General features: G+C 42.1%; 2 protein-coding genes and 1 pseudogene across 2 annotated transcripts in view; 2 read left to right on the top strand and 1 right to left on the bottom strand.

The window, feature by feature from the left end:
* The window catches only part of LOC129525722 (myomegalin-like), a 23,661-nt gene extending 11,403 nt beyond the window's left edge, over positions 1 to 12,258 (top strand). The window contains exons 3-9 of the mRNA XM_063695470.1: positions 452 to 537; positions 6,666 to 6,782; positions 7,351 to 7,577; positions 8,510 to 8,653; positions 9,741 to 9,879; positions 10,185 to 10,369; positions 11,856 to 12,258. Coding sequence (XP_063551540.1) covers positions 6,701 to 6,782; positions 7,351 to 7,577; positions 8,510 to 8,653; positions 9,741 to 9,879; positions 10,185 to 10,369; positions 11,856 to 11,897 — 819 coding nt within the window. The 5' untranslated portion in view covers positions 452 to 537; positions 6,666 to 6,700 and the 3' untranslated portion in view covers positions 11,898 to 12,258. The remainder of the gene's footprint in view (positions 1 to 451; positions 538 to 6,665; positions 6,783 to 7,350; positions 7,578 to 8,509; positions 8,654 to 9,740; positions 9,880 to 10,184; positions 10,370 to 11,855) is intronic.
* Positions 12,259 to 32,305: 20,047 nt separating this feature from the next.
* Positions 32,306 to 45,281, bottom strand: LOC115935605 (neuroblastoma breakpoint family member 15-like; annotated as a pseudogene).
* An 11,104-nt stretch (positions 45,282 to 56,385) lies between these two features.
* On the top strand, positions 56,386 to 58,309 carry LOC101145482 (profilin-1-like). The gene has a single exon (XM_063695483.1). It carries the CDS (start codon positions 56,478 to 56,480, stop codon positions 56,841 to 56,843), a length of 366 nt encoding a protein of 121 aa, XP_063551553.1. The 5' UTR covers positions 56,386 to 56,477; the 3' UTR covers positions 56,844 to 58,309.
* Positions 58,310 to 72,089: the final 13,780 nt, after the last annotated feature.

The following is a 72,089-nucleotide window of genomic DNA, read 5'->3' as shown; positions in this document are numbered from 1 at the left end:
GCACAACTGATCCCAACAATAGATACCTCTGAGAGATTCAGGGCAGCTCTAATTTCTAGGCACTCAGTTGTGGGGAAAGGGTTAGGCATGTTGGACTCATGTTATGGAAGAGAAAGTTTTTATGTAGCCAGGCAGCGGGGAATAATTCAGGCTTTCTTGACATTCGAGTGGGGTAACCAGTGCATCTGACAGTCGGCTCCTTAGAAATGGGTCTGTGCAGGCAAAGTCAGCTTATGTTGTGAGGCTCAGGCTTGAGTATGAATAAGAAAGTGTCTGTGATACAAAAAGTTCTATTTTTCTTGCCAGCCCTGCTGGCTAGGGAGAATTTCTTCCCCATGTATATGGAGAAAGGAAGAAATGAGAGGCAGCTGGCAAAAAGAGTATAATTTAACCTACTCTCTGGAAGCCATCTGTGAAGGGAATCACTTTTCTTTACTGGACTTGTTTCCAGGTGCAGCTGCAGGGGATGACACCGAAGATGCAAGCACTGAGTTCATTGACAGTATTGAGGAGGCCGCACACCATAGTCACCAGCAAGTAAGTCAGTGTCAGGGTCTGGGGCTTCCAGGGTGGATGACACACAGCCCTTCTGAGGTCTGATGGTCTCCTGCAGCCCTTGCAGACTTAGAGTGAGAAGGTATCTTTTTATATGAACCACTTCTCAGTCATCTTCCTGTTCTCCTTGAGCTTCCCAGCTGCCTTTCCAACCCATATCTTTGCTCCATTTTTCTCTCCAATCCACCCTTTAGTTTGTGTTATACCTCTTTCTTCTGCCTCCTGCCCCCTCCTACCCAGCTTTGCCCCTATTTATTCTCTGTAGCTATAGCTTCAGAAGAATTTTTACTTGCAAGACAATCGAGACATTCCTCTTGGGCTTTTTGTAACTGAAATGCACCACAGAAGACAGGGAGTCATCAAAGGGCTGCTCGGGGAGGTGGCAGGGCGGAGGATCTGCTTGGGAAGAAACTCCAAGAAGATTGGAATGCTTCCAAAGCAAGACTCTTTCTCAGTGAAATCTCATTATGCAAAGAGAACCTTATGCAACCTGACAAACCATTGAGGTCATGGTGACTCAGTGATCAGCAGATGGTACTTCAACAGCAATCCCCTGTTAAACCTCAGAACTTGAGCTGAAACATTGCTTCCACCCACCATCAGTGAAGATGTAACTAGCATGTTACAAGAGTGAATAATCTGGACTTCAAAGATTAAGTCATCAATAGTGATCCCACAAGCACTCACTGGAACTCCTATAATGTCTCCACTTTGTCCAGGCCATTTAGCAATCTCATCTCCTAGATGGACTGTGCCTGTGATTCTTAAGGAGAAAGTGAATCATTGGTAGATATCCCACACAAGCAGCTGGACTTTCCAGTGGTAGCTTTCTTGGGGCTATTATGAAAACTAAACAAGAAATGATGCTTGCTGGGTCTGCCTGTATGTCTTCTGCATAAGAAAAGGAGGAGACATTGAATCAACCAATAAGAAGAGCCCAAGTAAGTGTCCTCAAATCTTTTGGGATTTGGCACTTGGGGACATGAGTAGTTGTCTGGGATATGTCATGTTCTCAACAGTTTCTTTATAGTAGTAGGATCACCTTCTTAGAGTAAGATCACCTTCTTGTTGCTATAGCTGTACCCAACCTTCCCTTCTCCCTTGAGTGCTTGCATGAACTCCATTTTTCCTTTCGCTTGAACAGCTTCTCCTGAGTCCTCCTTACTGATGGTTGTGACTTTATATACATCTCTCTCCCTTCAGAGACATCCCTCTGTCCTCACTCTCTGATTTCATTGAGGATCTTGGGTGAGAGAGAGGGACCTGCAGGATGAAAAAATGTCTACTCTAAGACAGCTAGATTGGGAGGTTGGCTGGTCACTGATGGTTATAATGACTGTGGGACAGGATTAACTTCAGAATAAATGAACAGGAGACACAGATATGAAGACAGTCAGATTCTGATTGATATGGTCTGAAGTACTCCTGGTACTGCAAGTCATTTGCTCTAATTCTCAACTGTAGGCAAACTGATTTGTAAAGTTGCTTCTTCTTCAGCCTTCTTTCCTGTAGCCTAGCATGGAGAATCTGACCAGACCCCATTTTCAGGAGGTCAGCCCACCCTGGAATGTACTTTTTACATTAGGGCATTTGTATTTCCATCACAATACTTGCCATATTACTTGGCATACGAGAGACGCTTAGTGTAATTGTGAGTTAACAAGCCTTTGGATCAGGGCTTGACTCATGATAGACAAAGTGTATGCCTGCTGGATGGAAGAATCTCTTGGGTAAGCACCATTTTTCTTTCTATCACCTTTCCTTGAAAATACATCTTCAGCTTTGGGTAGGAGGAATCTTGGGGTATGAAATCATTGCAAATTTACTTCATCTTTTCTGGAGTTTGAGGTTGTGACTCTCCTGCTACCAACTAAATAAAGCTTACTTTACCATAACTGTTTTGTGTCCAGATTCTCAAAATTTGTTTGCTTGTTTCCAGGGAAGTGGTCCCTTAAGATAGATTTTGAGCTTCTCCTTGTTATGTCCTTGGAACGTAAACTTTTGCTTGACACGAAGCTCCCTTCCTACTCCAAGCATTCATACACTTTCATTAACAGACACATCCAACCTTGTCTTTCTTCCAAGGTGAGAATCACCTTTTGGCCAATGCAAGTTGCTTCCTCCTTATTTTTTGGACTCAGCCACCTCAGAAAGCCTCAAGTCTGGCCATGATAGTAATTTTCCCTAGATTTTCTCCCACAAAATTCTATTCTCAAGCAGATGTAAGATCTATAATAAATACCTATGAAACTGCTGTGAAAGAAACTAATCAACCATTGCATTTTTTAATGTGAACTTTTGTAATGGAGAAGAAGTTAATCAAGAATAAAGATTCAAGCCCAGGTAGTGTGCATCTATAGTTGCAGCTACTCAGGAGGCTGAGGCAAGAGAATCTCTTGAGCCCAGGAGTTCAGGGCCAGCCTGGGCAACATAATGAGACCCCCACCTCTTGAAGAAAAAAAATCAAGATTCAAATACAAAGAACAGACATTAGTAGTCAAAGTGTGATAAACTTCAATAAGGCTATTTAAAAAATTAGTTATTTTTGATTGACAAATCATAATTATATACATTTATGGGGTATGATATGATTATATGTATACACACACACACATATATATACACACAAACAATATGGAATGATTAAACCAAGCTAATTACATATTTGTCAACTTGCCTACCTATCATTTTTGGTGGTGAGACACTGGAAATTTACTCTTATTTTGAAATATACATTATTATTGGCTATAGTCACCCTGCTATGCAATATACCTGAAGACCCATTCTTTTTGTCGATACCTTCGATCAACAATTCTCCCTACTCTCCCTTCCCACTCCACCAGCCTCTAGTAACCACCATTCTACTCTCTTCTTCTATGAGTTCAACTTTATTAGATTCCACATATAGGTGAGATTATGTGGTAGGTGTCTCTCTGTGCCTGGCTTTTTTCACTAAGCATAATGACCTTCAGATTCATTCACGTTGTCACAAATGACAGGACCTATCCCCCAACATTTTAAGGTTAAATAGTATTCCATTGTGTATTATCTGCAACATTTTCTTTACCCATTTATCTACTGATGGACCTAGGTTTGTCCTACATCTTGACTATTATGAATAATGCTGTAATGAACACGACAGTGCAGATATACGTTTAACATATTCATTTCAGTTCCCTTGGATACATATCCAGAAATGGGATTACTGGATCATAGGGTAGATTCTATTTTCAGTTTTTTGAGGAAACTCCATACTGTTTTCCACACCAGCTGTACTAATTTACATACCTATTCACAATGTGTGTGTTCCGTTTCCTCTGCATTATCTCTAACACATCATTCACCTTTTTGATAAATGCCACTCTAACAGGTGTGAGATGATATTCATTATGGTCTTAATTTGCATTTCCCTAATGATTAGTGATGCTGAGCATTTGAGAAAAGCTAATTTTTAATGCCTTAATGTTGAGAACTGACTTAACATTGTGACAGATATGAAGCAATAGGGTAAAAACAAAACAATGTCATTCAAACAGGATATCAGATTTGCACAGAGGCCCAAAATGAACAATAACAAAGTCTAAAAGTTAACAAATTCCTATTTGAGGAAAAGCCATAAGATCTGCTTTAATTAAAACTTTGATGAGTAACTTCAAGGGTGTCTTCAAGAAATAGAAGGGTGCTGGGCAATTGTTCCTGCCTCTGTTTCTTCCATATGCTGAGATTTGTAGAGAGAGTTTGTCTGGCAGCATCAGCACAAGGATAATTACCAAAAAGTGAGGTTGGCTGCTTGGCAGGGTGGCTTCACCTCCACCTTCCAGTAGCTGCAGAGTTGGCTGCTTGGCAGGGTTTCTGTAGAGGCCCCTCCCTCTCCTCTCAGCTCCTGCTCATAAGTCCTTGAATCATAGAATATCAATTTTAATCATCTCTGGTGCTTTAGTAATTCTACAGAAATCACAGATAGCTCATTCATTGGTTAGATTGGCCACTCTGTCTTTGATGGCTTTTTGTCAAAAGATACTTGGAGAACATGCTGATACTGTAGGGCTGATCCATGTATTTATTCGCTCCCAGGACTATCATCATCACTGCCTGTTTAAAGTACAGCTGTACAACTTCTAAATCATGCCCTGTTGTTTCCCTGCATATTACATACCACTTAAACTTCCCTGAATAATGTTAGCACTTTAAAAAGGGCCTAGGCATCTAGCCTCATGTCCTTGTTTCATAGCTGAGGAAACTCAGGCCTAGAAAGTTTCAAGTGACTTTCTCAAGATTGCATAATAGTCTGTGGCTCCCAATTTCTAACATCTAAACCTTGCTTCTATACTATATACTTTGTCAAACAATTTTTTAAAAATTCTTGTGATTGTTCTAAGTGCTGATTCTTTTGCCCTGAATTATCATAATAACTTTTTCCTTAAGTTCTACTTAAAGGATATTATTTTACTTAAATTTTTGCATGTGTAAACGTAATTGAGTTGTCATGGGTAAGAACAGTACATCTCTTTTGATTCTATTGTTGAACCTACAATCAAACCCTCTGTAGATATCCCTGTGGATTATTTTCCTTTGTCCTCAGAGTTACTGACCTGAAACTCTGATTTGTTCAACCCTCCACCCAACCTACAGAATCACTGATACTGTAGAAGGTAGAATCTAATGCATTGTTCTTCCTTTCAAGAAAGTTTTGTTGAGTTTTTCTTTTATTTGTTTGTATTTAGAAACATCAGTTGTTTTAAAACATAAAGTTAGAACATAATATTAAATATCCTTTTCCATATACACATGTGCCCTCTTTATCCCCCTTCACATCCCAGTTTTGGTAAAATGCCTATCCCCTTTTTCTTTATTGAGAAACTATCTCATAGATTGTCTGTCTGTATCCTATGTCTTATTTTCCTCCCAGAAACACACCAGACAAGCTCTGCTCTAGGTTCCAAAACTCCTGGATTCTGGGAAATCCAATCTATGTGCATAGGCCACTACTGATCCTTCAAGTTGTGAATTACCCATTTCCTGTGCATCCTCTAGCTCAGGGGTTCTCAGTTTAGCATGCTTAAGAATCATCCATGGGCCGGGCGTTTTGGCTCATGCCTGTAATCCCAACGTTTCGGGAGGCCAAGGCGGGTGGATCACCTGAGGTCAGGAGTTCGAGACCAGCCTGGCCAACATGGTGAAAGCCCATCTCTACTAAAAATACAAAAATTAGCTGGGCATGGTGGTGCGCACCTGTAGTCCCAGCTACTTGGGAGGCTGAGGCAGCAGAATTGCTTGAACCCAGGAGCTGGAGGTTGCAGTGAGCCGAGATCTTGCTACTGCACTCGAGCCTGGCAACAGAGTGAGACTCTGTCTCAAAAAAGAAAAAATAAAGAAAGAATCACCTGTGGAACTTAAGTAAAATGTGGATTCATAGACCTTAGCTCTACAGCATTTTTTTTTTTTTTTTGAGATGGAGTCTGGCTCTGTCACCCAGGCTGGAGGGCAGTGGTGTGATCTCCGCTCACTGCAACTCTGCCTCCCAGGTTCACGCCATTCTCCTGCCTCAGCCTCCCGAGTAGCTGGGACTACAGGTGCCCGCCACCACACCTGGCTAATTTTTTTGTATTTTTAGTAGAGACGGGGTTTCACTGTGTTAGCCAGGATGGTCTCAATCTCCTGACCTCGTGATCCGCCCGCCTCAGCCTCCCAAAGTGCTGGGATTACAGGCGTGAGCCACTGAGCCCAGCAGCACCACATGGGATTCTGCTGTTGCTATTTCTCAGGTCTGCAGCTAGTACAGCAGGCATTGAATGACTTCCCTGTTAGACCCTGAGCTAGCCATACCATATATGCAATTTCATTTAAGCATCTGCTAACTCCACTAGGTAAGTGTTATCATCCTTATTTTATATAAAAGGAAACTGAGGCTCAAAGAAGTTAAGTGAATAGACTTGTTCCAGCCATGTTTGCTTCCACTCAACCTCAGTATGAGTTTGTTGTTGTGGAAAGAATTTATCTGGAATGTCTTGGTGAAAATTAGTCCTCAGTGGTGATGGCTAGGTGTGCATGTGCTTCACATGCAGGGTGTTCCAGGGCTCCTGAAAACTGTGGTTGCCTTTACTCCCTAGATTCAGCTGTGTCCCCTCCAGTCCGGGATGTTGGTATGAATTCCCAAGCTCTGGTCCTCCCCAGCTCTGCTTCCTCTACTTCTGGCTCAGAAACGGCCATAATCAACAGAACAAATGGTAAATATGGCAACTAAAGGGCCCAGGGACTGATGATGGAAAGAGATTAATGCAAACAACCTTTGGTTGTCTCTAAACATATTATCTGTATTTAGAGAGTTTTCTCTGCATTCCCCAAGGCCTTTAGCCCTACTCACTGCACCTTCTGTGGCTGCCTTTCTTGCCATTGTTCATCCTCCTGTAGTTTTCCTACTGCTGTTTTTGCTTCATTGCACCGTAATCTCTCCATTCTTGAAAATGCTCTCTGTATCCAGCTTGATTTAATTGTCTGTATCTTCTCTACCCAGAAACTTATTATTTATTGTGATTTGTCCTATTTCATTATCCAATAATGAAAAAGTTGTCTCCTGGCAAATTTATCATTAAGAGATAATGTAAGAAAGATTATAAAAATATAGAAGCCAGAAGATCTCTGTGGACTTTGCCTCACCCTTGTACATTCCAAGGCTTCCTTTCTTGTTCCCAGCCTCATCCTTTTCTTGTTCCCTACCTCTTTTGCGTTGGAGTAAACTGAGGATATCACTATGAATAAAAGAAGAGTCTGTTGTGTTGTCATTTTCTTTTTCAGGCTTGGGTTTGGATACTTCTCCAGTAATGAAGACCCCTCCCAAGCTGGAGGGTGATGCTACTGATGGCTCCTTTGCCAATAAGCATGGCCGCCATGTCATTGGCCACATTGATGACTACAGTGCCCTAAGACAGCAGATTGCAGAGGGCAAGCTGCTGGTCAAAAAGATAGTGTCTCTTGTGAGATCAGCGTGCAGCTTCCCTGGCCTTGAAGCCCAAGGCACAGAGGTAATCACATCTGTAGCTTTAGGTGCACTCTTTCCTTGTGCCCTTTCTTCCTTTGATGTTAACTCCTTCTCCCACCATTTTTGGTTTTTTTCATGCTTTGCATCTCTCCAGAGCTGAGGCTTCCTCTTCCATGTATAGCAGCCAGGCCCTTTCTTCTCTATCTCCTATTTTCACTGTGAGTTCTGCTCTGTTCCATATGTAGCTGACTGGATATTTCCCCTCAACCCCACAGAAACATGTGGCATTGCCTAGCAGCCTTTGGTAGCTTATTATCTACCACAGTCATGCAGGCACATGACCATCTGTGGGCAGAGTCAACTCAATGGGATGGACAGAAACTGAAGGATTTGCAGGTGTATGGCCCCCACGTGTGGAAGGGGGGAGAAGCCTGGCAGCCATGGCATTTCCTTGTGCAGACTGCATAGAGGGAGGGAAGGTAGTCAGCAAAGCTTCTCAGAGCACCTTGCCAGTGAGAAAGACCAGGCACCAGTGGCTGTGCTGTCTCAGCTGCTGGAGACCCATGGATGCATAGGGACAGCCCTGCCTCCACAGAGCCCCCACACTGGAGGGCAAGACACACACTCAAGTAGATAAGCACAGTACGGGGCTACAGGCACAGTATGAGAAGTCATCCTTTGTGCTGTGAGAGCGCCAATGCAAATGTGGTCATTTATCTCAGGCAAGGAAGGTAACAGGTTCGTAGAGGACATAGCAAGGGGGGTGAGTTTTGAAAGCCTTGTGGGTTCTGCAAGTGGAGGAAGGCATTCCTGGTAAAGGGAGCAGCACCTTAGTTCTGAGAGCTGCAAATGGTTGTGCAAGGGCTTCACAGGTTCAAGTAGGCCCATGTTCTGTGCCTCACTCACAAAGGAACTTGAGCCCATGCAAGGGGAAGAAAGTAATCTCTCCACTCCTGTGGTGTTACCTTCCCCCAGGTGCTAGGCAGCAAAGGCATTCATGAGCTTCGGAGCAGCACCAGTGCCCTGCACCATGCCCTAGAGGAGTCGGCTTCCCTCCTCACCATGTTCTGGAGAGTGGCCCTGCCAAGCACCCACATCCCTGCGCTGCCTGGCAAAGTGGTAAGATGCCAGTGTCCTTTCTTGGTTCAGACCCAGTTCTCCTGCCCTCCAATATAGTTCTGTCTCCTCGATGTCACAGCTTTTCCAGAAAATCAGGAGCCACATAGTGAATTGGGATAGACACGAACTTAGAGGAGTGTCCCTGGAGGGACATCTCTGACCCTTGGTGGCTGCTTTCATTGCAGCTCTAAATACATCCCATTCCCCACCAGCCCCCTGGCCCCTGGATAAGAAATCAAAGAAGAAGAGGAGGGAGTGTGGAGAAGGCAGAGACATCATAACCCTGGCGATCCATAAATGTTCAGTTTCTTTACTTCTCTGAAGTTTGGTTGAGCTGAAATTCAGTTAAAGCTTTAGCACCCATCTCCTACCCCTCAGGTCCCATGGTCAAATGATCACAGAATGCCCCCATGAGACTGAGCCTTTTTAGCGACTGCCTGGAATCCCAGCATATCACTTAAGCTGGCATCTCTGGACCAGGCCTGGGGAAAGTCAGCCACCCCTCAGGATCTGCTCAGAGCTCAGACTAACTCTGATTGGCAGACCCTTGTGTAGGTAGGTTTCAGGATCCCCTCCCCAGGGATTCTAGCTCCAGGTCAATGTCACCAATACCTTTTGGATTCAGCTATGCTAATTCCAGGGAGAGGGTGTTGTGCCATCTTCATATTGGCACAAATATTTACAAACTTGCACACTTGCCTGAGTCCAGATCTCTCTCCCCAACAGAACATTTCTGAACTCTCAATCTTACCTGTGAAGGGAGAGTGACAGAACTGATATCAGGACTAAAGCAAGGTCCTCTTCAGAGCTGGGAATTTTATACCAGCCTGAAGCAAGGTTCTCTTAAGCTACAAGTGTGTAGGCCTGTGCTAGTCTGCATGGGGAATTCCAGAGTCTCAATATTCCTACCTAATGGCCTCATCCTAAACTGTCCTCAGCTGGAGGTATCCGAGGCTGTGAAGGAGGAAATCCAGTTCAGGAGGGTTGAGAAGATTGTAGAATCCTTATTTGAACTGGAAAGAGCCACAAAGCACAGGGTGCTTTAGGCCTTCTGCCTGTTCAGTAAGAGTCTGTACCTCTTATCCAGAGAGAATCGACAGAAAGGGAACTTCTGGAACTGAGAACCAAAGTATCCAAACAGGAGCGGCTCCTTCAGAGCACAGCTGAGCGTCTGAAGACTGCCAAGCAGCAGAAGGAGAGCATGGAACAGTTCATTGTCAGCCAGCGTAGGTTTCCTGAGAGGGAATGGGGGAAGAAACGGGTGGTCTTTCTGATGCTCCACTTGTGCTGGTGATGAGCAGTGACTGGGGGGCTTGGGGATGTTGGGAGTGGAGGCTGATTTGATGTCCCCAAACCTCCTGTGCCGTGAGCAGTTGTGGATGCAGAGGGAGGGGAGGACAGGGGGTGAATAGAAGGAGACTCCAAGCTGAATAGCCAGAAAGAAATAAATGCTTTAGAATTCTCACGCTAAGCAAGTAGGGTTAATTTCTGCTGGTGATTTCTACTCTGTGGTGCTCTTTTGTTGTTTCAGTAACCAGAACACATGATGTTTTAAAGAAGGCAAGGACTAACTTAGAGGCAAGGAAACTACTGCACCAGTCAGAGGCACCAAGCCTGTCCCCAACCCATCACCATCTGTTAGCAGATCTTGTAGGTGATGCTTGGCCTGCTTTCACCTTCCAAGAGAAGATTTCCAGTCCACTTGCAAGATCACAGGTCCTCAGTGAGCTTCCTGCTAGTTTCTGTTCCCATCACCCTCCCACCCCATCAGCTCCTGCCCCTGTATCTTGGTTCACTCTCACATTGTCAGCTTCTCTCCTTTTTACTCCAATTTTTCTTCTTTGATACCAAGTCAGGAGACTGGAGAAATGCAATTCAGCTCACTCTTGAAGTCATTAGACATTTGGGAGTCTGCCTCTGAATGAGCTTTTGGTAGAGGGATCTTGAGGCCAGTTACGTGTTCTACTCTTCATGAAAAAGTAAAAGCAATTTGCAACCTAATAAACCGATTTCACTGCACACTCCTGGGTTAAGAACAGCAATTTGATTTTGATATTTCTTTAAGTAACATGACAAAAGTAATCTGTTGGGTCTCATTCATCTAAAAGAGAATTTGTTAATAAATAACTGAACCTTCAGGGGAAAAATGTTATATATGTATCAGACATTATCTACATTTACTTAAAACACTAAGTGTTAATCATTCCCTAGGAAGTGCTTCAAAGAAAAACTTGAGGTATATGAAATGGTTAAAAATCAGAAACTAAACCTTTTAATGTGGACATCAAAGCTTTGCCATAAGCAATTGAGCATATTCCTAGAAGTGTTTCTAAACCGTAACCTGAGAGAATGTTGATCTCCATAGTGTGAAAATGACTTGGGCCAGTTTAACCTGCACTTTTTTTTTCTTAACTAATTCCGTTTTGTTTTTCTCTGATAATTCTTCTCTTTCCTGAGCCTCTTTAGAGCAGCACTTACAGGATTGCCTCTGTAAAGCCTTATTCCTGTCCCAGAAAAGGTAACCCAAAAGTCTCTAGTATCCACTGGCTTTCTCCAGTGTGGAAGCTTTCCCCTCCACCTCCCACAGATCACTGGAAAGGACCTGAGGCCTCGGTTCTAATCTCTGGCTTATCACTAACTGGTGTATGGCTTTCACTTGTCCCTTAGTCTCTGTGAGACTGCTGCACCCTCATCTGTCAAAGATGGAACTGGACTTAGTTGAGCTCTGAGGTCCCTGTGGACTTGGCCCCTCCACATCCTCATTATGGTGACTGGACATAAACTTAACAGAGGACTTCCCTGCAGAGTGTCCTCTTCTTCCTACAACAGGCTGCTTCTATATGTGCATGTTTCATGCTAAGCACTTCTTTCTTGGGTAGAGATGACAAAGGCCTCTTTCTGCTGAGACAAAGTGATTTGGAGAGTCACTTGGCCCCTGAAGAGGGAGAAGTAGGATCCAGCCACCCAGTATGCAGTGAATTGGAGCAGGGATCTCAGCACACAGGGAGGTGGGAGGCTCCCCCTAACCTCGGGCACCTGTTGCTTCTCCAGACTGCAGTGCATGCTCTTAGCTCATCCTCTTAACTGGCTCTCACTGTGCTCCTGGCTTTGGTCACCCCATAGCTCTCACTCCAGCTTCAGGTAGCCATCAGTAGGGCCTGGCAATATACACTGATTTGGTTTGTTTTATGTTTGTCTGCAGGTGAAATCCCTAAGGGCTCTGCCATGTACTCCAGCCTTGTGACCCTTGCCTTCCAGGAACCATGCAAGAAGTGCAGCCACCAGAAGTCCTTAAAACATCAGGAAAGGTTGGCCTGTCCCCCTTTTGTGCAGCTACCTATCTGCTGAGGAGCATCTGGGCCTCATTCCTCCAAGTCCACTGGAGGGTCCAGAAGAGGGAGTCAGAGATGTATCCTGGTGGAGCTGGGAGAAAGGCAGAAAGCCTTTCTGACAGCTATGGAATACGATTAGCCAAGGTCCACTTGGCCCAGCACTAAGCAAAAGATGTGTAGTTTGCACAGAAGGTTTTGTGATACTGCCTCTCAACAGCCCCAGCAGCTTGGGAACTAGCAACAGCACATTTCTTGCCTCATCAGCTGTCCTGAGATGGAAAACTCAGTGAATATAGGACCCTGATTCTGATGAATGGGGCACGTGGTCCCATTGCTGGAGCTCCTCTGACAGGTTCTAAAAGCACACTACTGAGCAGTGGTGCCCTGCCGGACACTGCTGGTGGGGGCTCAGTGAGCACTACTCACAGATCCACACCTGACCCTGTTGGGTCGAGTCAGGCTGGGTTTTGGTCTGCACTGTAGCACCTGTGTTCTTTCAGTTCACATCATGAGTGTGGTGACTTCCCAGATACCATCTCAGGCTTAACCTAGCACATCCTATTTCTTTTCTTCTATGATACCCAAATTGGACTGACCTCACTTCAAATATCTTGTCCCATTTTGTCATCCTATCTTACCTTGGGGAAATTGGGGACTGATGGCCAGACCAATTCTGTTGAAATTCTTGCATAGAGCAAACCTGTGCTCATTTTTAAGTGGCATGGGAGAGGCCCCCAGCCATAGTAAAGCCTAGTCTGTGTCTTCACAGTTTTGATAGAATGTGCTTGTGTGTATAAATGTATGATACAGATTTATTTATGTTGCTATTGCCATATATTGAAGGCCAGCATAACTGGTGGACAGGGTGGGTGACAGAAAATGAAAGCCTTTTTGGTGATTATTAAAGCAAAATGTGTATAAAGAAATAAATAGTTGTTCTTTCATTGCTTTGTTACCCATTTCTGCCTCAATTCCTTGACAGTATAAAGAACTGGAAAGAGAAAATGGGAAAGACAAACTGTGTTTAAGAAGTGCACAGTCTAATGGTTGAACTCTAACTTTAAAAGATTAAGGTTTTCCTTCTTTGTCATTTTGTAAGAATCCCCAGTCTGAAAATATGAAAGAATGGTTCTTAAACTTGGTGTACCTTAGAAGCAGCTGTGGAGATTATAGGAGCTACCTCCTGGTCTCCAATCCCAGGAGATTTAGTTGGTGTGAGCCCTAGAATCTGCATTTTTTTAATATAAGCACTCCAGGTGATTCCATTACATGTGGGCTGCAGATCACAGTTTAAAAAAACAGTGTTCTATAACACTGAATGAAAAATAAAACTACATTTAAGAACCTTGAATCAAAAAGTATGTCATTCCATAAACATTGATATAAAAATTTTAAAATATTCCTTGGGAAAAGTTCTTAGCTACATGCTTTTGATCCCCAAGATTAAAATAAAGGTATCACTTCACAATTATTTACTAGAAACATTTAAAAAATAAACAGGTAAAAGGTGGAGTAAGATGGTAGAATAGAATTCTCCAGCAATGGTCTCCTGAAGGAACATCAAATTGAACAACTATCTATGCAAGAAAACACTTTCACGAGGGCTAACCAGGTGAGAGATCATAGCACCTGGTTTTAACATGATAACAAAAAAGATGCATTGAAGAAGGGAGGAAGGACAGTCTTGCATTGCCTATGACACCTCTCCCCCAACCAGAGGAAATTCTCTGAGAGAGAATCTAATGGCTTGGGGACAAGAAGGAAAATGTGGGACTTTATATTGAAACTTAGTACCAGTCTTGCCATAGTGACACACGACACTGGACAGAACCCTACAGCACTTGATTCCAGGCTGGTGCCCACAAAAGAGGCATTCAGACCCACCCTGGGCCACAGGGGAATCAGCTGCCCCAGGAGGAAGAACCCACCAAAATTCTGGCCAGCTTTATCACTGGAAATTTATTGGGCTACAAATAAATTTCAGTGGCAGGCAGGCTGTAGTAACTGCAGTCCTTGGGCAAGCCCTGATGCTGCATAGGTCTGGAAGACCCTCGACTTGAGGTGTGAGCCAGTATGATGGCAGCAGCTGCAGCAGCTATGGGAATGCCTGTATCACACCTCCCCACACTCCAGGCGGTGCAGCCTGAAGAGAGATTCCTTTTGCTTTGGGGAAAGAAAGGAAAGTAAGCTAGGGGCTTTACCTGGGAATGCAGAGAATAATCCCTGATCTTTCCCAAGTCCACAGGGCTGGAGACCTAACAATCTGTAAGAATTGCAGTGTACCTGGGCCTAGGGTGTCCTGTAGTACAAAAATGGCTGCAGTAATCACTGGCTTAGGGAATTTGTCAGCCCTCTTTGATTTTCTGGAAGGTCCTGTGAGGGACAGGTACAAAGAAGACCTGACTGCAAAGGCTGGAATAAATACTTTATCCTTCAATGCCCAGATATTGACAAACATCGACAGTATCAATACCATTTAAGTCAATATGACCTCAACAAATGGACCAAGTAAGGCACCCAGTGACCAACCCTGGAGAGATGTAGATGTGTAACCTCTCAGGGAATTCAGAATAGCTATTTTTGAGAAAACTCAGTGAACTTCAAGAAAACACAGAGAAATAATTCAGAAATATATCAGAAATTTAACAAGGATACTGAAGTAATAGAAAAAAATCAAACAAATCCTGGAGCTGGAAAATGCATTGATGGGTCTCAGTAGAATTGATCAAGCAGAAGAAAGAATTAGTGAGCATGAAAACAAGCTATTTGAAAATATAGCCAGAGGAGAAAAAAGAAAAGAAGAATGAGAAGGAACATAGAATGCTTAAGAGATCTAGAAGAGGGCCTCAAAAGAGAAAATCAAAGATTCATTGGCCTTAAAGAGAAGGTTGAGAAGGTGCAAAGAGTAGAACACTTATTCAAAGAAATAATCTTTTTTTAAAAAAATACTCTAAGTTCTAGGGTGCATGTGCACAATGTGCAGGTTTGTTACATAGGTATACATGTGCCATGTTGGTTTGCTGCACCCATCAACTTGTCATTTACATTAGGTATTTCTCCTAGCGCTATCCCTCCCCCAGCCCCCCACCCCACAACATGCCCCAGTGTGTGATGTTCCCCTCCCTGTGTCCATGTGTTCTCATTGGTCAACTCCCACTTAAGAGTGAGAACATGCAGAGTTTTGTTTTCTGTCCTTGTGATATTTTGCTGAGAATGATGGTTTCCAGCTTCATCCATGACCCTGCAAAGGACATGAACTCATCCTTTTTTATGGCTGCATAGTATTCCTTGGTGTATATGTGCCACATTTGCTTTATCTAGTGTATTATTGATGGACATTTGGGTTGGTTCCAAGTCTTTGCTATTGTGAATAGTGCCACAATAAACATACATGTGCATGTGTCTTTATAGCAGCATGATTTATAATCCTTTGGGTATATATCCGGTAATGAGATTGCTGGGTCAAATGGTATTTCTAGTTCTAGATCCTTGAGGAATCACCACACTGTCTTCCACAATGATTGAACTAATTTATACTCCCAGCAACAGTGTAAAAGTGTTCCTATTTCTCCACATCCTCTCCAGCACCTGTTGTTTCCTGACTTTTTAATGATCACCATTCTAACTGATGTGAAATCGTAAATCATTGTGGTTTTGATTTGTATTTCTCTGATGGCCAGTGATGATGAGCATTTTTTCATGTGTCTGTTGGCTGCATAAATGTCTTCTTTTGAGAAGTGTCTGTTCATATCTTTTGCCCACTTTTTGATGGGGTGGCTTTTTTCTTGTAAATTTGTTTAAGTTCTTTGTAGATTCTGGATATTAGCCCTTTGTCAGATGGATAGATTGCAAAAATTTTCTCCCATTCTGTAGGTTGCCTGTCCACTCTGATGATAGTTTCTTTTGCTGTGCAGAAGCTCTTTAGTTTAATTAGATCCCATTTGTCTATTTTGGCTTTTGCTGCCATTGCTTTTGGTGTTTTAATCATGAAATCTTTGCCCACGCCTGTGTCCTGAATGGCATTGCCTAGGTTTTCTTCTAGGGTTTTTATGGTGTTATGTCTTACATTTAAGTCTTTAATCCATCTTGAGTTAATTTTTGTGTAAGGTGTAAGGAATGGATCCAGTTTCAGCTTTCTACATAAGGCTACCCAGTTTTCCCAGCACCATTTATTATATAGGGAATCCTTTCCCCATTGCTTGTTTTGTCAGATTTGTCAAAGATCAGATCATTGTAGATGTGTGGTGTTATTTCTGAGGCCTCTGTTCTGTTCCATTGGTCTCTATCTCTGTTTTGGTACCAGTACCATACTGTTTTGGTAACTGTAGCCTTGTAGTATACTTTGAAGTCAGGTAGCGTGATGCCTCCAGCTTTGTTCTTTTGGCTTAGGTTGTCTTGGAAATGCGGGCTCTTTTTTGGTTCCATATGAAGTTTAAAGTAGTTTTTTCCAATTATGTGAAGAAAGTCACTGGTAGCTTGATGGGGATAGCATTGAATCTATAAATTACCTTGGGCAGTATGGCCATTTTCACAATATTGATTCTTCCTATCCATGAGCATGGAATGTCCGTCCATTTGTTTGTGTCCTCTTTTATTTCATTGAGCAGTGGTTTGTAGTTCTCCATGAAAAGGTCCTTCACATCCTCTGTAAGTTGGATTCCTAGATATTTTATTCTCTTTTAGTAATTGTGAATGGGAGTTCACTCATGATTTGGCTCTCTGTTTGTGTGTTCTTGGTGTATAGGAATGCTTGTAATTTTTGCTCATTAATTTTGTATGCTGAGATTTTGCTGAAGTTGCTTATCAGCTTAAGGAGATTTTAGGCTGAGATGATGGGGTTTTCTAAATATACAATCATGTCATCTGCAAACAGAGACACTTTGACTTCCTCTTTTCCTAATTGAATACCCTATATTTTTTTCTCTTGCCTGATTGCCCTGGCCAGAACTTCCAACACTATGTTGAATAGAGGAGGTGAGAGAGGGCATCCCTATCTTGTGGCACTTTTCAAAGGGAATGCTTCCAGTTTTTGCCTATTCCTTATGATATTGGCTGTAAGTTTGTCATAAATAGCTCTTATTATTTTCAGATACATTTAATCAATACCTAGTTTATTGAGAGTTTTTAGCATGAAAGGCTGTTGAATTTTGTCGAAGGCCTTTTCTGCATCTATTGAGATAATCATGTGGTTTTTGTCATTGGTTCTGTTTATGTGATAGATTATATTTATTGATTTGTGTATGTTGAACTAGCCTTGCATCCCAGGGATGAAGCCCACTTGATCATGGTGTATAAGCTTTTTGATGTGCTGCTGGATTCAGTGTGCTAGTATTTTATTGAGGATTTTCACATCGATATTCATTAGGGATATTGGCCTAAAATTCTCTTATTTTATTGTGTCTCTGCCAGGCTTTGGTATCAGGATGATGCTGGCCTCATAAAATGGGTTAGGGAGGATTCCCTCTTTTTCTCTTGATTGAAATAGTTTCAGAAGGAATGGTACCAGCTCCTCCTTGTACCTCTGGTAGAATTCGGCTGTGAATCTATCTGGTCCTGGAATTTTTTTGCTTGGTAGGCTATTACTTATTGCCTCAATTTCAGAACCTGTTATTGGTCTATTCTGAGATTTGAGTTCTTCCTTGTTTAGTCTTGGGAGTGTGTATGTATCCAGGAATTTGTCCATTTCTTCTAGATTTTCTAGTTTATTTGCATAGATGTGTTTATAGTATTCTCTGATGGTAGTTTGTATTTCTGTGGGATTGGAGGTGATATCCCCTTTTTCATTTTTTATTGCATCTATTTGACTTTTCTCTCTTTTCTTCTTTATGTGTCTCGCTAGCAGTCTATCTACTTTGTTGATCTTTTCAAAAAACCAGCTCCTGGATACATTGATTTTTTGAAGGGTTTTTTGTGTCTCTATCTCCTTCAGTTCTGCTCTAATCTTAGTTATTTCTTGTCTTCTGCTAGCATTTGAATTTGTTTGCTCTTGTTTCTCTAGTTCTTTTAATTGTGATGTTAGGGTGGTGATTTTAGATCTTTCCTGAGTTCCCTTGTGGACATTAAGTGCTATAAATTTCCCTCTACACACTGCTTTAAATGTGTCCGAGAGATTCTGGTATGTTGTGTCTTTGTTCTCATTGGTTCCAAAGAATATCTTTATTTCTGCCTTCATTTCATTATGTACCCAGTAGTCACTCAGGAGCAGGTTGTTCAGTTTCCATGTAATTGTGCAGTTTTGAGTGAGTTTCTTAATCCTGAGTTCTAATTTGATTGCACTGTGGTCTGACAGTTTGTTGTGATTTCCATTCTTTTACATTTGCTGAGGAGTGCTTTACTTCCAACTATGTGGTCAATTTTGGAATAAGTGTGATGTGGTGCTGAGAAGAATGTATATTCTGTTGATTTGGGGTGGAGAGTTCTGTAGATGTCTTTTAGGTCTGCTTGGTGGAGAGCTGAGTTCAAGTCCTGGATATCCTTGTTAAGCTTCTGTCTCATTGATCTGTCTAATATTGACAGTGGAGTGTTAAAGTCTCTCATTATGATTGTGTGGGAATCTAAGTCTCTTTATAGGTCTCTCAGGACTTGCTTTATGAATCTGGGTGCTCCTGTGTTGGGTGCATACATATTTGTGGATAGTTAGCTCTTCTTGTTGAATTGATCCTTTTACCATTATGTAATGGCCTTCTTTGTCTCTTTTGATCTTTGTTGGTTTAAAGTCTGTTTTATCAGAGACTAGGATTGCAACCCCTGCTTTTTTTTTGCTTTCCATTTGCTTGGTAGATCTTCCTCCATCCCTTTATTTTGAGTCTATGTGTGTCTCTGCACGTGAGATGGGTCTCCTGAATACAGCACACCAATTGGTCTTGACTCTTTATCCAATTTGCCAGTCTGTGTCTTTTAATTGGAGCATTTAGCCCATTTACATTTCAGGTTAATATAGTTATGCATGAATTTGATCCTGTCATTATGATGTTAACTGGTTATTTTGCCCATTAATTGATGTAGTTTCTTCATAGCATAGATGGTCTTTACAATTTGGCATGTTTTTGCAGTGGCTGATACTGTTTATTCCTTTCCATGTTCAGTGCTTCCTTCAAGTAAGGCAGGCCTGGTGGTGACAAAATCTCTCAGCATTTGCTTGTCTGTAAAGGATTTTGTTTCTCCTTCACTTATGGATCTTCATTTGGCTGGTTATGAAATTCTGGGTTGAAAATTCTTTTCTTTAAGAATGTTGAATATTGGTCCCCACTCTCTTCTGGCTTGTAGGGTTTCTGCCAACAGATCCGCTGTTAGTCTGATGGGCTTCCCTTTGTGGGTAACCCAACCTTTCTCTCTGGCTGCCCTTAAAATTTTTTCCTTCATTTCAACCTTGGTGAATCTGACAATTATGTGTCTTGGGGTTGCTTTTCTCAGTGACTATCCTTGCGGTGTTCTCTGTGTTTCCTGAATTTGAGGGTTTGCCTGCCTTGCTAGGTTAGGGAAGTTCTCCTGAATAATATCCTGAAGTGTGTTTTCCAGCTTGGTTCCATTTTCCCCATCACTTTCAGGTACACCAGTCAAATGTAGATTTGGTCTTTTCACATAGTCCCATATTTCTTGGAGGCTTTGTTCATTTCTTTTTACTCTTTTTTCTCTAATCTTGCCTTCTTGCTTTATTTCATTAATTTGATTTTCAATCACTGATATCCTTTATTCTGCTTGATTGAATCAGCTATTGAAGCTGGTGTATGCTGCACGAGGTCCTCATACTGTGGTTTTCAGCTCCTTCAGGTCATTTAAGCTCTTCTCTACACTGTTTATTCTAGTTAGCCATTCATCTAACCTTTTTTCAGGTTTTCAGCTTCCTTGCAATGAGTTAGAACATGCTTCTTTAGCCCGGAGAAGTTTGCTATTACTGACCTTCTGAAGCCTACTTCTGTCACCTCATCAAAGTAATTCTCCATCCAGTTTTGTTCCCTTGCCGGTGAGGAGTTGTATTCCTTTGGAGGAGAAGAGGCATTCTGGTTTTTGGAATTTTCAGCCTTTCTGCTCTGGTTTGTCCCCATCTTTGTGGTTTTATCTACTACTTTGGTCTTTGATATTGTTGACCTATGGATGGGGTTTTGATGTGAATGTCCTTTTTGTTGATGTTGATGCTATTCCTTTCTGTTTGTTAATTTTCCTTCTAACAGGCAGGTCCCTCAGCTGCAGGTCTGTTGGAATTTGCTGGAGGTCCACTCCAGACCCTGTTTGCCTGGGTATCCCCAGCAGAGGCTGCAGAATAGCAAATATTGCTGCCTGATCCTTTCTCTGGAAGCTTTGTCCCAGAGGGACACCTGCTGTATGAGGTGTCTGTCGGCCCCTACTGGGAGGTGTCTCCCAGTTAGGCTACACAGTGGTCAGGGACCCACTTGAGGAGGGCTGTCTGTTCATTATTGGAGCTCTAATGCCATGCTGGGAGAACCACTGCTCTCTTCAGAGCTGTCAGGCAGGGACGTTTAATTCTGCAGAAGCTGTCTGCTGTCTTTTATTCAGATATGCCCTGCCCCCAGAGGTGGAATCTAGAGAGGCAGTAGGCCTTGCTAAGCTGTGGTGGGCTCCACCCAGTTTGAGCTTCCCTACCACTTTGTTTACACTGTGACCATAGAACTGCCTACTCAAGCCTCAGCAGTGGCAGAGCCCCCTCCCCCTGCTATGCTCCAGTGTCCCAGGTTGATCTCAGACTGCTGTGCTAGTGGCAGGCAAGACTCCATGGGCTTGGGACCCACAAAGCCAGGCATGGGAGGGAATCTCCTGGTCTGTCTTTTGTGAAGACAGTGGAAAAAGCACAGTATTTGGGCAGGAGTGTACTGCTTCTTCAGGTACAGTCACTCACAGCATCCCTTGGCTAGGAAAAAGAAATCCCCCAACGCTTTGCACTTCCCAGGTGAGGTGACAACCCACGCTGCTTTGGCTTGTCTTCTGTGGGCTGCACCCACTGTCCAACCAGTCCCAATGAGATGAACCTGGTACCTCAGTTGGAAATGCAGAAATCACTCATCTTCTGCGTTAATCTCACTAGAAGCTGTAGACTGGAGCTGTTCCTATTCGGCCATCTTGGAAGCAACCCTCTTTTTTTTTTTTTTATTTGTGGTGGAGACAGGGTTTTACCATATTGCCCAGGCTGGTTTCAAACTCCTGAGGTCAAGCCATTCGATAAAACACACTTATATTTGTTTTATCTGAGTTCCTTCCTCACAAAGGACTCTCAGGCCTCTCAAAAAGAATCATAGACCTGAAACTCAGCCGATCACAGCCTCCAGACAATGAGATGCCAGACCCCTCACTCATGATGAGTGCCTCCTCACCCCTCCCTAGTTCCTCTTTTCCCACACACTGTTACGTTCCTTCCCTGCTATATAAACCCCTAACTTTAGTCAATCAGGGAGCTAGATTTGAGACTCATCTCCTGTCTCCTCAGCTGCAGCTCCCAATTAAAGCCTTCTTCCTCAGCAATACTCAATGTCTCAATGATTGGCTTTCTGTGGGCTGAGCAGCAGGACCTACACTGAACCCCTGGGGTTTTGGTAAAAATACATGTACACTTTTAAAAACCACAATTAATGGGTTGTGGTATATTGAGAAATTGGAATGGTGTCAACTTGGCCAATTCTGAGAAAACACACTGTTCTTAAGCGTCAGGGCCCTGCCTCCTGACCTCGACAGTTTATGGTTGATTTTGAGGCACAGCAGGGGAGTATGGCCTTGTTTGAGTGTTTTATAGAAATGTAAAACATGGCTGATTACTTTTTACTTAAAATCCAATAAATCTCCATTTCTGGTGAGAAAATCTTGCCAAAACCAAGCAAACAAATGCGTAGAAGTATATGAAGAAGAAAAAGAAAGATTCTCTGCCTCCCAATCCCACTTGCTTGGTGTCAGCCATTATTTATTACATGGAGGAAGGGGGCAAGGCACCCAGGAAGTCCCAAGTCCTGTTCTCACAATCATCTGGCCTCCCTGGGCAAAGGGAAAAGAGGGAAGGCAAAAAGAATATAACACTACCGTTTGCCCAAATTTCCCCTTGGTACAGGGAACTCTGGTAAACTGAGAGAGTATGTTTTCCATGAGGGAGACCTCAGGGGCTCTTCTCTGGCCCTAAGTCCAAACTGGATTCTGCCTCATTTTCTGAGGTGCAAATGAAATGATAAAAGTTGATCAAAGGAGAGGGCAGAGAGAAAGAAAGAGGATGACTCCTCCCTCGCAGGTCCACCTTCCTTGGTGTTGCTTGAGGGATCAGAAGAAATGCTTTAACGTAGGTGCGTGGGAACTATGGCTGCTAAGTATGAACTGAGTTACCTCAAGTTATGAGCTATTATGAGGTTCCATGGTGTAATGGTGAGGGCTTTGGACTCTGCATACAGTGATCAGAGTTCAAGTCTCAGTGGGACCTTTCTGTATAATTCCAGTGATGTTTCTCTCTATTGCTCCCTCAGTGGAATGGGGGAAATTGCCCCAATCATGGTCACAGACCCTCCATACCACTGGCTGTGTGCAACTGGAGTTCCAGACCCAGTGACCAGCAAGACCTCTCCCCTCTCAGGGTGACCCTGGGCCTCCAGGTGACAGGTGTCCTCCACTAAAAAGGCTGCCTCCCCTCAATCCTAGACCCCGAGTTTTCTTCTACTCATGTCATTGGGCCATTGCCCTGTGTCTCTTTAGAAGAAATGACCTATGTGAAAAACTTTTCCTCTGGGATTCCCTAATTCTTTCATCCCTTAGGACGGTGCAGTTTTTCATCTCCTGATCTTGAGTCCAGTTCTAATGTGCACGTTTCATTTTGTTTTCATGGGATCCCCTCCAACCGGCTACCAGTGGATTCCTGTACTTGGGGTCTCTGTGGATGGAAACTAGATGCTGCTCTTGTCCCAAATCCTATTACCTCTCTCCAGGGAATTTCCTCCCTTAGCCTCCTAAATCAGCCAATATTTACATTTGAACCTGGGATCCCAGCATCTGTGAAGAACAGAGGTTCCTGATCCCTGGCCAGCTCTCCTGCAGTGAAGGGGAGAGGAGCAGAGCAGCTGGGAGGGGCAAGTCCAGGGCCCTGGGCAACCCCCTTCTTCCTGCCCAGACTCTGTTCCAAGGAGAAGTTGCCTTAGGACCAGATCAGATGAAAACTATTTTGTTCTCTTCTCATCAACAGAAAAATTTCGGCAAGAGCTCTGGAGGACCTTCCTAGCTCATAAAAATGATGTGGCCAAGTCTCTCCCATTTTGGAAATGTCCAAGGTTACCAAGTGTTTTGAGGGCTCACTTTGGAGCCTCTGAAAAGGAGAGGTCAGGGCCCATGGAAGGTACCTGAGGGATGCAGGGGAGAGAGGGGAAAGAGCAGACCGGAGGGAGGAGAAAAGGAGGGAGGGGGAGAAAGGATGTGTGAGGGCCAGGAGCCAGGATTCACCCTGACAGTTCAGTGGCTGCTCCCTGACCCCAAGGTTCCCACTGTAGCACCTTCCATCAGGTGGTTTCTATCTCTTATTGATGTCCTAAGAACTCAACTCTACACAACGGTCCCACCCTATTTGTCTAGGGTGAGTCCTGGCAAAGTTTCTTTTCATCATTTGGGGGATGAGATGGGGGTATATAGGTTTGCAAGTGACTAGGAGCTAAGTCAGGACCTTGTGGAGCTGGTCAGAGTTAACTGTCAGGTAGACTCCTTTCCTCCTTCCCTTGCAGGATGATTGCCTGCAAGACAGGGCCTGGAGAAGGCCAGGACACCCAAGGCCACAGAAATGCCCAGGGATGAGTCCTGGCTAGAGATGCCTTGGCTGAGCTGACTGTGCACTTCCAGGTTGCACATGGCAGGCATTCTGAGCAAGGGGACCAGGGAGGTTTTGCAGAAGGCTTCTGCGCAGCAAGGCAGACGTTCTTCTTGGAGCCCCCAACCCAAATCAGGTCTTCCACCTCCTCTTCCTAAAGACCCTTTACTGCAGTCATTCTTTTGCTAGAACTACAAGTTTAGAGGACATGGATTTCAGTGCCCTCATCTGGCCAACCATCTTCAGCTGCCAATGCCGAAGGTAACCTCCCTCCCTACCAAGACCTGACTCAGGACCTTACCTTAACAAGAAGATGTCCTGTTCTTTCTTTCCCACCAGAACTGCCCTAGCCCAGACCCCATTTCTGTCTGGTGACCAGGACAGTCCCCTCACCAGTAACCCCGGTTGGGGAGGGCAGATTCTCCTCAGCTCCCTGCCCCTGAGAGACCCCAAGAGTCTTGTGTGGCTCCAGCCCACAGAGGGATATCCATGGCCCATATCTCTCAAAACTCTCCCCTCCCACTCCGAATCCACCCTGTAATGCACGCTCCCCTCGCAGAACAGACATGGTTTTTTTCATGTCCTCATTTTGCCTACCTGTACCCTGGATTGACTTTTCTGTCTTAGAACTACCTTTCCCTCTTTGGACAGTGTCTTCCTGGTACTACACATAAAGATGTCCCACTCTCCCTTGCTCAAGGAGAGAGTGCCTGACCTGAGCTGGGCCCATCAGATCCAGTACTTACCTGGAATAGGAAAAAGAGAGGGAGAGTGACCAAAGATTACAAACATCTCTGAAGCTTATCCACTTGAGAGAGAGTCCCTGAAGATACTGGCCTTTCATTCCTGCTATGTATATCCAATGTGACTGAACTCTGAATAAAATATACAAGTTATAACAATGTAGCAATTGACCCAGCAAACGAGGACACAAACGTGTTGGAGGGTAAAGTGGTGAGAGGCATGTTTGGGGGTGGTGGTGATGAGCAAGTATGTGAAGGAGAGGTAGTGCCTAAACTTGAAAATCAAAAAGTAACAATATCTATTTAGACATAAGGAGATAAATAATTAAATAATTGCTTCTGTGTGATGAAACTCTGAGAGTACACAAGGGGACTGCTGTTTTATTAAACAATTTTCAAGTATATATAACTTTGATAAAGTATCCAAATAAAAAAATTCCTTTCCCATATATGTATGTGTGTATATATGTATTTATATACACATATATATTTGCATTCATTGTATTTTGAAGATAAATTTTTATACAGTCATGTGAATCGCTCTTTTCATTTAAGGATTTGAATTTGATGTCTTGCATACAATGTGATCCCACTGTATGACTACACAAATGTTGGCAAAAGTGAGTTCAGAGGAAATGGTAGGCAAGTACTTCCCAGTTTTGACCAGAAGATGGAGAAAAAAAGAATTCTCATAAAATGTTAAAAGTATGACTTGTTATATCTTCTTTTCACAGAAATTTAGACAGAAATTAGCAAAATCAGAAATGTATAAATACTTTGGTCTGACAATTCCATCTCCAGGTATCTATGGAGAAATAGACAAGAGATGCATGACAGATACATGTGTCACTCTGGTCCCTGCAGTTGTATTTGTAATAATACACATTGGAGTAATTTCATGGCCATCGGTTAGAGAATGTTTGAAGAATGATCCATTCATGTCAAGAAGGACATTTCAAAGATCAAGGCCTGATGGAAATGCTGAAGGCCATGAATCTGATAGAGGCTCATGCGTGTTGACCAATTACTATGTGACAGGCATTGGCTCCACGCTTTTCCTGCACTGCTCATTTAAACACTGGACTACCTAAGTGTTCTGATTTAGCCCTTTGGACTAAATTTCTAGCAAAATGGAGGCACAGAAAATTAATGTGTTTAACTTCAAACCCCGGTAGATTAGGTTTTTCATCCAGAGCGTGTGGCTTCACCATAGTTGTGATTCAGGTTCTGTCATTCTCCACTTTAGGAATTTCCAGTATTCCAAATATGAGAAGCTGAGAAAACAAACAAACAAACTCAAAACCCTAAAAACCAGGATACGTAAGGGTAGATGTTTGTTGGGTGTGGATTAAAAATGGACTTTTTTTGCCCCAAGCAACAAAGAGGCACCTTGGAAAATAGACAAGAGACAAGAAGAAGAGAAGCTTTAAGAGATATTTGGCCCAAGGAAGAGACTCTTCAGATGGAAGGTAACATCAGCTGGAAACATTAATATGACTGGATGGGCTCAAACCACTGACTTTTCAGACAACATCCGACAGCACTAACCTAGTGTTCCAGAGACACTGCTTGTTAAACAGTGAAAGCTGTTGCTCAATTGTGTCATCCATAATTGTCAAATATTGCCATTTAGTACCACAAGGAAGTATTCTCTGTTGCCAAGCTAGAGTACCCATAACTCTTCTGTTTTGTTGAGCATTCTTCCCCACCACAAACCCTCTTTAGAAGACTGGGGGCTCCTAAAACATTGAGGCCAAGAATCCTGTCCTTGTGCATGTTTGGGCATTGAACCAGGGCCAAATCAGTGGGAGACTCCTCCACGCACATGCCAGGTCCCCAGGTGACAACTGCAGTCTCTGGATCTGAGATCATCCACTTTCCCATTCCTGGCTCACCTCACCTATCGTGAAGCCTGATTAGTATTGCCAGAGACCTGAGTGGGCAGGTGCCCGCACCAAAGGCAGAACCTGCCATATGCCCCCTGCTGATCCCTCCATCCTTCTAGACAAAGGCTTCATGAGCCAGGGAACTTGGATGTGCTCACAAGGCAGCCCCTCACCTAGTAGGCATTTGTTCATTATGTATATGTATATGTATATGTATATGTATATGTATATGTATATGTATATGTAGTCCTCAGGTTGTATTCCTTAAATGTACACAGTATACGTAATTCCTTAAATATATAATTTTAATACAAAATTTTAAAAAGATTCCTTTAATAAACATTTACAATAACATCAAGAAATATAAACTACATAGCAAAGATGTGAAAGTCAGCCAGGCTCTCAATAGCATCAAGAAATGTCAACTACATAGAAAAGATGTGAAAGCCAGCCAGGCTTGGCTTCAAATTCCAGCACTTTGGAAGGCTGTGGCAGGAGAGTCATTTGAGCACAGAAGCTTGAAACTAGCCTAGGCAACATAGTGAGAAGTCATCTTTACTGAAAATCAGAAAAATTATCTGGGTGTGATGGTGTGAGCCTGCAGTCGAGGTACTCAGTGGACGAGGCTCTAGGATGTCATAGCCCTGAGAATTCCATGCTGCAGTGAGCTGTGATCATGCCACTGTACTCCAGCCTGTGTTAAAGAGTGAGATCTTGTCTAGAAACAAAGGAAGAAAAAAAAGATGTGAAAGCCTGTATATTGAAGACTACCAAGTATGGCTGAGAGCAGTTAAAGACCTTTGGAATAGAGAATGTTCCTTCTTGCATTTCAAGATTGTTTTTGTTTTGGGGGGACACTTGTTATTTTTTAGGAATATGAAGTTCTTCTTAGGCATTCCTGTAAAAAAGGCCACTTTTTGATAGGATTGTATTGAATCTGTGGGTTGCTTTGAGTTGTATTTTTATCTTAACCATGTTACAACTTACAACCCTTGGACACAAGATGTCTGTCCACTGATTTAGGTCTTCCTGAATGTTCTCGAGCAATGTTCTGTAGTTGTCTGTGTACAAGTACTGCACCTTCCTGAACAAATTTATTCCCAGGCATATTATTCTTACAGGTGCTATTATAAATGAAATCATTGCATCAATTTTCTTCTCAGATTGTTGCTTGCTAACACAAGTGACTGTTTGCTCAAAGTTTGATGAATTCGCTTATTAACTCTAGTAGTGTGTGTGTAAGTCTGTCTGGTCTCTGTGTGCATGTATGTGTGTTTGCATTTGTATTATTTGGGATTTTCTATACATACGATCACACCATCTGCAAATTGAGATCATTTTGTTTTCCGTCCAAAACTATTTTTCTCATGTTTATTTTTGAAAGATAATTTGGCCAGGTGTAGAATTGTAGGTGACAGTTTTTCTTTTTTTTAAGTACTTCATTGCAAACTTCTTGTCAAGTTTCTTATGAGAAATCTTATGCCATCCTTATATTTAGTGCTTTTTATGTAACATGTTCTTTCTCCTTTTATTACTTTTAGGATTTCCTTTTTATCACTGGTTTTGATGGATTTGATTAAGGTGTTCCTTGGTGAAGTTTTCTTCATGTTTCTTGTTCTTAGAATAATCATATTTCTGTAATATTTGAAGTTTATGGTTTCCATGGAGCTTCTAAATCTTTCATCCAGTATGTTTTAAATATCTTTGTCTCTCTCCTCCACTACCTGCCCTTCAGGGATTCCATTTAGCCCTGTACTAGGGGATTTAAAGTTTTGATGCTGATGGTCTTTTTATGTTTTTGAGTCATTTGTTACTGTGTGTTTCATTTATGTTTGTTTCAACTTCTATTCCTTCTAGTTCAATAATCTTCTCTTTTGCAATGTTTAATCCAGTGCCTTCTTCCATTTCAGACTGTAAATCATAGTTTCTGTCTACAGAATTTGATATTTAAAAAATCTTCAACCTCTCCATTTAATTAAAATACAATTATACTAACTGCTCTAATGTCCTTTTCTTCTATTTCCAATGTGTGTCAAATTCAACTAGATTATTAGATTCTTCATTTTGTGTCATGTTTTCCTGCTTCTTTGGCTGCTTGATATTCTTTTATTTTTATTTATTTATTTTTTGGAGACAGAGTTTTGCCCTTGTTGACCAGGCTGAAGTGCAATGGTATGATCTCAGCTCACTGCAACCTCCGCCTCCCAGGTTGAAAAGTGATTCTCCTGTCTCAGCCTACCAAGTAGCTCAGATTACAGGCATGTGCCACCATGCCCAGCTAATTCTTTTGTATTTAGTAGAGATGGGGTTTCACCATGCCAGTCAGGCTGGTCATGAACTCCTCACCTCAGGTGATCCACTTGGCTGCTTGGTATTCTGAGATTTGATGCTGGAGCTTTGGTGTCAATGCTCAAAAGTGCCCAAAGACACCACTCGACCTCAGTGTCTATGCACACCAAGCTTTTGCAGCAGGACAGGTAGAGCAGAGATGAGTGTGCTACAACATGCTGGTAGAGGGTACCCCAGTTGTGCTTGGGGCTTTCCTATGCATCATAGAAAAAATGTGCCTTCCTTAATTTTTCCCATAAGAACCACCCTACTTCATGCTCTGTCTCTCTGTCCAAACACCAGGACAGTCCTCTCGCCAGTCTCAACCACCCAGTGGATTGACAAATATCCAAATATGATTCAGTGGAGAAGACATTCTCTTGTCTACAAATTCGGTGGAAACAACTGGATATGCATATACCCAAAGGAAAAAAATTCACCTGAACCTCAATACTGACTCAAAAACTAAGTCAAAATGGATTATGCAACTAAATATAAACTGTAAAACTAGAAAAAGTATAGCAGAAAATATAAGACAAAATCTTCATGACACAGAGTTAGGCAAAGTGTTCTTTCTTATCAATAAACACAAACCATTAAAGAAAACATTGATAAATTCAATGTTTATAAAAAACTTTATAAAAATTGAAAGTTTTTGCTCAACACAAGACAGTTTTAACAGACATAAGCCACAGATTGGGAGAAAAACAGTGGAAATCACCAGTATGACAAAGGGCATGTGTGATAGTTACTTGTACTTGTCACTGTGACTGAGCACCAGGATGCCAGGACATTTGGCCAAACATGATTCTGGTTGTGTTCCAGAGAGTCTTTCAGATACGATTAACATTGGGATGGGCAGACTAAGTGAAGCAGATTGCCCTCCTTAATAGGGGTGGGCCTCATGCAATCAATCAAGGGCCAGGAGAGAATTAAGAGGCCTAATGGGAACAAATGCTTTCCTGGGTATCCAGCTTTCCTTCCATCTTGGGAATTTCAGCCTCCATAATCTCAGAAGCAAATTCATGTATATATAGACACACACATATACATTTCATAGGCATATGGCTAAGATTGTATTTTTACAAGTTCAGCCATGAGATGACTGGTGAAGCCAGCCAATGAATAAGGGTGTGTTCTATTATACGATTCAGTCTTCTTTTGTAAACGACTGAAGTTCTGCATTTGAAGTAGGTGGACAGGAGAGAGCAAGTCCACCTAGGATGATAACAGCTGAATTTCTCAACATACACTTCAGAGCCTTCACCTGAAGCTAACACTTCAGGTTAACTTAGAGAGTCAAAAATTCCACCCATAATCCTGCCCGTACACACCAGGGCTAGGGAACACTGTGGCCCTCAAGTGATTTTATTTAGCCAGGTCTGGGAGCCACAGGATGGCAGAGACAGCAGGAAACACTATGCAAATAGAGGCCAGGACAGCAGGGAGGGCCTGTTCATGACAGAACACAGGTAAAACTCTCCTCAGAAAGTGAGTGTGGAGAAACACAGATCATGCCTGAGACCTGGTGGATTAGAGCACTGGCTACTGGGGAATTGAAAGGAAGGGGCTTCACCATGCAGAGGACCAGAGGTGCCAATCTTGGAAATGCAGAATAGCTGGGAGATGGGGAGGCATGGACCATGGAAGTATCCTCTGGAGACTCATGGTGAAGAGAACAAATGAATGAAGTAACTGGCAGAAATTAGAGGTCCTGGTAGAACAAAATAGAATCCCACAATGAGAACAAACACCATGTATGCACCCAAGGAAGACAATATTGCCTAAAAACTCAAGAAAAATCATTTTGGGCAAGCACCTTATATCCAGTTATGTGATCCATGTATCACAACCGTGAGAAAATATTATTAAATATGCTAAACTCAGCGAGACCTGATTCCCTCATGAGGACTCTGTTAAGGATGAGTACCACTCAGCAAGTGATGACTGTAACATTCACTTTTGAATAGCTTATGAGCATTAATATATTTAATTGTGGATCCAAACCAAAAACCAAAGTGGGGGCAAGATGAAAATCACTGAATGTCACTGGTATGTGTTTAGGTTCAAATACTATTATGAGAAGTGGCAGGTAAAGAAGGTAGGAAAAAGAAAACACATCATGTAGCCGACTGTTGCATGGAAATATTTGACACTGAAAGTTATAATTTAAAACGTATAAACCAAATATTAGAAGTGTGTCTAGTTCAAAGGGAGGAAAACTATCAGAAACATTTTTAGTGCAATATTAAACATGAGCTCTACAACTCTTCCTAAATGCCAAAGGCACACACACACACACTCATGAAGAATACAAATGACTAGAACCAAGAAATGTAGTAAATACATTCTGCTACATATGGTAAACATAGCCTACAATGTGGAAGAGATTAGAAAATAAACAGGGAAATGAAAATGTTTTTATTAATTCGCATCAGTACCAACCAAAACCAATCAGCATAATCAAAGATTATAACACTGAATGTAAAAAACAATCCAAGAGTCCAGAGTGATAGGCAAAAGTTTTTAATTGTACAGATTAAAATTAACTTTGGACAAAAATTAAAACTCAGGCAGGGAATGTTTTTTTCCAACAACAGACACTAGCAAAAACAAAGGAACAGTAAAAATTGAAACAGAAAATTTCCAGTGTAGAGATATGAATATAATAATAGACACAGGCAGGGATGATTAATAAATGATAAAATGTTTAGAGGATGATGATTAGAATACAGGACATTTATACTTTTAAAAACCACTTTCCCAACTACTTCATTATAAGTAAGGTGTCTCTAAAAGGGACAGATCTCCTAGACCCCTCCTTAACCAAGAAACCAGTCCTGATATCATAATGGTGATGGACAAACTAGACCTTCTCTGCCCGCAGATGGGCTGAGGTTGGAAACTCACAGCATTGACTCTGCAGTGTTCCTGGCAAAATGTTTAGGCTGAATTTAATCATGAAGACATTTTCAGACAACTTCAGAATGTAGACCATTGGGCCAGACAGCTGACCTGTCCTCTACAAACAAGTCCATGTCACCACCATCAATGACAACAACAAAAAGATGAGGAAATATTTGGGGTTCAAAATAACTGAAGAAATGCAGCTACATTATCTTTTTACTTTTTTTGAACCCAAAATATCTCTTCTCCTTTTTGTTGTGTGATTCGTGGTGACATGGACTGTGTGAAGGAGACAGGTCAGTTGTCCTGCTCAGTGTTCTACATTCTGAAGTTGTCTGGTGATTACCTCCTATGAAACTCAGGCTAAGCATTTTCTGCAAGAACATGGCATTGTTTATATTCTGCACCGCCAGAGTCCTGGGTGACATGCTGTCTCCTGCCAGCGGCTCCTGACTCCTGTTCTCTACAGGATGGAATTGAGAGGAGCAGGGCTAAGGCCTCTCAATGCTGCTTGTCCATCTAGCTGTGGTCTTCCTAAGTACTGATATCAATAGTGGGTTAACAATTGTCAAGAGTAGTCAGTGGTTCTGAAATACAATCCTCAGCCAAGGATTCCTCCTGTGTTACAGATGCATCAGCTAAAACAAGCCAACATTGAAGATATAAAGAATGGGGTAGGTTCATCGAAGCCAGGGAACACCTTCGGATGAGCTAAACACAATGATGACACTGACGTTGAGCAGGTATAGAAGCTCAGAGACATGCCTGCCACATGAAATCCCTGAGGAACTTTGTAGTTACCCAGAGATACGTGGTTCAAATTAGAATGTCTGAAAGATCACTCCCAGCATGTGCTGCAGAATTATGTGAACATGTCACACCCAACTTGGGTCGAATGTCTTCAGACTTAGCACAGGTTGCCACTGGCATGGTCTGAGAATAGGAATAGAGCCATGACCACTGACCCATCCTATGCCTGGGCTTCCAAATGGAACTACAGTTTCATTCAAACCTACATGTGCCTATAGGTCCTGCCTGCAGCAATGACATCTCTCAGCTTAGTAAGGGCTGCTTAGGGTGGAAATATGACTCCCATCTGGAAGACCAGGTGGAACCTTATCACCGTCAAAGTAAAAAACCTATTTTCCGGGTCAAGGACCAAGCTGACATGCTGTTCCTCAAATGAGTAAAAGGCACTTCCGTAGTGCTGGAATGAGTCAGGTAGTTCAAAGTAAGTTGAAGGAGTCGAATAACATCTACCCAGTGAGTCCTGCAAGACTTCAGGCTCTTCCACTTCCATCAGCATGCCGTTGAGCTGGAAAAGGAGACAAAACTAAAGAAGCAGCCAGGGAAAATCAGACACCACCGAGCGCCAACTAGATTTCAGGGGTAACATAAGGAAGTGGTTAAAAAAGAAAAAGGATAGATCCGTTAATAAGGTAAAAAATTATTGCCTTTATGTTGGGATAGAACAGGGCCAGGTAGAAAACAATGAAAGAGAAAGACAGACAGAGACAGAGAGAGACAGAGAGAGAGAGAGAAAGTGAGCTAGCGAATTGGCCAAGTGACACACTGATAAGGGAGTAAAAGGACACTCTGAATTAGTGCCTTCATGACACACAGCAAACAGTGATCATGAAAAGAGTGAGCTCAATAGTTTTCCATAAAATGTGCTCAAAATTCTATGCAGTCACCATGAGAGTACAGCTTTTGAAGTATGGTCAACCTATGGTAGACTAGTAAATGATAAGGGGAGGAAGAAATGGAAACCTAAACGTCTACTGCGATGAAAACCAACAGCAATGTCAGTAGGAGTAATTCAGCCTTCGTTGAAAACATGAAATCAAACACACTCTGTTTTCCCTGGATCTGTTGTCTCCAGGTGTTGACACAGAATTAAGCGTCCACAATTGCTGAAAGTTACCTGGAGCATGGTGGGTTTTGATCTTCTTCCCCTTCTTGGTACTTTTCAATTTCTGCAATAAATTCAGACATGGACAGACACATTAAGCTGATTCCCCTACACACATTACAATCCACTGCCTAATCCTCACACAGGGACCTCAGGCTCCTCAGCATAAGAATAGGACACTGTGAGAGATATATTTCAGGAGGTCTGAAGGCTGGTCATGATAGAGATTCCTTGGTTTTTGTCCCAGAAACTGTGGGTAAGATGTCCCAATTGTGGTAGATCATTATCCCAATATCATTTGTCCCAAGTTTGTGCAAACGGTTATGCCATATTTTTCCAATCAATTTAAAGCAAATGCCCTCAAATGATTTCTAGGAGAAAAACTGCAATATTCAGCCCTGTCTCATCAAATACTCAGGTTATTCTTGGTTGTGAGGACTCTAGACACTGAAATTAGAGTGAAAAAGGAAATCTACAAACCCTTGAGTCAAAATCATAGTTCTCTGAATTTGTCACATCTGCCCAGGTCCAATGTCGTGAGAGTAGAATCAGAGTGCCACAGGCATGGCCTGAGACTAGGAAGAGAGCCATGCTCACTGACCCATCCCATGTCTGGGCTCCCATGTAGAGCTAGAGTTTCATTCAATCTACATGTGCCTATAGGTCCTCACTGCAGCAATGACATCTTTCAGCTCAGTAACGGCCACTTGGAGCAGGAATATGATCTCTGTACAGAAGACTCAGTGGATCCTTATCACCTTCATAGAAAGGTACTCACTGCCCACGTCAGGAGAAAAGCCAGCATGTTTTTCCTCCAATGCGTAAAAGGAACTTCCATAGGGCTGGCAGGAGTCAGCCTGTTCAAGACAACTGGAAGGAGTTGAATAACATCTATCCAGTGAGTCCTGCAAGACTTCAGGCCCTACTACCTCCAGCAGCTCTGTGCTGAGCCTGGAAAAGTAGAAAAAGTAAAGAATAAGCCAGGGAAAATCAGACACAACAGAGCCCCAACTAGATTTCATGGGTAGCATAAGGAAGTGGTTAAAAAAGAAAAAGGAAAGATCCATTAATGAGGTAACAAATTATTGTCTTCATGTTGGGACAGAACAGGCCCAAATAGAAAAGAATGAAAGAGAAAGACAGACAGACAGATACACACACACACACACACACACACACACACACACACACACACACACAGAACGAGCTCAGTGAATTGTCCAGGTGACACACTGATGAGGGAGTAACAGGACACTCTGAGTTAGTGCCCTCAGGACAAACAGCAAACAGTGAGCATGAAAAGACTGTGCTCAATAATTTTCCATAAAATGTGGTGAAGTTTCCATGCAGTCGCCATGAGAATACAGCTTTTGAAGTCTGGTTCACCTACAGTAGGTTAGTAAATGATAAGGGGAGGAAGAAATGGAAACCTAAATATCTACTGCAATGAAAACCAACAGCAATGTTAGTAGGAATAATTCAGGCTTGGTTGAAAAGATGTAATCAATAATGTCAGCCCGCTCTGTTTTCCCTGAACCAGGAGTCTCAAAGTGTCAACACAGAATTAGCTGTTCACAATTGCTCAAAGTTACCTGGGCCATGGTGGGCCTTGATCTTCTGCCTCTTCTTGGTCCTTTTTAATTCCTGCAAGAAATTCAGACAGGGACAGACAAAATGAGCCAATTCATCTACACCCATAACAGTCCACTTTCTAATCCCCACACAGGGATCTCAGGCTCCTCAGCATGAGAATAGGACAATGTGAGAGATATACTTCAGGAGGCCTGAAAGCCGGTCATGATAGAGATTCTTTGGTTTGCATCTCAGAACTGAGGGTGAAATATCCCTATTCTGGTAGATCGTTATTCCAAAATCATTTATCCCAAGTTTGTGCAAGTAGTTGTGCCTTATTGTTCCCATCAATTCAAAGAAAATGCCTGAGATGATTTATGAAAACTGTAGTATTCAGCCCTGTCTCATCAAATGCCCAGCTTGTTCATGGATGCAAGAATTTTAGACACTGAAATTAGAATGAAGGAGGAAATCTACAAACCCTTGAGTCCAAATCATAGTTCTGTGAATTTTTTACATCTATCTGGGTCCAATGTGCTGAGAGTGGGCTCAGGTTGCCACAGGCATAGCTGGAGACTAGGAATAGAGCCATGCTCACTGACCCATTTCATGTCTGGGCTTCCAACTGAAACTAGTTTCATTACAACCTATATGCGCCCATAGGTCCTGCCTGTGGCAATGACATCTTTCAGGTCAGTAAGGGCCACTTGGAACAGGAATATCACCCCTATCTGGAAGACCAGGTGGAGCCTTATCACCTTCATAGTAAGGTACTCACTGTCCACGTCAAGAGCCAAGCAAAGGTACTGTTCCTCCAATGAGTAAACGGCACTTCTGTAGGGCTGGCATAAGTCAGGCAGTTCAAGATAACCTGAAGGAGTCGAATAACATCTATCCAGGGAGTCCTGCAAGACTTCAGGCTCTTTCTCATCCAGTAACTCCCTGCTGAGCCTGGAAAAGAGGAAAAAGTAAAGAACAAGCCAGGGGGAATCAGAAACCACAGAGCCCCAGCTAGATTTCATGGCTAACATAAGGAAGTGTTTGAAAAGAAAAAGGACAGATCCATTAATGAGGTAACAAATTATTGCCTTTACATTGGGATAGACCAGGGTCCGGTATAAAAGGATGAAAGAGAAAGACACACACACACACACACACACACACACATACAGAGAGGGAGAGAGAGTGAGCTCAGTGAATTGGCCAGGTGACACACTGATGAGGGAGTCAAAGGACACTGTATTTGTGCCCTAATGACACACAGTGAGCAGTGATCATGAAAAGAGTGAGCTCAATAATTTTGCATACAATGTGCTCAAGTTTCCCTGCAGTCACCATGAGAATACAGCTTTGGAGGTATGGTCAACCTTCACTAGGTTAGTAAATGATAAGTGCTGGAAGAAATGGAAACCTAAACATTTACTGCAATGAGAACCAAAAGCAATGTTAGTAGGCATAATTCAGACTTGTCTGACAAGATGAAATCATTATTTTCAGCATGTACTGTTTTCCCTGGACTTGGTGTCTCCAGGTGTCAACATCAAATTAACTGTCCACAATTTCTCAGACTCACCTGGGACCTGTTGCCTCTTGGTCCTCCTTTTCCACTTGATCCCACCGATGTCCTGCAAATAAATTCAGATGGGGCCTGTTACATTAAGCAGTTCTTCCTTGCACACAGAAACATTCCTCTGTCCAATCCTAACACAGGGACATCAGTCTTCTCAGTGTGAGAACAGGAGATTTTGAGAGAAATATTCCAGGAGGCCTGAGGTCAAGTCTTCAGAGAACTGACTTGGTTCCTTTCATGAGCCTTGGGCAAAATTCCCCTGTTTTGGAATGTTATCTTCCCAATGTGCTCTGTCCTAGGTTTGTGTACACAAATGAGCAATGTTTTTCCCAATGGATTTTAGGCAAATAGTTATAACACCTCATAGGAGAGATACTGCAATATTCAGGCTTCTCTCATCAAATACCCAGGATTTGATAGTTTATGAGATTGTGGACACTGAGATTTGATGAAGGGGTGCAATGTACCAGCTCTTGAGTCAAAATGAGACTTGGTTCTACACAGAAGCATCAGCTATTATGGTTTTTGTGGGTGAAAAGTCAGCCATTTATCTAGAAAACATACCAGCAAGATGATGGACAGATGAGCTAAAACAAGCCAACTTAGAAGACACAGAAAATGGAGATAAATTCAGTGAAACCTCGGTCACATCTTCCACTGAGAGGTAGACAAGAGTGACACTGGCCTTGGACAGGTAAAGAACCACACAGACGTGCTTTGTGAACAAAACTCATAAGGAACTTCATAGTTGGCAAGAGACATTTAATTCAGATGAGCTGATCTGACAGACAACTCCTGGGCATGTGCTGCATAGCTTGGTGTGAGTTTCCCACACCTGCCTTGAGTTCAATGTCCTGACAGTCGATCCAGGGTGGCATGGGCATGGCATGAGACTAGGAAGAGAGTCAAGCTCACTGACCCACCCCATGCCTGTGCTTCAGACTCGACTCCAGAGTGATTGAAATCTACATTGATATATAGTTTCAGCCCACGGTGATGGCAACTCTCAGCCCAACCAGGGGCGCAAGGCCCAAAGATTATGGGGTTTACCTGGGACATGAACTGGAGCTTTATCACCTTCACAATGGAGTACTCACTACCTATGTCAACAGCCATGCAGACTTGCTGTTCCTCTAATGAGTGAAAGGTGCTCCCGTAAGACTGGTGCAAGGCTGACTTGTCAGAAGCAATTGAGAGAGTCGAATAACCTTCATCCTAGGACTCCTGAGGGACTTCCTCCTCTTCAGACTCCTGCAGATTCCTGATGAGCCAGACAGGACAGGAATGACAGAAGATTTAACCAACAGAGATTAGACAACAAAACCTCCCAGATGATCTGATGGGAGACAGAATGGAGTGGTCACAGAAACCAAAGGCATTTTTCCTTCAAGAGAAAGAAAACTATCCTTCTAAATGCAGGGTGGAGGGTGACTGCTCTGAGGACAAAGAAAAAATAGGCAGCATGTGCTCAGTACATTTGCCACAGATGAGCCAATGCAGGGCACCCAGACTCTCCCTGTAAACTATCATCATGACTTGCAGCACAGAAAACTAATACAGGGCTTCAACTACTTTGCATACATTCGGTTGAATTTTACATGCAGCATTCAAGTGAACAGAGCTCTTGAGGCAGTGCAGACACAGATCTTTTGTATTAAGGGCCCCATTTTTCTAATATTTTGATATAATATGTTTATTTTTTCAATTTCTTTTCTTGCACAAGCACTAGCAAACATACTAACAAAAAATGGGCAGAAAGCATATATACATCTCTTCCTGTATTTAAAGACATGGGAGAGAACAGGCGACACCAAGAAATCCCTGTTTGAGGGTCTGGAGTGGACTTCCAGCAAACTCCAACAGACCTGCAGCTGAGGGACCTGACTGTTAGAAGGAAAACTAACAAACTGAAAGGAATAGCATCAACATCAACAAAAAGGACATCCACACCAAAACGCCCTCTGTAGGTTACCATCATCAAAGACCAAAGGTAGATAAAACCACAAAGATGGGGAGAAACCAGAGCTCAAAAGCTGAAAATTCCAAAAACCAGAGCGCTCCTTCTCCTCCAAAGGATCACAGCTCCTCCCCAGCAATGGAACAAAGCAGGATAGAGAATGACTTTGACAAGTTGACAGAAGTAGGCTTCAGAAAGTTGGTAATAACAAACTTCTCTGAGCTAAAGGAGGATGTGCGAACGCATCGCAAGGAAGCTAAAAACCTTGAAAAAAGATTAGGCAAATGGCTAACTAGAATAAACAGTGTAGAGAAGACCTTAAATGACTTGATGGAGCTGAAAACCATGGCACGAGAACTAAGTGATGCATGCACAAGCTTCAGTAGCCAATTCGATCAAGTGGAAGAAAGGGTATCAGTGATTGAAGATCAAGTTAATGAAATGAAGTGAGAAGAGAAGTTTAGAGAAAAAAGAGTAAAAATAAATGAACAAAGCCTCCAAGAATTATGGGACTATGTGAAAATACCAAATCTACGTTTGTTTCGTGTACCTGAAAGTGACCGGGAGAAAGGAACCAAGTTGAAAAACACTCTTCAGGATATTATCCAGGAGAACTTCCCCAACCTAGCAAGGCAGGCCAACATTCAAATTCAGGAAATACAGAGAACACCACAAAGATACTCCTCAAGAAGAGCAACCCCAAGACACATAATTGTCAGATTCACCAAGGTTGAAATGAAGGAAAAAATGCTAAGGGCAGCCAGAGAGAAAGGTCGGATTACCCACAAAGGTAAGCCCAGCAGACTAACAGTGGATCTCTCGGCAGAAACCCTACAAGCCAGAAGAGAGTGGGGACCAATATTCAACATTCTTAAAGAAAAGAATTTTCAACCCAGAATTTCATATCCAGCCAAACAAAGCTTCATAAGTGAAGGAGAAATAAAATCATTTACAGACAAGCAAATGCTGAGAGATTTTGTCACCACCAGGCCTGCCTTACAAGAGCTCCTGAAGAAAGCACTAAACATGGAAAGAAACAAACAGTGCCAGTCACTGCAAAAACATGCCAAATTGTAAAGACCATCGAAGATAGGACGAAAGTGCATCAAATAATGGGAAAAAAACAGTTAACATCATAATGACAGGATCAAATTCACACATAACAATATTAACCTGAAATGTAAATGGGCTAAATGCTCCAATTAAAAGACACAGACTGGCAAATTGGATAAAGAGTCAAGACCCATTAGTGTGCTGTATTCAGGAGACCCATCTCAAGTGCAAAGACACACATAGGCTCAAAATTAAGGGATGGAGGAAGATCTACCAAGCAAATGGAAAGCAAAAAAAAGCAGGGGTTGCAATCCTAGTCTCTGATAAAACAGACTTTAAACCGACAAAGATCAAAAGAGACAAAGAAGGCCATTACATAATGGTAAAGGGATCAATTCAACAAGAGTAACTATCCTAAATATATATGCACCCAATACAGGAGCACCTAGATTCATAAAGCAAGTCCTGAGAGACCTATAAAGAGACTTAGATTCCCACACAATCATAATGGGAGACTTTAACACTACACTGTCAATATTAGATCAATAAGACAGAAGCTTAACACGGATATCCAGGACTTGAACTCAGCTCTGCACCAAGCAGATCTAATAGACATCTACAGAACTCTCCACCCCAAATCAACAGAATATACATTCTTCTCAGCACCATATCACACTTATTCCAAAATTGACCACATAGTTGGAAGTAAAGCACTCCTCAGCAAATTTAAAAGAACAGAAATCACAACAAACTGTCTCTAATACCACAGTGCAATCAAATTAGAACTCAGGATTAAGAAACTCACTCAAAACTGCACAACTCCATGGAAGCTGAACAACCTGCTCCTGAATGACTACTGGGTAAATAATGAAGTGAAGGCAGAAATAAAGATGTTCTTTTAAACCAATGAGAACAAAGACACAACATACCAGAATCTCTCGGACACATTTAAAGCAGTGTGTAGAGGGAAATTTATAACAGTAAATCCCATAAGGGAAAGCAGGACCGATCTAAAATCACCACCCTAACATCACAATTAAAAGAACTAGAGAAGCAAGAGCAAACAAATTCAAAACCTAGCAGAAGACAAGAAATAACTAAGATCACAGCAGAACTGCAGGAGATAGAGACACAAAAAGCCCTTAAAAAATCAATGAATCCAGGAGCTGGTTTTTTGAAAAGATCAGCAAGAAATCCCTGTTTTGCTAGTTCACCTGGCTCATCTGGTTGCAAGTTCCTATATTGAGAGGACTACAAAATTAAAACAAATACAAGTGCCACAAATAATGCACAACATTGTTAATAAGGACAATTTGTAGTTGGGTGAATGGAAGAAATAGTTCTGTTCATCACTTCCTCATTTTCCCTGAATCTACAATCTCCAGGTGTCACTATTGAATTAACAGCCCACAATTCCACAGCATTACCTGGGAGACACTGGTCCTTTTTCTTCCTCCTCTTCATCATCACTTTCATTTTCTGTAAATAAATTCAGAGAAGCAGGTCACATTAGGCAATTCACACTTCACATATGACCAAATCAGTGTCCAGTCATAGCACAAGGACATAACTATTCTCAGTGCAAGAATATGGATTCTGACAGTAATATTCTAGGGTGCCCTAGATTAAGTCTGGTGAGAAGTAGACGACCCTGCTTTCCAGACCCACAGGCCAAAATCTCCCTCTATGGGTAGACCATAATGCCATATTCCCTGCCTCAGTCTATGCAAAGTTAAACCAAACTTTTCCCCAAAAAATCTCCAAAAGTTTGTCAAACAATTTTCTAGGAGTATTGCAGCAATACTGACCTATATCACCAAGTAACATGGAGATTAAATGTTTAGAGGCATCTATACATGAAACTCAACTGACACATAAATTCTAACAGCTCTTGTTTTAAAAAGAATCTGTGATTTGGGAGGCCAAGGCAGGTGAATCATTTGAGGTCATGAGTTCAAGATCAGCCTGGCCAATATGGGGAAACCCCGTCTCTACTAAAAATACAAAAATTAGCCAGATGCACCTGTGGTCCCAGCTACTCAGGAAGCTGAGGCAGGAGAATCATTTGAATCTGGGAGGCGGAGGTTGCACCAAGCCAAGATGGTGCCACTGCATTCCAGCCTGGGTGACAGAGCAAGACTCAATCACACACACACACACACAAAAATCTATGATGCTACAAATAAACATTGGATCAGATCAGCCATTGTATTGATGTGGTAGAGAACCAGGGTCCAGCTTTGCTTTATGGAAATGTATCGGCAAAGTAAAGAAGAAAAGCTTCCGTCCTGATTTCAAGGTGACTGTGCAGCTAAGCAAGCTGACTTAAAGGAGATCAAGATTAAAGTTGAGAGCAGTGAAGCCTGGGGAACAATATTTCCAAATACAAAGGCAAGGCTGCCAGCTTCCTAAAAAAGGCATAGAAACTCCTTTGACATTGCTCAGGGACAGACGACTTAATCACAGGTGACAAGAGATACTCAGTTGAAGCTAGGAGGCCTGAGAGATACTGCCGGTGCACCTCCTGCACTCAGGTGACTATGAGATTGTCACAATTGCATGGGGCCCAGTAACTTGATACTGGGGCCTGGCAGACAAAGGCATGACATGAGCTGAGAAGAACAGAAAAACTCCCTGATATCTGTTTAGAATCCCATCGTAGTTTTTTATTCAAACTAATTTGTGTGTATAGAGCCTGTCTTCAGAGTTTATCTTCCTCAGCCTAGACAGAGGTATGAGACACAAGGAAAATAGAGTCTACCTGAGATAATGTGTACAGAATCCTCCCATTCAATATGAGAGGATGAGTCAGTGAGAGTTGAGTCAACTTTGTCTTCCTCAAAAGTGATTTTGGTTTTCCTGTAGGGCTGGCTGGACTCACAAGAGCCATGGCTATTTGAACAAGTGATGGCACATTCCTCCAGTGAGTCATCAGGGACTTCCTTTTCTTCAGCCTTCTGCACCTCCCTGATGAGCCAGGTGGAATAGAGATGACAGAAGATTAAACACAGAGGGATTGGACCCCAGGGAGTCCTAGCTGGTTTTGACAGGCAGCATTAAGAGAGTGGTCCCAGAAAGAAAACAGTAGGTTCCCATAAAGAGGAAACATGCAATTCGCTTCTCTCTGCAACAGAGCATGGCTGCCATGGGAGCCAGACAGGAAGAGAGCAGCTGATGTTTATTGCACTGGACAAATAGGAGCTGAGGAGGATGAAGACTCAGCTATCCCTGTACGGTACAGACATGACACTCAGCACACACAGAGAAACACAACAGCTGCCACACCCTGCATCTAAGCTGGGTTGAATTTCACATACTGTGGCTAAGGGAATGCAGGCATTTCACCCATGATAGATGCCAGAGAGGGTGTGCCTCCTAGACATTTTTCATATGTTACCACCCATTACTTGCTCCTGAGTATTCAGCGTTACCTGGGGGCACATGATTTCTGTATTTTCTCAGCCTCCTCAACTTGAACATCTCCATCCTCATCTTCGTCATTTTCTGTAAATACAGAAGTGTTCATTCAGATATTTCCCACTTCACACTTTGCAAGTACAGTCAGCCCAATGTGCACAGAGACAGAGACATGAACATCTAGGTATGGGTCACCGTTCAACTGAAAACTCACACGTTTTACCTTTAAGAAAATGCCTTCGCATGGTTTCCTGATCCATCAGGCAATGCATTTCAGATCTGGAGGGCCACCATCAAGATGTGGTCAAATATTGAAAAGACCTTATGCTCCTCATATCACTGGAGGCTTGTGCAGCCTCTCTCCGAACTTTGACAGCTGTCTCCCCCATCCTACCACAGATCTGATTCCCAGGCACTGACTCGATGTCCTGTCACAGTTCGCATTTTGAACCTAATTCTTTCTCTTAGGAGAGGACAAACTTGTCCCACAGCCCTCTGTGCATCAGGAGACTTCATAGGCCCTCCATGTGGCTTCTGCTATGTTATTCAGGGACATTCTCTCTATGGGGAGTGCTCCAGTATGAAGCACTTCCTACCACCAAACGCCCTCACATCAATGCCTTCTCCAACACCACATGGCAAGGGGCTTCATCTCATTTTGAAAAACAGTCATAAGTGTTCAAACATTTGGGTGCTTCAGACCCTTGCAAGAGACAATTTGTCTGCTTTTGCACATGGAGAGAGAGAAACTCAGGAAGGACAAATCACTCACTCACCGACAGTTACTAAGAACATTGCTGAAAAGACAGCCTGGAAACCTTCATTCTTAGTCCAGAGCTCTTTTCACTCCAACAAGCGCCCTCCCATCACAGCCTCCTTCCTGTCTTTTAAAACTAGATAGATGCTGCCTCTTGTTCCAAAGACCACCTTCCATCAAGGGAGGAGGGACACTTGCAATACTGTGACCTCCAACCCCATGGGTTTCCCATCTCTGTTCTTAACCAGGAAGTCCTGGTCATGTCATGGCAACATATGTTTAGTGGAAAAAACCACCACCAATACAACTGTCATTGTGAAAGTATTGAGGTCTGGAGTCTCTCATAAGTCTGGGGTTTTGGGTCATCGGGGCCTATGGCCACCTTACCTGAGCTGAGCTTTTGGACAAGGTGCTGTGCCAGTCTACACCTCTCAGCCAGCTGTTCTTGGAGGTCCTGCCCCTGGGACTTGTCTTGCTCATCCGCAGTGAGGAGGGCCTGGAGATGCTGATTCAATGAGCAGGAGGCATCTCTCCCTTCCCATAACTTCTCCCTTAACTGGGTCAGCTCTCATTCCTGAGAGTGAACCAGGACTTTATATTGCCTAATGTGAGACAGTAGAGAAAATTTAACAGTGGAAAGGGATTAGTGATCTGTTCTAATATTGCAACAGAGATTTCTGAGAAAATGTCCTCAAGGAGACCTCCAAGCAGAAGGTCAGCACATGTTGAAAGGAACGTCTGTGGCCAAGAGAAAGAATAGAAAATGGTTTACAGGCTTCCTCTGTATCAGAGAGGGCTCCTGCAAGATCCTCGATGATGTTCCATTCATCTTTCCCTTCTGTAAACAAAAGTAGGTGTCTTCCTAATTCCGTTTCAAAAAGACATCCTTTCAGTTCCTCACTCTGGCCATGGACATTTCCATGTGAAAATACACAAAGTGCATCTTGTGGTGACTAGATACAAAGCCATGTAGAGAAATGAGGCCAGGTGCAGAAGGGGTGAATTGAAAAGTCAAAAGAAGAAAAGAATGACGGGGTCGAGAAGGAAACATTGATTGAGGGAAAGAATGAGAAGCCGCAGTCAGTCAGGAGGTGATTCTGACTAAGGGTAAGTGGGGTGGTGATGGCACACCATTTTGAGTATACTGAATGCTGGGTGGTTCCCACTCCTTTGGTTAATTTTGTGTTATGCAAATTTTACCTCAACAATTACTTGTTTGAAAAAGAGAAAACAAGGCTCTGAGAAACAACTGCAACCCATAATTTATTATTATCCTTGTACTCTGATAAATATTTGTGTGTCATGAGCCTGCTATGGCAATTCCTGCCCTTCCCCTGGCTCAGCTTAGTTCTTACTTCTCCCCACCGATCTGCTGTACTTCAGAGATTTACTCACCTATCCCACCTGCCTGCCCCCATGGGGCCCACTCACCTGAGCTCCTCAGCTTTCTTGAGCTGCTCTGCAAGCTTCTCCTCCTTGAACTGCAGCTCATTCACCAGCATAGATTTTATGAGGTCTTTGCACTCTTCATACTCTGAGAAAAGACAGACACGCCTGCCTCAGTGGAAGGCTGGACATGCTGCTGTGGTGATTGCCTACAGGGCAGGAGCCACATCCATCCCAAGGACAAAACTCTCCCCAGTACCAGGCTCTAGGCAGGGATTTCCACATCTTTGCTCTTCAGTCTCCTGACTTTCTGGCATCTGATCCTCCAAAATTTAGAGATGAAGAAAGAGAACCTCAAGGGCACATCAAGGAAGTTGACAAGACAATTCACCTGGAATGAGGCAGGGTCAGAATTCACAGCCCCTGAGGTCTGACTCTGAATCATGGGACACTTTCCCAAGCCTTGCAGCCTCTCCTCTAAAACACTGCACTGGGGCATGAAGTAGTGATTTCTTGTACAGTCGGGAAGGGCCCTAGGACTATGGGACTGATGGTTTCCCTTTTACTGGGAATTTCAAGGACAAATATGTCAAAGATTTTAAAAATCTTTGATTTTCAAATCATATCTTCAGATGTGATTTTAAGAATCATATCTGAAGCATAAAGCATGAGACATAAGACCATAAGGCCTTGAAGGAAATATGCCCAAATACTAATAAAGTTTGAGTTAATTTAGAAACAGTAGAATGAAGAACTGATAGATAGTGTTTACTCTGTGCCAATAAATGTTCTAGGAGATTGACAAGAAATAGCTCATGTAATTCATTGCAGCAATTTACAGAGGTAGGTATAATTGTAGTACCCTCTGAAGAGATGAGGAAACTCAGGGACAGAAAAGACAAGCAACTTGGATGGAGTCCAGGAGACAGGCCCAGGGTCCCTGAACAGATGAGGAAACTCAGGGACAGACAAGACAAGCAACTTGGATGGAGTCCAGGAGACAGGCCCAGGGTCCCTGCTCTGCACACTGCACTGCTGTTTCCACACATTCTCAGGTGCGATCTTTCTTCCTCTTTAGGAACAAGAGTCTGTGCCCCAGGAAGCAGGACTTCCTTCTCACCAGGGTACTCTCTGCTTTTTATTTTTGTTTATTATTATTATTACTTTTTTTGGCGAGTCTTGTCCTGTCGCCCAGGCTGGAGTGCAATGGTGCAATCTTCACTCACTGCCACCTCTGCCTCCTGGGTTCAAAAGATTCTACTGCCTCAGCCTCCCGAGTAGTGGGGATTACAGGCGCCTGCCACCATGCCCAGCTAATTTGTGTATTTTTATTAGAGATGGACTTTCTCCATGTTGCCCATGCTGGTCTCAAACTCCTGACCTCGTGATCTGCCCACCTCAGCCTTCCAAAGTGCTGGGATTACAGGAGTGAACCATCATGCATGGCCCCTACTCCCTGCTCTTGATGCTGTCACTTATAGATACCACAGGTTCTATTACGAGCAGACTCCTCTTGAAGCCCCTCAGAGCGGGTACTGGGTCCTATCACTAAGTTTCCCTCAGGGTTACTAGAACAGAGCTTTGCCTATTGGGCCTCAACAGAAGCTTGAACTGAATAAAAGTTCACTAGTCCTAGACATTTAGAACAACAGACTAGATGTTATTTGTCTGCAGGATCTTATATGGTACAGAGAGGATTCTTGAAAACGTGACTGAGCCTCTTGGAGAAAACAGGTCATTCAGTGCCTGTGTTAGAAATCAATAACTGAGATTTTAACTGTAGTCCCACCCCCACCTGACTGCAAACATGGAAAGTTGCTAAATACTTTGGTACCTCTGTCTTCCAACTTTAACAAAATGTTAAAATACCCATTTCTATTTTCCTAGAAGTATGGGAAGGATGAAATTATTTTTGATGGAGAGAGCATTTAGTGTCTCAGAGAGAAGACAGGACATCATTCATCACTTTCGTGATGGTGAGCCTATAGATCTTACTGTATTTGTTCTGCAGGTTGGCCAGGAAGCCGGCCACTTGGTTACAATAAATTTCTCTTGATGTTTCTGAACTGCTGTTTGTTCTCTGCCAGCTGGGGGCGCAATTTCTTGTTGATTTCTAGAATGTTCATCTCTGCCTTCTCACTGAACCAAGGGCTGGCAGATACCACCATGGTGATGTTCGTGGCAGAAGAGGTGGAGCCAGGGACTGGGGAGAAGAAACCCAAACATATGATGGGTTAAAAACTGGTGAAATCAAATAGGCTTAATCAGGACTGAGGGATGTCAGTAACTGAAATTCTTAACTTACTGTTGAGAAAGATGTGATCTCTCCCCACAGCACTTTAGGATCCTTAACCACAAAAACAAGGTTCAAGGTGCCTGAACTCAGAGCTGAAGGCACTACCAGTAGCTCAGACTCTGACAAGAGTGAGGTAGATTGTGGCCAGCGTGCCAGGTAACCGTCTGCGGTTGCAATAACAGAATTAGAAGGTGGGGGTGTCGTGGAATCTTAGGAGCCCTGCATTCCAACTGCCCAGGCTTTGCTGAAACACAGGCACCCTAGTCTCACTTAAGGGTCACCACCAATGGGGAATCATTCCTTCAGCATTCACTCTCAGTATTCGTGTACCCTTGTGACAATGCCACAGACCCATCTCTTTCCCAATACATCTAAGCATATTCCTCACTCTTTATCTCTTGTCTGTACAACATCATCAAGGCAGAAACAGTTTCATAACAGGTTATATTTTCTTAATGGTAGTCATGAAGTCACCCCACCTGCTCTAAGTTAAAACAGAGCTTAAGGCTTTTCCACAGGTGTAAGATATCAAACTTTTAGCCTGCCCTGATATCCTCTGGGTCTTTGCAGTTTTTTCTGTATCCACTAGAAAGTGAATGAATAATTCATTTTTTAAATATGTTTTCTTTCCTGTCTCAGTATTCTTCTTGCTGCATCCCATGGTTATGTTGATTTCTTTTATCTTACTGGGTTTTCATTATACTCTAGACCAGTTTGACATCCCTATGTCCAAAGCTCTTCCTCTATGTGGGTTGATTTGTTTTTTAATGTCACTAGCACTGCATTTTATACTTGTTATTTATAGATGTCATTCTAGTGCCACAAGACCTCTTTTCAAGGTATCAAGTGATCAAAATCATTTATATAGAGGTCTCCTGAAAACATGTGTGACCATCTATCTTGGGAAGTTTTCTAAACCTGATGCTATTTTGTTGTTTCCATTTTGTTTTCCCATATACTGAAAAGAACAGGGCCACAAGCAGTTCTTATGAAATATGGTTTGATATATATTTTGTTGAGATGGCCTTAACACCATTGATTTTGAGTTGCGTCCCACTAACAGAACATGGCAAGATCAAGGTTATGGTCAGGGTTGGTTGGTGATCCTCAGTGCTGCTGTGCAGTAGAATGTAAGTTTGAGGTGAGAGGAATGAGTAGGAAAGAGTGATCCCCTGAACCACCTCCTCACTTTCTCAGCTTTCATCCCCACCTAGGTTTTGTGAGCTTGGAACTTGGGAGAGTGTTCTGTAGCCCAGGTCTCCTAAGACTGGCTGCTGGACTTGCCTGAGTTGAGGGTGCAGTGGGTTGACCCTGGGCTGCCCAGTATTCATGTGGAAGTGAAGGAAGGAGGACTGGATCAATCCCATTTGAAAGCATCCCTCTCTGCAGCCCGCACCATCCTCCAATGACACTGTAAGGATACTGCTTTGAGAGGTACTAAAGGCTTTAAGTCAATGTATTTCCTGGGGTCTGGGAGACCTGACATTCTTTGTCAGAATGAAAATCTGTCAAGTTTCTAAATGATAAAACTTCAGGTTCACAAAGTTACATGGCTTACATGAGGTCACACAGGGATGTAGTTTTCAGCTCTGCCAATAAAAGCAATCACAATAATTACTCAGTAGTTATTCATAGGATCCATATAATCCAGTAATATTCACATAATTATTTAGTAATTCTTCATTGGCCGATTCATACAAGGTATTTTGCTCAAAACTCTGCTCATATTTGGACATTGTATCTTCATCATAATCCTTAAGGTAATGCTCTTATCCATAAGTAACAGGTAGGAAACCTGAAGATGAGGGACAGCTAATCATGTATTTGGCCATATTTCAATTTTTTAGTTTTTGTGATGCTGGAAGAATGACCAGAATGAGTCATGGGAAGAGTATTCATTACTGTATTATTTTCCAGGACAGAGGTGTGCCGTCCTAGAGTACTGGGACAAAAATTCAGAAGTGTCTGCAACCTTGCTTTAACAGTAGGGGAAGTAACCTCTATCACCTGGAATTTCCCTGGAACTTTCAAATGTACAAGAGAAGTATGAGACCTTGGGTCTTCCCTTGGCTGTGTTTAATTCATTCTTCTATGGAATACCAATGATTCTCACTAAGACTTTTGCCTTTTTATAACCAAAATGTATGTTTTATGGAGAAGATTTTACACTTTGCTCTATTTAGAAAGAATAAATATGAGCAATGGTTTAGGTTTTATGCCCTGGACTATTTTTCTGATTTCTGTTTCGAGATTAAATTCTCATGTAAATAGAAAAATACTTATTATTTCTCATATGGCCAAGTTGGTATTAGTTTGAGTTTTTGAAGATGAAGCACAAACTTTTGACTTTAGCTTTGTCTGTCCCCATCAGCGCCACTCTTTGTCTCTCAGTATGACCTGGACTTGCCCCTGCATTCACCCTCGTCCTGCTGAGCCATCTCCACGCACTGTCCAATTCCATCAGTGATTCAGGCTCCTCCCAAGGCTCCCTGAAATGGGCACAGGGATCAGGACGTCAGACACATTCCAGACACAAAGGCAACCCATACTGTAGAGTGAGCAGCTGTGTTCCCACTTCCCTAATGTTCCAGTGATGTCCTCAAACTGAAGGGAACACTTTCCCTTTTTAAGGGTCTGTTCTTCATGTCTCAATGCCTCTGATCTAGTGAACACAACTGTCCTGAAAGTGAAAGAACTTGCTAAATTTCGGATTTCTTCTTAGGTGACTAGATTTATAAGACTTCCCTACTTACCCATGACTGCTGAAGTTTGAATTCTTAGCAGTATGATTCCTTTTCTTGTAAGCAGAGCAGCTTAGGAAAGATTGGCCATGTTGCTGTGCAAGAAGAGGTAAACTTAATTTCTAGTCAAAGCTGCTTGAATGTGAAACTAGGGCTTCCACTCTTCCAAAGTTGGACTGTCACTGCCTCAGGCATGTATCCCGAAGAGCTCGTGTCTCTGCTGTACTCAAAGTTTAAATGGAGCCAAGCAAGCCAGGTCTCCTTTACTTCTAGGTTCCCTCAACAGTTTCTCCTCTGCTTTAGAGACTGCCTTGAAAATATTCTTGTCCTGCTGTTGTGTTTTGGCTTTGGAATGATGTGATGCAGCTCAATGGGTCCTACCCCCAAGTTGATCAGAGTAAGAAACAGCTGGGAAAGTCAGTGCAAATACAAGTTCATCGTCCTCCTTGCAGGGATTCTGATTCAGAGGGCTCAGGTGGGGCCTGGAATGTGTTTGTTAACATGACTTAGATGTGCAGTCAATTTGGGGACCCGCTGATACCATCAGCCTTACAGTTTATGGGATGATTCTTTCTGTTTTGCTGATGAAGAAACTGCAGCACAGAGAGTCTGTAACTTCCCCAAGTTTCCCTTGTTGTAAGTCCTGGAGCCAGATGTCAGGTGGAGCAGCCTCTTCTCCATCCCCTTCCTGTATTTTCCAATTCAGCTGGGTCAGTTCTTTACAAGTACATGTTTCTCTCCCCTATGCCTCATTTCTGAGAAAAGGAAAACTGGAATACAACTTCTTTCATCTAATACATTTCCTCACAACATGCTGCCAGCATCATATTCTGGCCACTTACTATTAAAGTGAGATGCTTTTTTTTTTTTTTTTTTTTTTTTTTTTGAGACAGGGTCTTGTTCTGTCACCCAGACTGGAGTGCAGTGGTGATTATAGATCACTGCAACCTCGAACTCCTGGGCTCAAGCGATCCTCCTGCCTCAGCTTTCCAAGTAATTGGAACTCTAGGCACACATCACCATTTCTGACTAACTTTTTATTTTTCATAGAGACAAGGTCTTGCTATGTTGCTCAGGCTGGTTTTGAACTTCTGGCCTCAAGCGATCCACCCACCTAGGCCTCCAAAAGTGCTGGGATTACAGGAGTGAGCCACTGAGCCTGGACCTGAAATGCTTTTTTTTTTTTTTTTAAATGAAAATACAAGACATGGAGATGTGGAAAGACACGTTGCTTTATTGCTGTTGTTATTATTATTATTTCTACAGTATAATTCATATATCACAAAATTCACCATTTTTAAGCATACATTTCAGTGTCTTTTACCATATTCCAAAAGTTTTGCAACCATCACCACTACCTAATTCCAGAATATTTTCATAATGCCAAAAAGTATGCCTGTACCTGTGGGCAGTCACTCTCCAATTTCCCCCTTCTTGCAGTCTCTGACAACCACTAATCTACTTTCTCTATATATAGATGTAATTGTTCTGGGCACTTCCTCTATATGGAATAACAAAGCGTGGCATTTTGCATCTGCTTCTCAGCATATTGTTTTCAAGTTTCATCCCTTTTAACCTGCATCAGTACTTCAACTTTTTTATGGCCAAATAATATTCCACTATATGGTTATACCACATTTTGTTTATTCATCAACTGATGGTGGTTTAAGATGTTTCCACTTTTTAACCATTATGAATAATGCTGCTATGAACAGCTTTGTACATGTTTTCGAGTGAACATCTGTTTTTCATTTTCTTGGTTATAAACCTAGGAGTGCAATTGCTGCATCATTTGTCACTGTATGTTTAACTTTCTTTTATGTTTAACTTTCTTTTATGTTTAACTTTTTGAGGAACTCACACACTGTTTACCAACTTCAGTGGCTACACCATTTTATATTCCCACTAGTGATATATGAGAATTCCATATTCTCCATAACTTTCCAAACTTGTGTTGTCTTTATTTTTTTCTTAAGTCATACTAGTGGGTGGGAAGTGGTATCTCATTTTGGTTTAAATTTACATTTTCCTAATGATGAGAAACATTGAACATCTTTGCATGTGCTTCTTGGCCATTTGTGTGTTTGCTTTAGGGAAACCTGTATTCACAGCTTTTTTCCCATTGTTAAATTTGGTTGTTTGTCGTTTATTGCTCAGTATATGAATTCCTTATATACTCTAGGTACTAGACCTGTGTCAAGTACATAATTTGGAAATAGTTCTCCCATTATGTGGATTATCTTTTCAATTCCTTGACAGTGTCCTTTGAAGCATATACGATTTTTATTTTAGTGAAGTCCATTTATCTATTTCTGGGTTGTTTGTGCCTACTTAAAAAATGTCTAATCCAAAGTTACAAAGATTTGTACCTATGTTTTCTTCAAGACATATTTTTTTGAATGAGAACTTTCCTGGGTTTTACTGGAGGACAGATATTATTTATTTATGCCTCCTGTCCATTACCGATGTTTCTCCTGATTGTTATTCATATGCTCACCGCCCCTCAATGGAGCATCCCATGGCCTGTAACAGAGCTCTGGAGACTGACATCCTTCCACTGACTTTGGCGCTGGTGAGAGCCCGGGTCATGTGGTTCAGCTTGGCCTTAACCTGACCCAGTTGCACATATTCCTCAGGGCCTTTACAGTTAAACTCGAGAGCCTCTCTGAGAACGCTTGCCAGCTCATGCTGTTCTAAGGCTGGGGTGAACGTCCTCCATCTATTCCAGACAGAGGGGACTGCACGAGTTGGACTCATTCAAGACATCTCTGGTGTTAGAAAGTAGACCTGTTTCAGTGTTTGGGGAAGATTGTTCAAAATGAACTAGGTTCTCTCTATTTTTACTATATGTGTGACTTCTTTCTAGAAACAAAGGAAGAATATTTATGTTAGAACATTTTGTCTATTCTTTGTCAATTGTTGTTTGTCTACAATTTTAACGTGGATAAAGGAGAGCTCAGTGTAAGTATACTCTTAACAATTATGGTTCATGTCCATTGCCATGGAATCATATTTAAATCTATGAACTGGCCAGACAAGGTGGCTCACGCCTGCAATCCCAGCACTTTGGGAGGCCAAAGCAGGTGGATCATGAGGTCAGGAGATCGAGATCATCCCGGCTAACACGGTGAAACCCCATCTCTACTAAAAATACAAAAAATTAGCTAGGTGTGGTGGCGGGCGCCTATAGTCCCAGCTACTCAGGAGGCTGAGGCAGGAGAATGGCGTGAACCCAGGAGGCGGAGCTTGCAGTGAGCCGAGATTGAGCCACTGCACTCCAGCCTGGGTGACACAGCCAGACTCTGTCTCAAAAAAAAAAAAAAAAATCTGTGAACTATCCTGTTACTTAGGTATTATCCTGCTCCTGATGAGAAAAGAAACTCAGAAAGATTGCAAAATTTCCCTAGGTCACAAAACTAGTGAGGAGAGGAATAAGAATTAGAAACCAGATCCTTTTGGCCTTCAAAGCTAACCTTGTACCATTAGATCAAACGGACTTACGTACTTTTGCTGGAATTAGTCTCAGAGTTTGTGGTTCTCACTTGATTTTCCCAAGGAAACTGTGTGCCACTTTAATATCATTTCAAACTTTGAAATTTAAAATACTTTTATTATACTTTTTTGTCTTTGTTCTATTCCGTTGCTCTTGGTTTCTTCTCAACGGATCCCTCTTATTTATATACGCTAAATATTTCTTACCTATTTTCTGTTAATTTTCACATTTTTGAGTGTTTGTTTTCTCTCTCTTTGTTGTATGCTAACAGTTCTTCACTGAGACATAATTTGCATAGAGTATACTGCAAAAAACCTAAAGGTACAGCTTAATAAATTTTAATATAATTACATATTGTATAATAATACCCAGTTAAAGACAGAGGACATTTTCCCCCATGCCACAAAGTTCTGATGTGGTCCTTGCCTGTCAATACTCATCCACCAAATGAAGAGAATATTCTGAAAGTTGTCACTGCCTTAGTCCCTTTGTGTTGTTGGAAAGGAATACCAGAGGCTGGATAATTTATAAAGAAAAGAGGTGCATTTTGCTCAGAGTTCTGCAGGCTGCACAAGAAGCATGGCACCTGCATCTGCTCCTAATGAGGGCCTGAGGCTGCTTCCACTTGCAGCAGAAGGTGAAAAGGAACCAGCGTGCTCAGAGATCATATGGTGAGAGAGGAAGCAAAAGAGAGTAAAGATGAGAGGCACTTTTTAATAACTAGCTCCTACAGGAAGTAAGAGAGTGAGAATTCACTCACTACCTTCTCCCAGGGTGGGGATTAATCTATTCATGAGGGATCCACTCCCATGACCCAAACACCTCCCATTAATCCCCACCTCCAACACTGGGGACCACATTTAAACATGTGATTTGGAGGGGACCGATATTTAAACTATAGCAGCCACCATAGATTAATTTTGCTTATTCATATGCTTCATAAAAATGGAATCAATTTGGCCAGGACTGGTGGCTCATGCCTGTAATCCCAAAACTTTGCGAGGCTGCGGTGGGCAGATCACCTGAGGTCAGTTCAAGACCAGCCTGGCCAACATGGCAAAACCCTGTCTCTACTGAAAATACAAAAATTAGTCAGGCATGGTGGCAGGTGTCTGTAATCCCAGCTACTTGGGAGTCTAAGGCAGGGAAAATTTCTTGAACCCAGGAGGCGGAGCCAAGATCATGCCACTGCACTCCAGCCTGGGGGACAGAGTGAGAGTCTGTCTCAAAAAAATAAAAAAATGGAATCATTTAGTATGTTCTCTGGTTCTGACTTCTCTTTACTCAGGTGGTTATATATGCCACTAATTGGTTTGATTGTGTTTTTCCCTTGTTTCATTTTGTTTTGGCCAAGTAATATCCTATTGATTGTATGACTATCACACAATTTGATATCCATTTTTCTGATGGGAGACAGGTTTACTTGATGACTACTGTGCATAAGTAACTATGAATATTCTCATACAATTATTTCTGTGAAGATACATACTTATTTTCCTGGGTATCTATAGCTAGGGATGGAGTTGCTTGGTGAATTGGTAGAAAACAGACACAGAGTTTTGCAAAGTAGTTGTATTGTTTTACATTTCTATGAAAGATGTAGGCCATTTCCAGTTGCTCTACATTCCCACACACTTAATATTTTCAGTCTTTTAAACTATACCAGGTGTGTAGTGATATCCTGTTTTGGTTTTCTCATGCCTAATGTTCATTTAGATATCTTCTTATGGAAAATATCTTCTCCAATTTTTATTTTCATTGATATACTGGGTTGTTTGTCATTTTCTTTGTAATCTATAGGAGTTCTTTATATATTTTGAATGAGTCCACTTATATATACATATTTTTTGCTATATTATATAGCAAATAATTATTCCTGGTCTACAGATAGCATTTAAGTTGTTAAACAACAACATAATAAGCAGAAGCTTTTTAAAAATGAAGTGCAATTCGCTTGATTTCTTATTGTGCTGAGTGCTACAGTATTTAGTCTAAGAAATATTTTCCTATGTCAAGTTCATGAAACTATTTCCTCTTTTTCCTTTACAAGGTTTCTAATTTTAACTTTCACATCTTAAGTTAATTTCAATATATGATGGAGAGTGGTTGTTAATATTAACTTTTTAAAACAACAAATATTATTTCACTCAAAATCATTTTACTTAAAAGTCTTTCATTTCCCCAATGAAGGGCATTGGTGTCTTTGTTTTTAAAACATTTAGAAGTGGCGGTGCGAGCATGTTCTCACTCATGGGTGGGAATTGAACAATGAGAACACTTGGACACAGGGCGGGGAACATCACACACCAGGGCCTGTCGTGGGGTGAGGGCTGGGGAAGGGATAGCATTAGGAGGAATACCTAATGTAAATGACGAGTTAATGGGTGCAGCAAACCAATATGGCAAATGTACACCTATGCAAAAAACCTGCATGTTGTGCACATGTACCCTAGAACTTATAGTGTATAATAAATAAATAAATATATATATATATATTTTTAAGTGGCGGTGGGAGGGCTGCTGCACAGCTAGCAGAGCCATGGTGAGGAGGACAGCGACTGCCCCGAGCTCTCCGCCTCCCCCGCCCGCCAGCCCAGGCGCCCGCCAGCAGCAGCGACCAGAGGAGCCCCTGCAGCAACGCAACGGCCAGGTGGACGCCTCCATCTACAGCCTCATGGCGGACGGGACCTGTTAGGACATGGCCATTGTGGGCAACAAGGACCCACCTTCCACCTGGGCCGCCGTCCCAGGGAAAGCCTTCGTCAACATCACGCCAGCTGAGGTTGGTGTCCTGGTTGGCAAAGACTGGTCAAGCTTTTTCGTGAATGGGCTGACACTGGGGGGCCAGAAATGTACTGTGGTCCCGGACTCACTGCTGCAGGATGGGGAATTGACCATGGATCTTCATACGAAGTGCATTGGTGGAGCACCCACCTTCAATGTCATTGTCATCATGACTGCCAAGACGCTAGGCCTGCTGATGGGCAAAGAAGGTGTCCACGGCAGTTTCATCAACAAGCAATGTTATGAAATGGCCTCCCACCTTCAGCGTTCCCAGTACTGACCTCCTTTGTTCCTTCCCCTCCACCGCTCCCCACAGCTTTGCCCCCCTTTCCTTCACATACACCCACCATTTTAATTTCCGGGGCCATTACCCCACACACTTTATTGCTGCCAAAACCACATGGGCTGGGGGCCAGGGATAGATGGACAGACACCTTCCCCTACCCATACCCCTCCTGTGTGTGGTTGGAAAACTTTTTTGTTTTGAGGGATTTTTTATGAATAAAAAAGATTCTACTAAAAAAATTAAATAACTGTACATATGTGGGCAATTTGTTTGAATCTGTATTCTTTTACTTTGATATATTTACTAATACACCATTACTACCGTTTTTAAATTACTGTAGCTTTAAAATCAGGTTTGAAATCTAGCAGAGTAAGTCCTCCAACTTATTGCTTCTTCAAGACTGACTTGCTTATTCTAGGTTCTTTGATTTTCAAATACATTTTGAAATTAGCTTTTAAATTTCTCTAAAATCTCCTACTAGAAATATTAATCAGAATTGTGTTGATGTAATATGCTAACAAAATTGAGACTTTCAATCAATGAACACGATATATATTTGTTTAGTCTTAATTTTTCTCACCAATTGCTTTTAGGGGCCTTGTACCTGCTTCATTGCATGTATTCATAAGCATGTAATGATTCTGGCTATTAATCTCTATTATGTTTTATTGATTTCATTTTCTAGCTGCTAACTGCTAGTATGGAGAAATTAAGATGATGAAATCAACTTTATAAAGGTATAATTTAGGTACAACAGACTGCACCACTTTAAAATGTGTAATTCAATGCATGTTTACAAATGTATACACTAATTGAACCACTGCCACAACCAAGATAAAGGAATTTCCCTGTGCCCCAAAGTTTCTTGTACCCCTTTGCAGTTCATCAGTCTTTCAACCCTCAGCCCCAAGGAGCCACTGTCACTTCAGGTCCGTTTGCATTTTTAACCATTTTCTATAAATGAAATGATGCCTGTGTTCTTTTGTGTCTGCCTTCTTTCATGCATCAACGTAACTTTAAAATCCAACCATATGAGTAGTTGCATCAACAGTTAATGCCTTGTAAATGCTGAGTAGTATTCCTTCATGTGCCTATATCATGTATGTTTGTACTTTCACTTGTTATTGGACGTTTCTATCATTCCATGTTTGGGTTATTATGAAGAAACTATCATGAGCATCCATACGTGGCAGGTCAGGTCTCACTAACCCAGGCCTCCCTAACAACTGTTTCAGTACCGACTGAGTGGTTCAGTTAAATATTAAGAGGGGAAAAAAAAAAAAAAAAAAAAAGCCAGTGCCCTTATACCAAGGCTGGAATGTAACAAAAGCCCACCAAGAGTTTTGCCTAGGCTTTTCCTGGGCCTTAAAGCATGACGAAATAACGAAGGCATTCTTAACAGAAGTCATTTAGTATTAAATAAGTTTTATTGGGGGTCTGAAGAAACTCCCCAGGCCTCCAGAAACAAGTTTATTGGAGGTCTGAAGGAACTCCCCAAACCTCTGTGATTTAGCAGGAGACAAGATAAGGGTCCCCAGCACCTAGACCCATTTAGATTAAGTGAATTTACTGAGGCTCCAGATACATTAAAAGAAGTTAATCACTTATGTATTAAGTGAATGCACACTTCCACATACACATATAGCTTAGAAGGTACATAAGCTCAGGAAAACTTTGTAATTTTGAGTTGGTCTGGTGATAATTTCCAGGCCTTTTCCCTGTAACCAGTTACAGAAGTAAAAACTCTATTCCTCCCCAGTTCATCAGCATCTCGTTACCGGGACAGTAATGAGATGCTGCTGATAGCAGCCCACCCCTCACTTTGGTCTGGAAACACACATACAGATCATTGTGCAGACACAGTGTGTAAATTCCCAGGAATGGAATGACTGTCCATCTGATTGGTATATGTTTAACCTTTAAGAAACTGTTAGATTTTCAGAGTTGTACCATTTTTCATTCCTACAAGTAGAAGACTTCCAAGTGCTTTATATCCTCACCAACATGTGCTATTTTTAGCCTTTCTAGTTTTAGCCATTCTCATGGACATGTACTGGTATCTCGTTGTATTGATTGATCTCCCTGATGACTAAACAGTGGAGCATTTTTCCTAAGCTAATTGACCATTCATGTATCTTCTTTTCTGAAGTATCTATTCAAGTCTTTTGAGAAATTGTTTCATTGTGCTGTTTATCAGACTGCAATATATATATAGTCTATATTTATAATATATATAGTATATATGGATAGTATATATAGTATATATGTACAGTATATATAGTATATATGTATAGTGTATATATATACACACACACTATAAAAACCCTTTGTTAGAGATAAATATGATATCTCCTGTATTGTGGCTTTTTATGTTCTCTTAATGTTCCTTATTTGGAGAACGATAGATAATCTTCAAAAAGGTGAATATATATATACACACACACACATATGTGTGAGTGTGTGTGGCTGGGTGGGTGTGTATACATACATATATGTCCTAGGAATCATTAATTAGACATATACGTGAGTATCTATTTCTGGATTCTCTCTTCCACTGATATATATTCTATTTTTTTTCAACAAAACACATGATCTTGATTTTCACAGTTGTAGAGTAATTCTGGAAATAGGTAGTGAATCCATTCACCATTATTCTTTTATAATATTGCTCTTTTATTATTCTTGATCATTGACATTACCATATAAACAGTAGAATCAGCTCGTAAATTTCTACCAAAATACTGCTTGGAATTTTTACTAGAATTGCATTTGATCTGGAGATCAATTTATGAAGAACTGACTTTTTAAACATAACAACTCTTCTGATCCATGACAAGGTTTATCTCACCACTAATTTAGTTCTTTCATAATTTCTCAAAGGAATTTTTTGTAGTTTTTGGTGTACTGGCCTTACATAAATTTTGTTGACTTTTTTTTTTTTTTTTTTTTTTTGAGACAGAATCTCACTCTGTTACCCAGGCTGGAGTGCAGTGATGCGATCTTGGCTCACTGCAACCTCTGCCTCCCAGGTTCAAGTTATAATCCTGCCTCAGCCTCCCAAGTAGCTGGACTACAGGCACATGCCACCATGCCCAGCTAATTTTTTGTATTTTTAGTAGAGACGGGGTTTCGCTGTGTTAGGTATGATGGTCTCAATCTCCTGACTTCATGATCTGCCCACATCGGCCTCCCAAAGTGCTGAGATTACAGGTGTGACCCACGGTGCCCAGACTGTTGAATTTATTTATAAGCACAACATGTATTTAGATGTTACTTTAAATGAAATTGTATTTTTATTTCATTTTCCAAATGCTCATTGCTAATATACAAAAATACAAAAGACTACTTATATTGAGCTTATATTCTGCAAGACTACCAAACTCACTAATTAGTTTTGGTAGGTTTTTGTAGATTTATAGGATTGTTAACATACACAGACATTATCTGTGAATAAAGACAGCTTCAATTCTTTCTTTTCAATACTTTATTTTTCTTACTTTATTGCATTGATTTAGAGCTCTAGTATAATGCTGAATTGAAAGAGTAACAACAGATATTCTACTTTTTTCTCTGATTTAATAGAAAAGCATTCAATCTTATGCCATTTAATATAATGTTACCTGTGGGTTTTTCAAATCTGCCCTTAATGGGGTTGGAAATGTTGCCTTCTATTCTTATCATGCTGAGAGTTTTCTGGGGTTTGTTTTTATAAATCATGAAAAAAGTTTTCAATTTTGCCAAATGCTTTTACTGTGTATGACAAGGTAATCATACATTCTTTTGCCCTGATAATATATAAAATTATATCTTTTAAATATAAAAAAGATTTCTTGAGTCAAGCTAGGACAGTTTTTTAAATTATAAACTTTTAATAAATATATTGAAATATAACTTACATTCAATTGAGATGCATTAAAGTGTATAATCATTAAAGTATATAATTAAAGTGTGTAATTTTAAGAGTTTGAGCACAGTATACACTAGTCAAAGAGAAAGGACAGAAAATACTAAGTATGGCTCAGCATATGTGGTCTATCTTGGTGAATGTTCCATGTGAGTTTGAGAAGAGTTATTTGTTAGCCGTTCTTAGACGTATTTTGCTTAAAAGTCAACTTGGCTAACTTCTGTCATTGATCATGTGAATTTTGTTCTAGTGGGAAGTAAAATTACTGTCTGATCACATTGGACTTATGTGGACTTGGTTTATGTTTTATTACAGTGGATTCACGGAAAGCCCACAGCATTTCCCAAGACCCTCTAATTTGGCAGGACTCAATCACCAATCCACCGCTTTGTGGATTTTGACAGGGTTTGGTTTTAGGCTTTACTAGGGCTGGTCTAGAATAGGCCTTATTGTAAAGCATGACACTTATCACTAAAGCATAGCTATTCTAGTGTCTCAGTTGGATACCTGGGTGCTAATGAGGTGTGCATGAGTTCTTCCCACCCTGGATGGCAGAACCCCACCATCCGTTCCCCAACTCTCCTCCACCACAAGTACCTCTGGTCCAAACTCAATTTTATAGCAGCCACTCCTGTGTTAAACCTGTTAGTCTTATTCTTGTGCAGGTACAGTCCAGTCCTTGATAAGTATGCACATGGAACCCCACATGGACTTCGAGAGCTCCCCGTCTGAACAGCTGTCTCCTATTGGTGCCTTGCCCTGCAGATTGCAATTTCTTCACTGGCCTTGAACTCTGATCTCTGCCTTCTCAGCTCAGTGGGGCTGCCCTGCTGTGAGAGGACTCTAGCCCACTGTGCAGGTGCTGAGAAATTCTCCCCAAAGAACTAGGAAATCATGGGGTTTCCCCTTAAGTTTTCTGTTGTACTGTTGTCCACTGTCTGAAAACAATTTTATGGTTGTTTATGGAGGCAGGATTAGTCCGATATGATTTATTCTAACAGACACAAGCAGAAATCTGTTATACTCTTTTAATTACTGTGTCTTTAGAATATTAGAATCCTAAGATGACCCCCAGTGATCTGTGCTCTTATATAATCACTTCTTCCTGAGTGTAGACAAAGTCAGTGATATCACTCCTGTGATTCTGTTACAATTTATGGCAAAAACAAGTCAGCAGATGTAATCGAGATCCCAAATCAGTCAAATCTAAGATAGAGATTATCTTATGAGCTTGACCTAATGAAGATGAGTTCCTTGGAGGGACTGAGGTCTTCCTGGAGACATGTGAAGTGCAGGAGGGTTTCCATGCAGGGCGATTCTCTCTGCTGGCTGGAGGAAGCATGCACTGGGAACATGGGAGGTCTCTAGGAGCAGCGAGAGGCCCCTGGCTGACAGCCAGCAAGAAAACAGAGATCTCAGTCCTACAGTCACAAGGAACTGAACTCAGTTGACAACCTGAGGAAACTTGAGAGGAAGTTCTTCCCCAGAACCTCCAGAAAGAAACCCAGCCTAATTTCAGCCTTTGAGGCCCGGAGAAGAAGACCCAGCTAATCCAGGCCTGAACTTCTGATCTGTGGACACTGCAAGAAAGTAAATCATTGTTATTTTAAGTCTCTAAAGCTTGCAGTAATTTAGTATGCAGCAATAGAAAATTAATACAAGTAAAATGGAGAAGACTTTGGAGTGGGGACAAGAATGAAATAGTGGGAGAGGGATGCCTGTATGCTGACACGGTTGATGCCTGTATGGTTGAATTGGGTCTACCATTCTTCATCTAATTAGCTATGTTCTATTAAGGTGCATAGCTATACACAAATATTGGTACTAGGTGAATCCAGAGGAATAAGATATTGCATTATTGAGAGCAGACGAGAACATCTTGAATTTGGGGTCACCGTATCATAAGTTATATTATCAGGTCCTTCTGGGAAGGCCAGAGGAAGATTTACAGAATACACTTGTGACAACACTGAAGGCTTCTTTCTTCCCCAAAGGGACCCAATCTCCCCTCAGTTAAGAAGCTCCAAGTCTCTGAACTGGATGCAAGGTTATAAATTCCCACTATATTGACTCCATCAAGCTTCTGTCCTCAGAACTAGAGTTTATCAGTAAAAGACAGACTCATGGGAGTGTAGGCATTTATTCTCTTATTTTATATAAATCAGCTAATGTGCATGAACAAAACAGACTTTGAAGAAAGAAAGTCACAGTTGCCACAGGAGAACAGCTTCGACATCCTCATGTGTCATCATGGGTGTTCCGTTGGGAGGACTTGATATGAGGCTTTCCTCCTCATGGGCTAGTACAGATACAGGGGAAATGTCAAGTCCTTGATTCGGAGTGTAGCAGCTGGGGCTGTTGATTCGTTAGGCCTCCTGAAGCTGGAGATGCAAGTAGTGCATTTTCATGGCCACCACAGGTGCCCTTAGGTTAGCATTCTTCAGAGCCAGAACCCAAAAAGCCACAGAAGCTCTGAGTATTTCCGTTTCCTCAGTCACCCATATAAATGCTTTCAGGTCCTTCTGGGGAAGGCCTGGAGGAAGATTTACAGCATACACTTGTGGCAGCATTGAAGGCTTCGCTCTTCCTCAAGGGATCCAATCTCCCCTCAGTCAAGAAGCTCCAGGTATCTGAACTGGATGCCAGGTCATAAATTCCCACTATGGTGACTCCAACAGGTCTCTGTCCTCAGAACTAGAGCTTTTCTGATTATTACATAAGTTGATTTCTTAGTGGATTTCCCATCCATTACATTCCCAGACACCTCACGATGATTAGTAACCACCACATGTCCCTGCCTCTCAAGGAAATCCCTCCCACCTTGTTTCAAGACTGCTGAGTCCCACAGCCTGTCCTCTATTCTTCCAGAACACTTATTGTTCTCACTGACAGCAGGGAGGGCAAATCCATGCAGCATCTCCCACCACGACCTCCAGTCTGCAGAGGAGAAGTGCCACAGGACCTTTACACACACGCCACTGTTCCCCTCACCTGTGCATTTCTTAACGCCTTGGTGAGGAGAATGTCTCTGGATCTTCCTTGGTAGGAGCTAAAGGACCAAAGGTAATGCTATGGGACCCACTGAGAATTGGGGCTGTGGAAGAGTGGCCACTGAAGTAATAGACAGATGCAGCTATTGCTAGATACTCAGTGCCAGAGCAGGGAAGGAGAGGAAAGAAATACGGACCTCACCTTCCTCTCACTTCCAGGCTCCATCAGGTGCCCCCCATTGCTAAACCTAACTAGAAGTGTGCACGCAGGGGAGCCAAGGATGCATTTTGGAAGGAACAAGCCCTGAGTGGCATAAGACAGGACGGAAATGAGAGTGGATTTGTGGGAAGGAGGAGGGGATGTTATGGGGAAACAAAAGGAGAATACTAGCTAATAACGCCAGGTGACACTAATATCCCAAAGTCTGTACTCATATTCAGAAAAGAAAGCTCAGCATAAAGCACTCAACCAGGAGTCAAGATATTGTTATTTTCAACTGTTGTTCCAACAGCTGTATTATAATGGGCCAGTTTATTTCACGCCTTTCTAATTTGACCTAAAGTGCTATGTGGCATTGTGGCTGGCACAGCCTTGCTCAAATATGTGGTGAAGAGTATACAGAGACTGCCAGGCTGAGGGAAGATGCAAGAGAATACAAGAGATGCTCACAGGGATCAACAGACCACACGGCTCCAGAGTCAGGGGCAGCATCAGCCACTGTCGGCTGCTCATTTTCCCAGACAGAGCCCACAAGCCTCAGCCATGCTTTGCTTCTGCAAGATGCTTCTTCACCTTTTCAATAAACCTGCCTGAATTTAAGCTGACGGGGGTTTATTTCTCCTTCATCATAAATGAAATTCTTCACCACAACAATCTCTAGTGAATTTTGGGCACCGCAGGCAGGCCCATCCCTGCTTCTCTTCCACTATCTCCCCTGTAGGTTGAAAAGGAGGAGGTACTGAATTACCTCCAAATGTTCCTCTGGCTCTGATATTCTGTGATTCTGGTTTCTTTTCGGCTACTTGTTTTTGGAAGCATGTATCCTAAGGCATCCAGTTGAACAAGTTTTGTCTACTGTGTCCAGTCATTCCTGGTGGTATTTCAGACAAGACACTCTTGGGTTGCTGCACTCACAACCACTGAACCAATTCTATGACCATCCGTTTCATGGCCACATGTTTGCTCATTTTCTTTGTACATAAAGGGAGGGGACAGACAGCAAACTTGCATGTTATAAATTGTATCATCTTAAAAAGGAAACAAGGCAACACTTTGCAATAAAACCTTAAGATGCAATAAATTTAAGCCTAATGCAATAAAGAATGCCCATAAAATTCTTATCTAAAGAATGTTTAGAAAATTGTTGAACAAGGGACATCATCATTCAAAGTGATATGAAGAAACCTTATCAGCTAAGCATACAGGCTAGATTAGAGAGAAAAATAAAGGACCCATCTCTGCCCTGGAAAAACTACTGGTAGCATCTTTCAGAAAGCTCTCTGTGTTTGAGTATGCACCTTGATCCATAGGCTCACATCTGATCCCAACTGGTGGCTGCTTCTTGGCATTAACATTGGATTCCCAACCAGTAAATCTCAGCAAGATCTGAGTTTCTCCAGGTATGATATTATTTTGTTTGACCATCCTTACCTTCAAGGGCCACCAAGAAGGAACAAATTATTTATTTACCTCCTCAAAGGAAAAGGTTTTACCAACGAGACATTTTCTCACCATGATCCCAGGGCCCCCTATGCCCTGTTCACTTGAGTGCCCTGTGTGGCCTGAGAGAAGCTCATGCTGGATACAGGGTTCTTTATATGATTAACCTCCTTCCTGAATTCCAGCTTCATGGTGGTGGTGATGACAGGTGTCCTGTATCCCATGCACATGTCCCTGAAGTCATCAGCCTGTCTCCAGTTAGAAAAAATTACATGTACATAGAGAGGCCTCTTTGGAAGCAGCAAAACCTTTCTCACCTTCATACAGTAATGGTTGGAATGTACAATAGTAAAAACACTTTGGGAAAAAAGGTCTGGCATATTCTTACAGAACTAAACAACTACCTATTCTATGACTCAGTAATTCCAAAGCATCTATCCAAGACAAATTAAAACATATGTCCAGAAAATGATTTATACAAGAATGTTCATAGCAGTTTTATTCATCAAAGGAAAAACTGGAAATATTCAAGTAACTGTCAATACAAGAATGGATCAATAAACTGTGATACATTGATTCCATGGAACGGCTAAAAGAACAAACTGTTGATACATAAAACAACATGCATGAATCTCAAAAACATTTTGAATGCAATAGAAGCCATATGCAGAAAACAGTGTGAGAAAAATGATAAATAATAATGGTTTCAAGAAATGCAGAACAGAGAGCCCAGAGGCAAAGACCCACAGGACGGAGGGTCGGTCCCAGGCTGTGGATCCTAAGAAACTCCTGCTGGATTTTGCCCAGCTCCATTTCCAAACTATTTTGGGTCAGTGACTTCTTTATCCCCTCCATGTTCCCTCATTTTGAACCAGAATCACTGTAGTTGTTATTCTAGGTCTGTCCCGTCATTTCACATCAGGGGCAGATAAGCTGTTTGTTCAGTTTCACAGGTCGACAGAGGTAAGGGAATTATGTCAAGGATCTGTACTTAATGGACACTCTCAGAAGCCTCATTCACACCTGGTGTGGATGTTTTAGATGGAATTTTAAACTTTTGATCTGATGTGGTCTACATGACATTTTTCATGTTGAACTAATGCTTTAATGACATGAAATTTGGAAACCTTAGGGGAGAGGGTGAATGCATTTTGCAGATGGGGAAATGCCAGTGTCCTACTGTGGTAGACGGAATTTCTGAAATGGTCCCCAAACATGCCACACCCTTGTCTCTAAAGCCTGTTAAGGTGATGAGACACCATTCCTGTGATTATGTTGTTATATGCCAGTTATATGACTTTAAGATGGTGAGGTTACTGCATGAACTGGATCTAATCACATCACTCCACACATGACAGAGCTTTGTGTGGCTGGTTGGAGAAGATGAAGTCAGAGAAGGTAGGAGCTTGAGAAGGATTCCATGAGTTGCTATTGGTTGAAAGACGGAACAGACAGGTGAGGAGGAAAGCAGGTGGCCTCTGGAGTCAGAGTGTCTCCCAGTTGACAGCCAGCACAGAAAAAGGGCCCTCAGTTCCCCACAAACAAGAATAGCAACTCTTTCAATATCTGTAGTGAACTTGGAAAAATAGCTTGAGCTCTAGAAAAAAAACACAGCCAGCCCATTCCTGGATTTTAGCCTCATATGACTGATCAGAGAACCAGCCGCTTCATTCCAGACTTCTGTGGTTTCAAACCACTGGTTTGTGGTAATGTGATAATAGGCAGCAAGAGAAAACTAGTACAGGTGCCTGTCTCTCCTCTTGAATTTCAATTTCAGATACATGGATGCTAACCCTCTAAGAGAAAAAAATCAATCAATCAATCAGTCAATGAAAGAACTACAGTAAAAATATTGTCCTCACCTTTATGTGGCTGTTCCAGAGCCCTTGCCACCTGAAGAAGACAATGAGAGGTATTTCAGGCACATGAGGAGTGTGGCTTTACTGTTATCAATCACATTTCTGAAAGAATAAAAATGGTTCAGGTCATGCAGTGGCTCATGTCTGTAATCCTTGCACTTTGAGAGGCCAACGCAGGTGGATCACTTGAGGTCAAGAGTTAAGAGACCAACCTGGCCAACATGGAGAAACCCTGTCTCTACTAAAAATACAAAAATCAGCCAGGTGTGGTGGCAGGTGCCTGTAATCCCATCTATTCAGGAGGCTGAGGCAGGAGAATCACTTGAACCCAGGAGGTGGAGGTTGCAGTGAGCTGAGATCGTGCCATTGCATTCAAGCCCGAGGAACAGACCAATAACTCCATCTCAAAAAAATAAGATAAAATAAAATCAAGACGGTTCACTACTTAACTCCACATATTATTACGTGAAAATGTATCATCTCGATTTTAATAGCAGATTTTAAAAAATTCCTTTTCTTGTGCTTGCCAGACAAGGTTTGGTAACAAATACCAGTCACCAGCACAGATGAACCAATTCAAGGAGAGCCATAAACAGGACTATTATGCTCCCCCAAAAGCCATCCCTAGAATGCAATCTCTTCTCTACTTGTCACAAAATGAACACAATAGTCCACTATAAAAAGTCCCAAACACAGGAAAATGTAAATATAATGAAGTCTGCTTTCTGAATATTCTATTCAGACCCAGACCCAGTCATGGGGACCAGGGATTAGGAAATGACTACAAAGAGGGTCAAGGGAATTTGGGGAAGTGACAAAATATGCTAAAGTAGAACTCTGCTGATGGCTGCACAATTCGATAAATCAACTTACATCATTGAGTTGTACATTGACAACGGGTGACTTTTATAACAAGTAATTCTTTAAACGAACTTTTGGGTTTCTATTTCAACATGGAAAGAGCTAGGCAGTCATCACCTGTCCTCACAGTTAGAAAAAAGCTGAACAAACTGAAAGCCAACCCTTTTAGGGTGGACCAGAGAATTAAGGTCACAGGGAAAACTGCCACCCTAAAAATGAGAAACACAGGCTAACACACAAGCAGTCACAGCTCACAGGGAAGAGAAGCTACTGGGGACACAAGTGGGAGGAGCACTTTACTGGTATTGACAGATTACTAGAAGCTGAGGGTGGCCTGGCTAGAGCATTAAAAACTCCTTGAAGACCAGACTAAGGGGGAATCTCATACATTTCCAAGTTTTACTACAATGATCTCAACCAGGTTCTCATGATGAAGTTCAGAAAAACTCTCTGAGGTTTGGCACTACCAACTTCAGGACTTACATTAAGCTACAGTAACCCAAATAGTGTGAAGTTGGTGAAAAGAGAAAATACACACAAACAGATGCATGGAAAAGAATACAGAGTCCAGAAGCAGGCCTACATACAGTCCACTGATCTTCCATGGAGGTTTAGAGACAATTTAAAACAGCAAAGATAGCCTTTCCAACTAGTGGTGCTAGAACAGCTGGACAACCACATGCAAAAAAAAAATAAATCCAGGTATGCATGTTATACCCTTTATAAAATAAATCTTACACGTAAATGTAAGGTGCAAAACCATAAGAATCCTAGGAGATAACATAGGAGAAAATCTCAGGGATCCTGGGTTCGATGATGGCTTCTTAGATACAAAACCAAAAGCACAATCTAATAATGAAAAAAAATTAACTTGAGCTTCATTAAAATTAAAAACTTCTGCTCTGTGAAAGACACTGTTAAGAGAATGGAAATAGCATGTCACAGACTGGCAGAAAATATTTACAAAATAATCTGATGGAAAAACTGCTGTCCAAAATATATGAAGAATTCTGAGAACTAAAGAACACAAAGCAAAAAAACAAAACAAAACAAAACAAAAAAAGGTGAAAGATCTGAACACCTCATTAATAAGATATACAGATGGCAAACAAGCATACGAAAAAGATGCTCAAAATCATTTGTCATGAGGGAATTGCACATTAAAACAACAATGAGATATCACTGTAAACCTATTAGAATGGCTAAAATGCAAAAAGGTGAACACACCAAATGCTGTCAAAGATGAGGAGCAACCAGAACTCTCTACAGCTAGTGGAAATCAAAAGGGTACAGTCACTTTGCAAAACTTAAGTTCACTCAAAATCCTGCACATAAGTACTTACAGCAATTTTATCATAATTGTCAAAACTTGGAAGTACCCAAGATGTATTTCACCAAGTGAATGAATAAACAAACTGTGTTGTAGCCATACAATGAAATCTGATTCAGTGATTTTACAAAACAAGCTATCAAGCCATGAAAAGATATGGAGAAACTTAAAGTACATAATGCTAGAAAGAAGCTAGTCTGGAAACCTACATACTGTACAATTCCAACTCTAGGACATTCTTGGAAATTCAAAAAGATAGTAGTAAAATGATGAGTGGTTGTCAGGGGTGGAGGAGAGGAGGAGGCATGAAACGGTGAAGCACAGGAAATTTTCAGCAGTGAAACTATTTTGCATGATGCTGTATTGGGGATTTAGGACATTATGTAATTGCCAAAACTGGTCATCTGTGAAACTCGAAGAATGAACTCTAATGTAAACTATGGACTTTAGTTGATAATGATGTATCAACAGAGGTTCATCAATTTTAATGAATGGACCACAATACAACATACTAATAGGGGAAATTGTGTGCTGGAGGACAGGGGAGTCTAGGAGAACTCTCTGTACTATCCACTCCATTTTTCTGTAAACCTAGAACTGTTCTAAAACATAATGTCTATTAATTTTTTTAAATTAGGATGCAGCAGCCCCATATCAAGGTTTTGGTGGCATCCTGTTATTGTGTGGTTAGTACTTGGCACTGAAGTGCACCAACCTGGAGTCGGAGCAGTTGGAGATTTCAACACCCATGCCATTTACCTCTAACCCTGGGGTGCCCCCGGAACACAGCTAGCAGATCAATTAGGTAGAAGCAGCCTCAGTGATCTAGACAGTGCAGGCTTCTGGTAAGGACAGGGACAAGCCATCTGGGCGGGCAGAACTTGAAGACTAGGAACCAGTGAGACTCAGCAGCTGCCCCAGTGGCACCACAAATCAAAGGAGGAGGAGGCTGGGAGGAGCTAAGGGCTGCAGGACGAGCTCCCTGCCTGCAAGACAGAAGCAGCTCCAGAGATTTTGGTAAATAATGTAGGTTTCAGTACAGTGTGGTCTATTCGAAAAAGTAGAGAGAATGAAAAGGAAAGAAAAAGAGAGAGCATGAGAGAGAGAGAAAGAAAAAGAAAAGAAGAAAGGAAGAAAGGAAAGAAGCAAGAGAGGGAGAGAAGGATCAAGGAAGGGAGGGAGGGAGGAAGGGAGGGAGGGAAAGAATAGAGAGAGAGAGAAAGAGTGGGAAGGAAGAAAGGAAAGAAGGAAGGAAGGAAATGAACAAATTTACATGAAGATGAGAACATCCAGGGGAATTTACACCATCAATATTTTCCAGTAACAGGAACACGCTAACTAGTTATTAGAGAAAGACGCACTACTGTAAAACCATATACTGTTTCCATGGGTTACAACCCCTTCCTCTTCCTCTCAAACACATTCTGTCTCTGGTCCACTGTTGCCAGAGACACTGAGTCTTGTCTTTGGATAAGTTCTGGTGCCCACAAGAATGAGATGAGACAGTGGACCCCAGAATACCAGGCCACGACCTTTCCTGCTGCTCCTTGTCCACTCCAGAAGCTGCCCGGCTGCAGGTGGGTGCCTCAGCCCCTGGGTCTGACGTCATCCATTTGCCATTCTCACTAGACTTCACTTCTTGCACTGGCTCCCACTCCCCCAGGACCTGGTGGACGGCCACGTGAGAAGGACACAAACAGGCCATGCCCCTTTCTTTCTCCCTCTCTCAATGCCTGCAGTGGTGGGGTAGTAAACTGAGATTTACTCATTATGGGGCCTCTAGCCCAGACCAGGGCCTGGTACCTAATAGTCACCCCAAGAATGCTCAGTGAAAGAAGGTGTCCACCACAAGGTCCTGGGGAACCAAGAATTCCACTGTGGCCCATCAATTCTGGAATGGGAGATGGGAATGGCCTTCAAAAGTGGCCACTCTTTTAACCCATTATATTGGCAACTGAGCCATGTTTCCCCATCCTGGACACATCTAGAGGGCACTGCCTAAAACCACACACATCTCCCCACCCAGGACAGTGCAGGGGCCTTAGCCTGGGGGATGTGGGTGGACAGGGAGGGGGTGAGCCATGAAAGCTGAAGAGCAGAAAGCAGGTGAAAGGGGACAGCAGGGTGGAAACAGAGAGAGAAATGGGGGAAGAGAATGGGGGGTGGGAGGGGAAGAGAGAGGAGAGGGATGCAGATCTAGCTACCAAGGAAAAGTCCTGAAGAGAACATGTCCTCTCCTGAAGTAAAATCACTTCCACCCAACCATGGCACTGCAAGTTCAGGGCGGCACACGCTGTGAATATTTGTTCATTCATTTAACAAATATTTATTTAATATCTGTTTGATGCCAGGCAAGGCCCTGCGATGTTTAGGGCCCTTGGCATCTTCCCTTCACATCTGAGTCATAATAGAAAGAGGACTCTCTGACCCCATTGAGCTGGCAATGCCTCAGGATTTTTACCTGTTGGATCTGGCAGCTCTTCATGTCGGCCCACACCATGTGAGGCTGCTCTTGGTGCACTGAATGGGTAAGTTTCTACATCAGTGCCTCGGAGAGTCCACCAGAAGCCCTGGACAATGGGAGTCGGTGGCACCCCCAGTGTGGAGGCCAAGAGCACACAGCACTGAAGCTCCAG

Source organism: Gorilla gorilla, chromosome 1 (assembly GCF_029281585.2).
Source record: "Gorilla gorilla gorilla isolate KB3781 chromosome 1, NHGRI_mGorGor1-v2.1_pri, whole genome shotgun sequence".
NCBI classification, from domain to species: domain Eukaryota; kingdom Metazoa; phylum Chordata; class Mammalia; order Primates; family Hominidae; genus Gorilla; species Gorilla gorilla.
Note: the sequence above shows the minus strand (reverse complement) of the source record. Positions and strands in the feature narration are given on the sequence as shown.

What these genes read in the sequence shown, in the direction of transcription:
- LOC101145482 (XM_063695483.1), top strand. Translation starts at nt 56,478, where the DNA reads ATGGCCATTGTGGGCAACAAGGACCCACCTTCCACCTGGGCCGCCGTC.